The following is a 71,521-nucleotide window of genomic DNA, read 5'->3' as shown; positions in this document are numbered from 1 at the left end:
CACTTGATGTAATGACCCCTGGATGTTTTACATAATTGATGAGTTATTGAACACTACATCTGAAACTAATGATGTACTATATGTTGGCTAATTGAATTTAAATTTTAAAAATTAAGAATTCCACTGTAAAAATTCACATTTGGTTGCTACTGAGTTTTCACTGGAAGAATAAGATTTCTAAGGGTTAAAATTCTGACAAATGTAATTAAAACTGATGGAAGTAAGGGAAACAACTCTGTATGTAGGGAAATAGGAGATGTATAAGAAAGGTATAAGGAATGGGAATATATTTTTGTTGAAGGGAAAAGAAAGTAACTTTGTCCTAAAATGAGAACAATTGTTTGGAGAGAAACAGTTTGGACAAAATATGAATGCAAAAGAAAACTGTAGAAGGTTGTGAAGGGAAATCTTTGGAAAGGAATATTTTGTGTGGTCAGAGTGGACTGGACTAAAATTGAAATGAATGGGTAAAATATGCTGTTATAAGATTGAAATTCTGCTTTCTGTCTGCTAAGGAAACAAGATTTTCTTGGATTATTAGTTGAGAGACATGCGTAGACTCACATGTGCCAGACAACTTTAAGGAACTAAGGTTGACTTTATGGAGCCAACAAAGCCCCTTAGAAGTTTGTCCTGATTCCTTGTTTCCAGAGTTCCTGGCAGGCTTACCAGGTAAGTAAATAATGTCAGTTCCTGGCAGGTGTGGGAGCCTCCCGATATGTTGGGGAACTCCAGAAGAGGAATTTGCCCAAATCTACAGGTATTGTAGGCATGTCCGATGGTAAGTATTTGGCTTGGCTTCTGCCCTAGAGAGGCTATTGAAAGTTCAATCAAGATACCTTTTGAAAAGTTCCATCAGAACAGATTTTATATCCGTATGATCAATCACTATTCTTTTTGAGCTTATGAAAATAATTCAGTCAAGTTTGTATAATGCAAATGGATTTAAATGTTATCTGCAAATGAATTAGTCTTGATTTGGCTGTCTCTGGAAATAAGGGTGAATATAGAGAAAGGTTATGTTTCAATAGTACAACTTTGCGGGTGTTAAATTCTAGTTCTGATTGTCTTTGAACATTTGTTGTTTAGCAAAGCTAGACAGCTTGAGGTAAAGTTCTGGAAAATTGCCACAATGGCTTATATACAGATACTCTTCATGCCTGTTATCGTATGGGGATAATAACGGGAGCCTTGGATGTATGATTATTTGACCAGCTTGAAAATGGAATGGATTCCCCAACAACTGTATAATTCAACCACCACCTTGACCCCAGAGTCCCCCAAGGGAGAGGGATGGATGGCTCTGAGGCCAATTTCAGCCCCACTGGCTTCTTCTCAGGGCCCAGCACACTGCTGAGCACACAAAAAGCCTTCAGTGAAAACATCTTGGGGCTGTTTGTGAAACACATATTGGAAAAACACCCAGACTTCCACCAGTACCACACATCCTTTTGTCATTCAGGGATTTCCCAACACTGCTATCAGGAGGTTCATCTGAACCTCAACTATGCTTGGAAGTTCAGCCGAAGGTTCTTGTTCTGACTTTTGCTTATATCCACAAACATTTCCTTGGCACTGCTCTGGATCATGTCCAAATGTGCCCCCATTCATGGCAAAAAGTCACTTCCCTGAATAGACAGATTCAGGACTGTGGAAGGTCAGCTTCAGGAGGTAGAGAGCACGCACTCAGGAAGAGCACTTGTCCACAAAGGTGGTTGGGAGGGGCTCATACCTGGACTGAGGCTTCTAAAACTTAATTTTATTTTAAAAATCAAAAGCATAAATTTATATGCTTTGTAAAGTTGAACAGTACTACAGTGGCTATAAGAAAACTAGTGGTGCCTTGTTCCACCTGACCTCCTTCCCATTTTCCCCTCCAGAGTCCAGTTTCAACCAGTTCAGGAGTTTCTTATGTTTACTGCTGTGTCATTAAATGGCATGCTCCTACTATAACTTGTTGATTACTTAGAAGCTGAAAGTTTAGGTTGCTAATATCCTCTTGCCTCCCACCCACTTCCCACCCTCCATGGGATGGGTATTTAGTTCTCTTTGGGGAATGACAAACCTCATTATTCACAGTTGAGCCCTCTTCAAGTCTATGCTTCCATTTCTAGACAAGTTTTCATTTTTCTTGGAATCAAGAGTTCCTTTTTATGATTTGATGAGTTTTCTATGGCCCGTTAGTCTATTTCCACCAGAAGCATCACTCCCTTCTGCATGTTCAAGCCCTCCTGAAGCTCTCTCCTTGCCTAGCCTAGTCTGTCTTCTTCCTGTAGCTTGTACAGGACTGTCATCCTGGGCATTCCCCTTGCCTCTCTGCTGCCCTGAGTTACCTGTTTGAAGAGTCTGAGGTGTTTTCTTTCTTTGTTTTCTCCCTCATTTTGGCAGAGGCCATCTTGTAGTTCTCAGAAGAATGATCCAGGATAATTTTTTTTTAAATAATGTGCATGTCTGAGTATATTTCTGCTCTACTTGTGAATGATTTGAGCATAGACTTCTAGGTGGGCTAGAATTTTCTCTATGACCTTGAAGACCTAGAGACTTGTCTCTAGTATCACTGTTGAGAAGATTAGTGCCCTTCTGATTTCTGATTCCTTGTATGTGAACTGTATCTAGATCCCCTCACTCTCTCTGCAAGCATTTGGGTTCTTCTTTATGTCCCAGGTGTTCTGAAAGTTCATGGCAGTTTGCCTTCACAGATCTGCTTTCCTACATCATTCTGAGCAGAGCCGTCCAAGAGACCTTTCCACAGTGATGCAAATGTTCTCTGTCTGTGTTGTCTAGTATGGTTGCCTCCAGCCGCATGAGGCTATTGCACACTTGAAATGTGGCCAGTGTGGCTGAGGAACTGCATTTCTGATTTTACCTATTTTAATAAATTTACATTTAGCATAACTAGTCACATGTGTCCAGGGGCTGTGTATTAGACGGTGCACTCTAAGACCTTCCACTCTGGAGCCTGTTGGGAAATTTTTGTTATTTCTTCAGTGTTTCCAGTTATTTGGAAACCCCTGTGGTCAGATGATTGAACTCTTGTAATTATTCTCTAGTTTTCTTATTTTTCCCTTTTCTTTTTTTTTTTTTTTTTGGAGTGAATGACTTACATTAAGTTAATCTAGGGAACATATCTTTATTTAAAAGTTTAATATTTTATCTGTTATTGCACCTTATCTACCTTTCTATTCCTTTCTAGATATTTGTCTAGCATTTCTTTTTTTTTTATTTCTTTTTTTAATTTTTTATTTCATTTATTTATTTTCGGCGTAACAGAATTCGTTGTTTATGTACCACACCCAATGCTCCATGCAATACACGCCCTCCATAATACCCACCACTTGGCTCCCCCAACCTCCCACCACCCGCCCCTTCAAAACCCTCAGGTGGTTTTTCAGAGTCCAGAGTCTCTCATGGTTCATCTCCCCCTTCCAATTTCCCTCAACTCCCTTCTCCTCTCCATCTCCCTATGTCCTCCATGTTATTTGTTATGCTCCACAAATAAGTGAAACCATATGATAATTGACTCTCTCTGCTTGACTTATTTCACTCAGCATAATCTCTTCCAGTCCCGTCCATGTTGCTACAAAAATTGGGTACTCATCCTTTCTGATGGAGGCGTAATACTCCATAGTGTATATGGACCACATCTTCCTTATCCATTCGTCCACTGAAGGGCATCTTGGTTCTTTCCACAGTTTGGTGACCGTGGCCATTGCTGCTATAAACATTGGGGTACAAATGACCCTTCTTTTCACTACATCTGTATCTTTGGGGTAAATACCCAGTAGTGCACATACTGCATAGTGCATACTGATGAAGTCTTGATCAAGTCCCAAAAGTTCATTTTCACTTTTGTTTCCTTTGCCTTTGGAGATATATCTTGAAAGAAGTTGCTGTGACCAATATCGAAGTATTTCTTTCATTCTATGACCCTCTTGTGGGCTTGGTCTTCCTGTTTTTCTCTCCTTAATTTTTCAAAATGTGGTTCATTCCTACTTTGTAGACCTTTCGACTTTCATACTTATTTTACAATTGCCAACAAATTGCTCTCACCTTTTCATTATTTTTTTCCACACCATCAATCTAGTTACCAATTCCATTGTCTTTGTAGTTACTATTTCTCATGCTTCTCAAATGCCTAATATTTCACATAAGCACAAGAATCCCCTTCGATCATTTTACCATCACACTTTGTCACTAATTGAAGGTCTAATAGTTGGATCTCCAGCTTGTGCCAGAGATTATCTATGTTCACCACTAATGATGGGGTCTTCTTCACCACCTGAAAGTAGAGAATGATCCCGTCTTGAAACCCCATATTAATGGCTGTGTTCATTTTTTGTTTGTCTTTGTTTGGGGGTTTTGTTTGTTTTTCGATTACCCCCTAATGCCAAACATTACATATTGAGTTTCCTGGAAAGCAAACTTCCAAGACAGGGTTTATCATGCAAATGTTTACTTAAAGAAGTACATTAGAAGTGAAGAGGAAAAACCAAGAGTGGACAGAGGAGTAAGTTGAGCTGTGATGCACAACTAACAACAGTTTGGACTAACACCACAGGGAGATCTTGAACTAGAATGTCCCTTCAGAATTGTCTTGAGTTGAGCTTATATGGCCAGGCTTTTATAGTCTTACTTCAATCTTTTCATGAGCTTGGTCCACCTCAGGAAGGGACACAACCTTGAATAAGGAGGACACATGATGCAAAGAGCACTGGGTATTATATAAGACTGGTGAATCATTGACTTCTACCTCTGAAACTAATAATACATTATATGTTAATGTATTGAATTTAAATTCAAAAAAGAAAGAATGTTAAAGCTTAAAGTGTACCCCTGGAGAACTTACCACTAAGACCTCTGACCTCTGTTTTCATTGGAATAGAAACTCCTGACCACATTTAGTAACAGATTATCAGAGCATGGTTCTCCCACCCAAAAGAGCATCTCACTCTGGGTTTGTTCTGATAGATTTTAATTGCCTTTTCTGACCTGCTAATTAGCTGTCCTCACTCGTTAGGATGTGGCAGCTCCTCATTTTATTAGAATTAGCAGAGTCAGGTTGGCTTTACGTGGCCCATTTGCTCCTAAGACTCTTCAGAAACATCCTGTCCTCCAGAAACTCCAGAGTGGAGATGTTCAAACCTAAGAACTTGACTTACAAGTCTGGATTAAAGAAATTCTACTGGAATAAAAAATAAAATTAAATAAATAAATAAATCTTGCTGATTTTCCCTGAAGTGCCCTGATTATACGGGACTAGATCATATTTGCAGATTTTAACAAGACTTTCCTCTGATTTCTTCAGACTACTCACTCTGTGTGCAGCAAGCCAGAGCTATTGCCATGGATCCAGGCAAGTTCCACAATGGGGAAAGGTTGCCTACTGCTTTGACTGAGAAGGAGATTGCCAATGACATAGGTACAGACCTGGAGGGATTTCCCTTCTTGTCCTTTCATTTATATCCCCACTTGTCCCCCAAAACTGGAAGGATCTAGAATAGGAGTGGAATCTCAGAGTTGTTCTTTTCATTTATTCAGTAATTTCACTATTAAAGTTAATAATCCTCCTGAGGAAAAGAAACTTTTCTCTTTAACCCAATTTATTCCTACTCATCTTTTTGACTGTTAGCATTACCTCCCCCAGGAGATATATATATTTTTTAATTTATTTATTTGACAGACAGATCACAAGCAGGCAGAGAGGCAGACAGAGAGAGGAGGAAGCAGGCTCCCTGCTGAGCAGAGAGCCCGATGTGGGGCTCGATCCCAGGACCCTGAGACCATGACCAGAGCCGAAGGCAGAGGCTTTAACCCACTGAGCCACCCAGGCGCTCCCCCCCAGGAGATATTTTTATGGACCATCCCAAAATGTTCTGTTTGTTTCTTCCATGGAACTTGATACATGGTATTGTGAGTATGCTGGTTTAATCATACGTGTTTCTTTCAACCAAACCCTGACCACAGTGAAGGTTGCATAAACTTGATTTCCCAAGTGCCTAGCACCATTCATGACACAAAGTACATGTTCAGAGATAAATTTCATGATTAAAAGTATCCTTTATCACTGTTATGAACCAGCCACTGTGCATTGTGCATGTTTGACCATGTCTGTGCTCTGTGGGTTCAGATGCAGGGACAGAAGATGAAAATGATGAATGACCAGTAAGTACAAAGACGTGGGGAGTAGGAGGTAATCTAACCTTACTTTGGAATGTCAGGAAATTTTCCACAAAGGATACAGTTTTGTTTTGTTTGAGTTCTGAAAGATTAATAGGATTATATCAGCTGAATAAAGGGAGAAAAAAAATTCCTTGTCAGAAATAATTAAAATGGGGAAAAAAATGAAAGAAAAAAAGAAAGAAAGAATTAAAATGGCACATTCCTGCCCCTCCCCCAATATTCAAGGATCTGCAAAAAAAAAAAAAAAATCTAGAAAAAGTGACTAGAAAACAGCAAGTCTAGGATGGGATGGTGAAAAGTGACAATAGACTGGCTGGTAATGAAGACTTTTCACACCATTGCTAACATTTGGAATTTCCAACAGACGATGGAAAACTAGAAACACTCTCCAGCAACTAAATTTGTAGACAAAACAAGATGCCTGTTATTTAACGTTGCTCTGAAGTTTTGAGCAGTACAGGAATTCACGAAGCAAAAAGGATCATCTTAGTGGAAAAGGAAGACCCAAGAGATTAAAATATACCATTTTATACCAAAAATGCTCCAAAAAAATCAACTGAAACAGTTAAATTACACAGTAAAACATAAGGGAAGGGAATAAAAAAATAAGACAAAAACAGAAAAGGAGACTCTTTAATCATAGGACTCTTAATCATAGGAAACAAACTGAGGGTTGTTAGAGGGAAGGTGAGTGGAAGGATGGGGTAACTGGGTGATGGGCATTAAGGAAGGCATCTAATATAATAAGCCCTGGGTGTTATATGCAACTGATGAATCACTAAATTTTACCCCTGAAATGAATAATCCACTATATGTTAACTAAATTGAATTTAAATAAAAATTTTTATAAAGATTTTATTTATTCATTTGACAGAGATCACAAGTAGGTAGAGAGGCAGGCGGGGGTATGGGGGAAGCAGGCTCCCTGCTGAGCAGAGAGCCAGATGCGAGGCTGGATCCCAGGACCCTGGGATCATGACTCGAGCTGAAGGCAGAGGTCTTAGCCCACTGAGCCACCCAGGCGCCCCTAAAATTTTTTAAAATAAAGTAAAATCTCCTAGATATGAGATATGTATATAAAAATACAATTTTTCTTTTTGTAATAATAACCAAGTAGATAAAATAATAAAATATTCCATTCAGATAGTAACAATTGTTATATAATTCTGGGTAACTTTTAGGACAAGTGCATGGTGATTACATAATCAAAATACAAACTTACAAATAGATATAACATATACCAAGATTAAATGAAAGAACATATTGTTCTTGACTTCTTTACTCTGCTAAGCACTCACATTTGGACCCATGGTGAAAGGCTGGAGATTAATTCATTAAATCTTCTGAGACCAAATTTCAACAACACCATCAACCACATTTTTCTGTTTTTTTCTTCCATAGTCAAATTTTAATTTTTTATTCCAGGGCTCAGTTGGTTAAGCATCTGACTCTTGGTCTCAGATCAGGTCATAATCTCACATTCATGAGGCTGGCCCCCATGTGGGGCTCCCGCAGGGTGTGGAATCAGCTTGGGGTTCTCTTTCTGCCCCTCCCTTCCTGCTCTCTCTCTCTCAAAAAGAAAAAAAAAATAGATCTTATGGAACAGGATTACTTAAGAGGTTAGTGGAAACAAAAAATGAAACACAGTGGATTTTCCTGAGGTTTGTCATGCTCAAAATGGACGTAAACCTTCATTAGTGGACTTCCACCTCTGGGAAGATGGAATAAACATACTTTTCCCTCTAAGTACAACTAAACAGCAGGGAATATGTGTACAACCAACCTAAGAGGACTTGGGAAGGTGGGGAGAAGAAGGCAGACTTGCAGAACCACATAATGTGGCGGGTTCCCTGGGTTTTCTTTTGCTTCGTATGTCCTAGACTTGAACCCGAAGGAACCAACAACAGGAGAGGCCAATGGACATTTACAACATTAAAACACCCCAACAAAAGACTGCTCAGTCTAGCCAAAGGAGCAGGAAAAGGATACCCTGGCAAGGCAGAAATTTATAAGAGAGTAACTACTCTACTCCAGCCAAACATCATGGAAAAAAATTCTATGGCCCATTCCCACCCGGAAGGGCCAAGTGGGAAGTCAACACTCGCACCTTCTTCAGGTTACAAGGCACCCCACTCTCCACCCCTCACCTCTAGCCAGGGTGGTATCAGAGAAGGTCAAGTGGGAAGGCAGGATATTCATCACCTCTGAGCAGTAACCAGGCCCCTCCTACAAAGTGCAATGCCTAGACTTTCACCCCCACATGGCCATGATGAGCTGGCCCTCCTTCTCCCTACTGGTGTAGTCTTAAAGGAGGCCAGGTGGAGAATCAGGGCTTTCATCATGGCCCATAGGATGCCACCCCTTCCCCCACAGCATGGTGGTGGCCACATGGGAAGAAGTAGGGAGACATCATACTCCTTCCAACAAAGAGGAATCAGTGAGGCCTTGTGGGGAATCAGAACACCTACGCCTACCCAGAAGTGAGGAGATCTCTCCTTTCATGTGTCAACAGAGGCTAAGCGGAAAACTTGGACTTCTGCCCACCCTGGCAGTAGCAAGACAGTCTCCCCCAGCCTTTCCCAGCCACAGCAATGTCAGAGGAAGCCAGATATAACAGAAGGTTGAAACAAAATCCAGAGCCTCATATCACAATACTCAGAATGTTCTAGTTTCCATCAAAAAGTATTCATCACAACAAGTGCCAGGAAGATCTCAAACTGAATGAAAAAAGAAAGTTAACTTGTGAAATCACAGAGACGTCAGAATTATCGTAAAAATGCCCCAATTGGGAAAAAAAAGTGCTCCAATGAGCAATTATGAACACATTTGAGACATACAAAAAAACAGAAAGCCTTAGCAAAGAAATAGAAAGCTTCAGCAGTGAATGAATATCAGTACCAATATTCCAATGTGATATTGTACTATGATTTTGCTCAATGTTACCATTGGAGGAAACTAGGTAAAGGGCCAAGTGACCCAAGATCACACGGAATTATTTCTCACAGCTGCTTGTGACTCTACAGTTATCTCAAAAATTTAAAATTAATTTAAAAACTATGCAGCTGAGATTTAAGAAGGCAGACAGAAATAGCATTTTTAGTGTCAGTTAACACCTAAAATTTGTGCTTAATAAAGATGAATGTGTCACTATTTTGTATCTTCTCATTGTCATCCATCCAGCAAATAATTGTATTTGTGCTCAACAAGGTATGGATCCAACAGATATATATTGAGTGCCTGTTAGGTGTGATATACCTATATAATATACCTATGTAATATAAAATATACCTATATAAGAGGAAGTAGTGTTAACTACAAAACCAGTTATTTAGAGACTGTTAAAGGTACATACACACGTACTCATTTTTTTTTTTTCATAAAAAACTTATAAGGTTGGGGTGCCTGGGTGGCTCAGTGGATTAAAGCCTCTGCCTTCGGCTTGGGTCATTATCCCAGGGTCCTGGGATCGAGCCCCACATCAGGCTCTCTGCTCAGCAGGGAGTCGGCTTCCTCCTCTCTCTGCCTGCCTCTCTGCCTACTTGTGATCTCTGTCAAATGAATAAATAAAATCTTTAAAAAAAAAAAAAAACCTATGAGGTTTGGTGTTATCAGCATTACCATTTTACCCTGAGTTGAGTTTACTGTGAATATAGGTTTTTAAAAGTTAAGCCCATGACTTTCAAACATACCATGTATCAGAGATTTTATTCAGCTGTTAAGAAATATGGAGATCAATAAGAGAAAATTGCTTCCAAGGGGTTTTGTAAAACCAAGGTTTATAGAGTTCAACAGTAAAGGCATTTTTGATAACACATCCACAAAGAACGTGAGAATAAGATTTCTAGGTCAGATAGAAAAATGGATAATTTCCTACAGGGCAATAAAACCATAATCTTTGGGTTTGTGTTTCTCCCAGACAGAAGTCAAGCTAACAGGTGATTGTACGATGGGGTCTAGTCAAATAATCAATCACAAAGTCAAATGGATACTTTCTGCTAGATAAATAAATAAATAAGCCATAGGTTGACTTGTTAAAGCTGCAGTATGCCATTTAAAGGGTATTAAGCCATCCTCTTAGGTTATTTCCAAGTTTTGAATATTTTTTTTAAGTGAGAGAGATCACAGAGGGAGAGAGAGAGAGACTCCCGGCAGAGCAGAGAGTCGGATGTGGGGCTCGATCCCAGGACCCCGGGACCATGACCTGAGCCGAAGGCAGACGCTTGACTGAGTGAGCCACCCAGGCGCCCCTTGAATAATTTTTAATTAACAAAATTGATTAGTAAGATCAGACTCCTAGTAAACAGACAAGCCCCAGTTGGAGTACTATTTTAACTCCAAATCTTGTTCTCTTCCACATAAGCCACACTGCCAGTGAACGTCTCCAGTTTAGTGATATAAGCAGGCAAGTAAAGAAAAAGTACAACAGAGTGTAAAAAGGAATTCTAGAAATATAAACAGGAAGGGTGCCTGGCTGGCTCAGCTGGAGGAGCATGAGACCCTCGATCCCGTGAGTTCAAGCCCCGTGGTGTGTATAGATATTATCGAAATAAAAAAATGGCAGAAGACATGAACAGATACTTCTCCAATGAAGACATACAAATGGCTATCAGACACATGAAAAAATGTTCATCATCACTAGCCATCAGGGAGATTCAAATTAAAACCACAATGAGAGGGCCGCCTGGGTGGCTCAGTGGGTTAAAGCCTCTGCCTTCGGCTCAGGTCATGATCCCAGAGTCCTGGGATCAAACCCCGCATCGGGCTCTCTGCTCCGTGGATAGCCTGCTTCCTCCTCTCTCTCTGCCTGCCTCTCTGTCACCTTGTGATCTCTGTCAAATAAATAAATAAAATGTTTAAAAAAAAAAACATTGAGATACCACCTTACACCAATTAAAATGGCCAAAATTAGCAAGACAGGAAACAACGTGTGTTGGAGAGGATGTGGAGAAAGGGGAGCCCTCTTACACTGTTGGTGGGAATGCAAGTTGGTGCAGCCACTTTGGAGAACAGTGTGGAGATTCCTCAAGAAATTAAAAACAGAGCTTCCCTATGACCCTGCAATTGCACTACTGGGTATTTACCCCAAAGATACAGATGTAGTGAAAAGAAGGACCATCTGTACCCCAATGTTTATAGCAGCAATGGCCACGGTCGCCAAACTGTGGAAAGAACCAAGATGCCCTTCAGTGGACGAATGGATAAGGAAGATGTGGTCCATATACACTATGGAGTATTATGCCTCCATCAGAAAGGATGAATACCCAACTTATGTAGCAACATGGACGGGACTGGAAGAGACTATGCTGAGTGAAATAAGTCAAGCAGAGAGAGCCAATTATCATATGGTTTCACTTATTTGTGGAGCATAACAAATAACATGGAGGACAAGGGCAGATGGAGAGGACAAGGGAGTTGAGGGAAATTGGAAGGGGAGGTGAACCATGAGAGACTCTGGACTCTGAAAAACAACCTGAGGGTTTTGAAGGGGCGGGGGGGGGGGGGAGGTTGGGGGAGCCAGGTGGTGGGTATTAAGGAGGGCACGTATTGCATGGAGCACTGGGTGTGGTGCAAAAACAATGAATACTGTTATGCTGAAAAGGAATAAAAATAAATAAACTTTTTTTTTTTAAAGAAAAAGATATAAACAGGATGTGTTGGGGAAATAAGGAGTCAATAACCCTTAACTGGGAAAGGCATGCTTCCCAGGTGAAATAATTCAAGCTCAGTTAGAGACAGGTGTTCATAGTTAGGTACGCAAGGGAAGAAATGGTGTCCCAGGAAGAAGAGAAGCATGTGTTATATGCACAGGTATGAGAATATTGGAGCAATTTGAGATTTAAAGACCGCTTTCTCTTAAGAATTTGATATAGCTTTGAAAGAAACAGACTCTTAACTATAGAGAACAAACTGATGACTCCCAGAGGGGTGGAGATGAGGAAATGGGGGAAATGGGTGATGCGGGTCAAGGCGTGCACTCGTGATGAGCACTGGGTGATAAATGGAAGTGTTGAGTCACTATGTCGTACATTTGAATCTAACACTGGAGTTAACACTGCATGTTAACTATACTGGAATCAAAATTAAAAACTCAAGAGAGATATTGAGGGGCTACCCACCCCAAAATGCGTTAGGTCCAGATATTCCCAGGTTCACATGGGAATTCCATCAAACCCCCAGGAAACATAATTTTCACTCAATTTGAATGGTATCATAAAATTGAAAAGAAAGAAAGCTTTAGGAATTTTATTGTTTTTATGTATTATAATTCAATACAAAATTGATGCTGGGCCACCAGACCGGCTCAGTTGATAGAGCATGTGACTCTTGATCTTGGGGTCATGAGTTCAAGCCCCGTGTTGTGTGTAGAGATTAGTAAAAAAAAATAAACTTTTAAAACCCCTCTATTTTAAAAATAAGAAATAAAATTGATGCCAATATTTGAACTACATTGAACTCTCTTCTTCCTGACTCTAAGTTAAACGTCCTTTCAAGTTCTTGCATTTGAAAACATTAAAAAAAAAAACCCCAGTTGGCTGTGGTGTGCTATTTCTTTAATGTACTTTAATGAGATTTTTCTAATAGTTTATTTAATAATTAACTTATAGCATTTTAGAGTTTTCCTTTTAAATGATCAATCTATGAAATTAAATCTTGAGAAGCCTCTTGAGGACAAAAAAATACAGAGACTTCTCTACGCCCTCTAAGAGGGCTTTTTAAGAAGAAGTAAGCTTTCTCTTTCTAAAACAGAAAAGGATTTTCTACAAAGCTTCCTAAACTTTTTAAGAGAAAGTACTGCTGTGAATATTAAAGTTAACAAAAGGTGTGCAATGGAAAAATGACAAGCTCTGGAGTCAGTCCTGAATAGGGCAAGGACTAGGGTTGAGGTGCTGGGGATGCAGAATTTAGGAGGCACTCACTCTCTGGGTCCTGCAAGATCACAGGTGACACCTGAAGGTGAGACCTTCCTTAAATTTCCCCCACCTGGCGTCTCACTTGCTTCACCCAATCCTGCCCCCTTGCCTTGAGTCAGCCCGGATCTTAGCCCTGCCTTCCAGAACTCCAAGATCTTAGGTGAGTTACTTGACCTCTTCAAGCCTCAATTATGTCCTTCTGCAAAATGGATTGGTACTACCTGCCTCACAAGATTGTGTGAGAAGTGAGATATAAGCTGTATCAAGAAGAGTCAGCCTGGGGGCGCCTGGGTGGCTCAGTGGGTTAAAGCCCTTGCCTGAGGCTCAGGTCATGACCTCAGGGTCCTGGGATCCAGCCTCACATTGGGTTCCTTTCTCAGCAGGGAGCCTGCTTCTCTCTATCCCTCTTCCCTCCCCCTACTCATGCTCTCTCTCATATAAATAAATACAATCTTTAATAAGAAAAAGAAATGTAAATTTCAAGTTTCTGAATCAGAAACTCTGGTGGTAAGTTCTAGCAAACTGCTTTAATGAGCCCTCCAGATGATTCCAATGCTCACTTAATGCCTGAGAGTCCCTGCTCTAGCTGAGGAGGAATGATTGTGGAATTTTAAGCAAAAAAGTAATATGAAAAAAACATTAATGGGTGTGATTGAATGGATGAGAGATGAGAAATATTCAAGACAGAAAACAGGGTGGCTCATTAGGGAGTTATTTTGTTAAAATAGAAGTTACTTGAATCTTAAGTTAGTGTAAGTGATGATCAATAGGAGGTAGGTTTACAATTACTTAGATAAGAGAAATAATGTAAATTTGAAACTTAAGTGAAAGGGTTTTTTTAAGATTTTATTTATTTATTTGACAGAGATCACAAGTAGGCAGAGAGGCAGGCAGAGAGAGAGAGGGAAAGCAGGCTCTCTGCCGAGCAGAGAGCTCAATGTGATGTGGGGCTTGATCCCAGAAACCTGGGATCATGGCCGGAGCCGAAGGCAGAGGATTTAACACACTGAGCCACCCAGGCGCCCCCCTCCTTTTTTTTAAGAGAAACTTAAGTGAAAGTTTTTGTCTTGTCATCTCTATCTGCAGAACTTGGGATATTATCTGTGTCACTGCAGGTTATTGATAAATGCTTGTTTTTAAGTGACTGAATCCAGGATATGTCCTCCTCTACCTATATTTAAGTGATACAGTTGGATATAATTTTTGTTTATAGGGAAAAAAAACTTGTTTCCTTGCATATGGAGGATGAACAAAAGAGGTGATCCTGGCTGCTTGGCCCTTGATATGCTAAGAAAAAAAAATAGACATCATTAGACCTCATTTAGACATCATCATTAGACATCATAGACAAATAGACATCATTTTATTCTCTGTAACATTCCTTTATTTGGTATCTATAGTGATTTGGCCAAAGATGAGTATTTGGTGAGCTCATGAGATCAACTGAATTCAGGATAATGGCCCTTTGTTTTTATTGCCAGATATGAAGCAATGTATCAAGTATCCAAAATACACCAATAGTGGTGGAGATCATTGCCTCTCAAAGGTTGTGACTTTCTTGGGCTATGCGGATCTTTGGGGACGGTGCTTGCCTGTGTAGCCCTTAATCTGTCTGTCCTTACAGCTGTGGTTCCTGAGATTTTTGTGAAATATAGGGAAACTTCCATGTCAAAGCTAATAACCAAGCTCTCAGCTACATCCTGTTCATCTCCCCCACCCTGTGCTTTCTTTGTTCCTGACTCTTTGTTGGTCATCCCAGTACTTCCAGCTGCATCCTCCAACAAATGACATTAGGAATCCTATTCACTGTGGCTGTTTCCACTGTTTTGGCCAAACACCATCACTTGGAAGCTCTGGCTTCCAAGATCACAACACCAGGGAGAAAGCTGAGACAGTGGTTATCAGGTGCAACTAATTCTGTCATCCCCATCTGCTCACTGATACAAGTGACTTTCTGTGTAGTCTGGTTGGGAACCTCTCCAGCATTAGTGGACATATCTTCCTTAACACTGTGTGCAGTGAGAGCTCGGTCATTGTGGTCTCCCTTTCCTTAGGATATTTGGGTTCCTTGGCCCTTGCAAGCTTCACCTTGGATTTCTTGGCCGGGAGCCTGCCTGACACTTTCACCGTAGCCAAGTTCCTGACTGTTGGTGTTCTCTAGTGCCTGGATCAATTCCTCCCTGTGTATAATAGCACCTAAGGGAAGGTAATGGCAGTTGTCGAGATCATTTCTATCTTGGCTTCCAGTGCTGGGTTACTAGAATCCATCTTTGCCTCAAAGTCCTGGAATATTCTCCCAAAGCCAGATAAGAATACCTTGCCAGGATTAAGCGGTAAAACCAACTCTAGAGGAGGGGCCCCTGGGTAGCTCAGTCAATTAAGCAGCTGACCCTTGATTTTGGCTCACATCATGATCTTGGGGTTGTAAGATCGAGCCCCACATGGGGGCTCTGCACTCAGCATGAGGTTCACTTGAGATTCTCCCTCTCCTTCTGCCCCTCCCCCCAGTTGCACTCACACTCTCTCTAAAATAAGTAAATAAATAAAATCTTAAAAAAAAAAACCCTCTAGGGGGAACATAAATATTCTAAGGCTCTACATCACAGATTTCATAAAATATTTAGAAAGGCTGAAAATTAAACAGTACTTGAACATTCTCTCCCCATACCTTGCCATGGATACGTAAATGTTCTAACATCATTTTCCCCCTGATTTGAAAGGTCATGGTTATTATAAACTAAATTCCTGTATATAAATCTGTGTTCTGGACTCACCATTTATTCATTGATTCTTTCCCTGAATGAATACCACACTATGTTAATTTTCTGAATTTCATAGCATGTTCTGACAGCTGATACCACCTGCTTGTCATTGTTGCTCTTTTTCAGTTATTTTGTACTTATTCTTACAGATTTTCTCTTGATTTGACTTTTTGAATTGTCTTGGGAAACTCCCTGATACATACTAAGAGATTTGGATTGCAATCATTTTGAATTTAAAGATTAAGTTGTGGAAGAACTGACCCCTTTGCAATAAAGTTTCCCACGTGGGTATACACTTTATCTCCATTTTCATTTTCATCTTATTTATTAATGCTTTGTTGTATTTTCTGACTGGGTTATTTGGGTTGTTAAGTAATGTATTGCTTCTATACATTTCTCGAGCTTACTTTTTCCAGTTAATTATAAGTTGATTCTCTTGGACACGTAAGGTATAAACATTAATATAATATATGCAAACAATGAATCATGGAACACTACATAAAAACTAATGATGTACCATATGTGACTAACATAATTTTAAAAATCCAAAAAAAATTAATATAAGTAAAATGTTTCTGCTTAAGTTTTATCCTTCTAATTGTATTGACAAGATTATATAATGCTTAATAGTAGTAGTATAGTAGTAGTAATTGTGGGCTGTGTATTGTTCTTGGCTTTAGTGGGAATGTTTCTGGTATTTTTTCCATTAAAATTTATGTCATGGTAGGTTTGGGGATAATACCTTTTTAAAATCCAAATGAGTATTTCATTAATGATGAAAGTGTTCTCTATTCAATCCAACTTAATTTCTTACATAATTTTTTAAAATTACAATGAAATACACATAACAAAATCTACTCTCTTAATTATTTTTTAAGTGTAAATTCAATAGTGTTAAGTATCTTCACACCAATCTCCATAATGAATAGACCTCCAGGTCCATCCGTGTTGCTGCAAATGGCAGGATTTCCTTCTTTTTATGGCTGAATAATATTCCATTGTGTGTGTGTATGGGTAAGCACATTTACTTTATCCATTAATCAATCCATAGGTGAACATTTAGGTCATTTCCATGTCTTGGCAATTATAAATAATGCTGGAATGAACATGGGGGACATCTATCTCTTTGTGATAGTGATTTCACTTCCTTTGGATATATAACCAGAACTGGAATTGCTTGGTCATATTGTAGTTCTATTTTTAATTTTTTGAGAAGCCTCCATGCTGTTTTCATTAGTAGCCATACCATTTTATACTCCCACCAACAGCACATAGCTGTTCCCTATGCTCCTTTTCTCCACATTCTTGCAAGCACTTATCTCTTGTCTTTTTGGCAGTTGCCATTCAAACAGGTGTGATGGAGTATCCCATTGTGGTTTTGATTTGCATTTCCTTGATGCTTAAGGATGGTGAGCACCTTTTCATTTACCTGTTGGCCATTTGCATGTCTTCTTTGGAAGCTGTTTGGTTCCTCTGCCTATTTTTAAATCAGATTATTATTTTTTTTTTTTTTGCTATTGAGTTGGAAGAGTTCCTTATACATTTTGTATACTAACCCCTTGTCAGATATATGATTTCCAAATATGTTCTCCCATTCTGTAGGTTACCTTTTCATTTTGTTAATAATTTTCTTTGTCAGAAGTTTTATAGTTTGATATAGTCTCACTGTTGTTTGTCTTTGTTTTTATTGTCTTGGCTTTGGTATCAAATCCAAAAACTCATTGACAAGAGTGACGTCAAAGAGACCACCCCCTACATTTTCTTCTAGTAACTTTATGGTTTCAGGTCTTACTTTCAAGTCTTTAATCCAGTTTGAGTTGATTTTTTTCCTAATCATATCCCTAATGATTAATGATGGTGAGCATCTTTTCATGTGCTTGTTGGTCACTTGTATAACTTGTTTGGAGAAATTTCTATTCAAGTCCTTTGCTTATTTTTAAATATGCTTATTTTATTGTTGTTGTGTTGTTGTCATTATATGCCCCGGATATTAACCCCTTATCAGATATATGGCTTATAAATACCTTCTCTCATTCCATAGGTTGTCTTTTCAGCATACAAATCTTTCACTTTCTTGTTTCATTCCTAGGCATTCTTAGGCACGCAACTGGTGGCTCATTTTATAGAATGTCCCCCCCAAAAAAGCTATTTCTCAAAAAGAAAATACTTTCTTGTGAAAAAGAGTGTAACTTGGCTTTCAGAATTAAGCTCTTATTCTTCTGAAGATGGTCCTAGGGATTTATGACTTTTTTTTTTTTAACTAATAGGGAAGCAAGATATAGAAATTTGTCCTCACTTTGGAATCCCTCAGAACATTAGACCCCAGAAAAGTTCACTGAGATGTCAGGCCTCTCTGTATTTATGTGGAATTAACATCTGACTGTCTGAGGCCAAGGATGTCAGCCAAAGCCATCTACCATATCTCATTTTTATAATTTCTTCCCCTTTCTGAGTTAAATATCATTAATGTCATGTGGGATAGTTAACAGTCTAGGTTCCTTTTGTTTATTGATCTGTGCAAGAAATAGCTGCTGAATACCTATTTCTTATCAGGCTCTTTTCTTGGGTCTGGCAAGACAAAAGTAAGCAAAGTCAAGTCCTTGGCCTTGGGAGCTCACATTCTAGTAAGACCATCAATATGGGGCACCTGGGTGGCTCAGTCATTAAGCATCTGCCTTTGGCTCAAGTCATGATCCCAGGGTCCTAGAATCAAGGGTCCTGGGATGGAGCCTCTCGTTGGGCTCCTTGCTCAGCAGGGAGCCTGCTTTTCCCTTTCCCTCTGCTTTTCCCCCTGCTTCTGCTCTCTCTCTCTCTCTCTCTCTGTCTCAGATAAATAAATAAAATCTTTAAAAAATAAATTAATACACAACATCATGCAAATTAGTATTATAAAATAGAAGCAGGGGACAGAAGATGCAGAGTGCTGTTTTATTTTTTTTCCTTTTTCCCAATTTTTTTAATTTAAATTCTAGTTAACATACAGTACAATATTGGTTTCAGGAGTAGAATTCAGTGATACATCACTTACATACAGCACCCAGTGCTCATCAAAAGTGTGCCCCTTAATCCCCATCACCCATCTAGCCCATCCCCCACCTACCTCCATCAACCCTGAGTTTGTTCTCTATCATTAAGAGTCGGTTATGATTTTTTTCCTTCTCTTTATTTCCCCCCTCCCATATGTCCATCTGTTTTGTTTCTTAAATTCCACATATGAGAGAAATCATATGGTATTTGTCTTTCTCTATCTGACTTATTTCCCTTAGGGAAGCATGTTTTGGAAAGGTTACACTTTTAAAGAAATCAAAAGGAAATGAGAGAGTGTTTAGCAATTTTAAACATTGATCTTGGACTTCTCAGCCTCCAGAACTGTGAGAAAATAAAATGTTTTGTTGTTGAAGCCACCTAGTCTATGGTATTTTTGTGATAGTAGCCCAAATGGAAAAAGAGAATATTCTACAGTGCTTAGAAGCCTGAGAGCAAGTTAGAATACTGGAATTATGTGTTCACCACTTTACTTTTGCAGTAGTCATCAGGGATCTGAACTCTTGAAGAGCTTAGAGGTTTATGCAGATCAACTTAGGGAGCTTATCCCATTCCACTCTTCTATTCAGGGCAATGTCATTTACTGTCTCTGAGTGAGAATATCTCTCCCCAGCACTCTTCTCAGAGCCTTAGCTACATCCTTATTCCAGAGAGTATAAATCAAAGGATTCAGCGTGGGAGTAATAATGCTATAGAACACAGAACCAACTTTGTCTTGCAATGGAGTGTGCTGGGACCTGGGCCTCATGTATGAGAAGATGCAGGCATCAAACCAGAAGGAAACCACAATGAAGTGAGAACTACAAGTAGCAAAGGCATTTCTCTTACTCCCAGCTGAATGCATCTGAATGACACCGTGAAGGATAAAGGCGTAGGATGTAGAAACCAGGAAAATGGGGAAGAGGAGAAGTATGATGCTGCTGATGTACACTGTGGTCTCATAAACAGTGATGTCTCCACACACCAACTTCACAACAGCTGGAAACTCACAGTAGAAGTGGTGGGTTTTTCGAGACCCACAGAAAGGGAAGTGCATCAAGATCGTTGCGTGAATTAGAGAGTTTATAGACGCTCCCAACCACGACATGACAGCCATCATCAGTCCCACCCTTCTGTTCATGAGGACAGTATAACGAAGTGGATGACAAATGGCCACATAACGGTCATAGGACATGAGAGCCAAGAGAATACACTCGGCACCACCCAGAGACAAATAGAGGAAGTGCTGGGTAGCGCAGCACACAAAGGAGATGGTCTTCTTGCCAGAGAGGTAGTTGATAGCCATCTTCGGGATGGTTGTGGAGACATGCATCAGATCCATGAGAGAGAGCTGGCTGAGCAGGAAGTACATGGGCGTATGAAGCTGGGCATCAGCACAGATGAGGAGAATGGTGGGTGTGTTGCCACTCACTGCAATGAGGAAGACCACTATGGTTAAGGAGAAAAGGAAAAGGTGGGTAAGAGAGTCATCAAAGAGGCCTTCAAGGATGAAGTCTGCCAGAGAGGTCTGATTCCTCTGCCACATCTCCCCTCTCTCAGTCTCTGGGGAAAGAGGAAGCAGAGATGAAGTGTGATATCAGAAATATTGGGGTTCGGCAGACCTGACAATAAGCACCTTTTGATCTACCAAAGGATTTGTGAAGAGAATTTTTTTTCTATTTCTGATTCCTCAACAGCTCTAATTATTAAAATAACTTTTAAAAAATAACTTCAAATAGGGTCGCCTGGGTGGCTCAGTGGATTAAAGCCTCTGCCTTCAGCTCAGGTCATGATCTCAGGGTCCTGGCATCAAGCCCCATATTGGGTTCTCTGCTCAGCGGGGAGCCTGCTTACCCCTCTCTCTCTGCCTGCCTCTCTGCCTACTTGTGATCTCTCTCTGTCAAATAAATAAATAAAATCTTTTTAAAAAATAACTTGAAATAGTTCTACACGAACATGATAACTCTGAAATTCCAAAATATCTAGATTCTATTAAGTATCAAACTTCAAAACAAGAGTCTCTCCTCATTAAGGAAGAAATATATATATACACTAAATTCTATAGCTATTAGATATATACTATTTTATAAGTATATATTTATATAGTTTTTATAAATATAAATGTATATACCTATGCAACTTAATGGATTGTTCAGAAATTTGGCCTTACGCAATTGTGAAAGCTGGTTAAGCCGTCTAAATAAGGCTCTCATCTTTGCATCTGACAGTGGAACTTGGAGTCCATAGGACAAGTGGTAAGGAAGGGAAAATGGATATAAAGTGTGTTAGATCAAGGGCAGGCTGGAACCCACAAGCATGAGCTATCATAACTCCACAAAGGCAGACTGAAACCCATGTTCTTGTTGCCTCTGGAATTGGTGGTGTGCTTATTTTGCAGAAGCTGGGGCTCTTCCTAGTGAAGTTAACCATGCATGCCTGGCCCAAAAGTCAGAGGAGCTGAAGGAGGATCCAGGGGGAGGTAGAGCAACTGCATGACCAGTTACTGCTTCACACCAATGAGGTAAGTCAGCAGATCAGCAACTACAAAATGGCTGCTTCCGTTCTGCCCTCTAAATCTCCCTCGGAATCTCTCCTATGGCCTGCTTTCTCCAGAAATGCACAAAAATGGGAATTCTGAGGAATGTAGTTCCCCCCAGCCACTCTGACACATTACAAAACCACCAGAGCCCATTCCCTGTTGGTTTGACCTTCATCCATATCTCCTTAAGCCAATGAACACAACAAAGTCATCCTTCTGCCTAACATAACTATCCTGCATACAACCAAAAATGTGCAAGATATCCATATACTATTCATATGCAATATAATATTCATATAAGTATTTGTATAAAATATAATATTCATATAAAACAATATCTATTACACAAAAGTCATTTATCTAAGTACCAACCCATTCTGTGGACATCAGTTAGCACTCTTTCAGTCATTCCTGTTCCTGCCAAAGGACTCACAAGCAATGGACTCACAAGAACAGCAGGGATGGAGGCTAAACCTGAGCTCAGCAACATGGACCTCCACTCACCAAGACCAGTCTAGCTACAGCAACTTCTGGGTGCCCAGTCAGCCACTAGCAGACCAACACGGAGTCCCTGATATGGCAGCATTCCCCAGGGGAATCAGCCAACTCCTTGGTGGCAGACTGACTATGTTATACTGCTTCCGTTGTGGGAGGGACAGTACTTTGTCTTACTGGAATAGACTCTTCAGATATGGTTTTGCCTTCCTTGCCTACAGTGCTACTGTCACAGCTACCATCTGTGGACTGAGAGAACCTTTGTTCAGCATAATGATATTCCAAGAAGCATTGTTTCTGACTAGGGAACTCATTTCACCACAAATGAAGTGTGGGATTGGGCCCATGCTCTGTTATCCTGAAACAACTGACTTGATTAAATAGTAGAGCAGTAGAACAGCCTTTCGAAGACTCAGTTACAGCAACAGCTAGTTGGCAACACTTTCCATTGCTGGTATCTTCCAGGATGTGCTATGTGCTTTAAATCTGCATCCAGCTTATGGTGCTGTTTCTCCCATGACAAGGGTTTGTAGGACCAGGAATCAAGCAGTGGAAATGGGAGTGAGTCTTCTCCTCATCACAAGGGTTCGCAGGACCAGGAATCAAGCAGTGGGAATGGGAGTGAGTCTTCTCGCTATAACGCCTATGACTATGATCCACCAGCAAAATTTTTGCTTCCTGGCCCTGCACTTTCAGCCCTTGCTGGTTTAGAGGTCTTATTTCCAAAGGGAGAGATTCTTCCACCAGGTAACACAACAATGATTCCCCTTCCTGAGTGTTGAGATCGTCATCCTGTCACTTTGGGCTCCTCATATCACTGAATCAACAAGCAAAGAAGGTTATTCTACTGGTTGGGTGTGATTGCTCCTGACTAGTAAGGAGAAACTGAGTTGTTCCTACACCATGGGAATAAGGAGGAGCATGTCAGGAATGTAGGTTATTTTCTAGAGTGCCTCTCTGGGCTCAAATGTCCTGTGATAAAAGTCAATGGAAAACTATAACAACCCAATTCTGCTAATGGCCCAGATCCTTCAGGAATGAAGGTTTGGGTCACTCCACATACAAAGAAGCATGACCAACTGTGGACAAAGGGAATATAGAGTGGGAAGTAAAAGAAGATAGTTATAAATACCTACCATGACCAGGAGACCAGCCACAGAAACAAAACATATCATAGTTATAGGCATTTCATCCTTATTTTGATATGAACATTTTGCATACATATATTACCCATATGTTTTGGTTTTCTTCCCCTTGGTCATCCCTTTTCCTAACCTCATATATATTTATAGTTCACTTCATATCTCAGTATTTATTTCTTTATACTTTTTTATTTTTTTTATTTTTTATTAACATATAATGTATTATTAGCCCCAAGGGTACAGGTCTGTGAATTGTCAGGCTTACACACTTCACAGCACTCACCATAGCACATACCCTTCCCAATGTCCATAACCCAGCCACCCTCTCTCTACACCCCTCTCCCTGGCAACCCTCAGTTTCAGTATTTAAATTATAGGCTACAAGAGAGAGTATAAATGAGATAGTAGAGTGAATTTCATATAAAGATAAAAAGAAGATTTTGTATCGTCTTATAGGTAAATACTTGGTGTGTTTTATATCCTCTTCTTAGGAAAACGTTAATATGTTTTGGGTTGTACATGGGATAGGTGTATCATGTTAGGTGGAAGAGTAACTAGGTATTGTCTTTATCTGGAGATCAAGTATGGTTTAAAGAGTTGTGTATACAAGTGCCAAGTAGACAAAGCCACCATATGTATGCACCTGAACACAAATAAAAGATATGTCCTAGGTAGACCTGAGAGCCTTCAAATCAGGCTGATAAAACTAGGATTATAACATTAAATCCATCAGATTTTCCAGTTAGCCCTTTATCTAATTCTTACGTGAATACTGATCATAATGATAGCTTGGTCTCCATGATGAAGCCCAACTCAAATGAATAGTTGTCCAAATTGACCCCCAAAATATCCATACCATCTCTCTTTGTGTTTTTCCTCCTGAACATTTCCCTAAATTTTCATGTATTCCAGATTATCTACTTAAATTTTAAAGAAGATTAACTCAGAACTCAATGTATTCTTCAGAGTATAATTTGACCAGTAAGAAAGAGGTCCAATTTATTATTCTTTCTCTCCATATTAATGCAGCCTAGGATTATCTTTTTGGCCACCACCTCATATTGTTATTTCAGATTTAGCCTCTTGGGGACTAAGAGCCCAACTTTCTCCATGCTTCCTCCAATCACTCCAACCCAGTCAAAAGTTCACATATTTCACTTTTACTTCAGTATCCATACTCTCCCCTATCTCCTTCCTCCTCCGTTTCCATCTTTTTCTGTAAGGCTCCATAGTGTAAGCTTTTCCATCACCTGATTCATGCTATCTTAGACAAATTTCCTGATCATTTTCCATTCTGTTTTGTTGCCCTGGCATGACTTTTTCTTCTGCCTTCTCTGGCAACCTTCTTCATGGATTGACTGAATATCACCCAGCGACTAAAGAGATGAGGAAATAAGCTGACAATGCCAGAGGATGCCCTAGCATCTAATAAAAGTTTCCTAGATACCTCAAGTCCCAGCATTACCTTACCTGGAATTCCCTCTGCAGAGACTTGTGGGCACAACATGTACAGAAGTGGAATGGAGAGGGCTGAATAGGTCCACAGTGACTCACACACTGGCTACTGATCACTCAAACAGGTCTTTCCTGAGGTGCTCATCAGATTTCCTTGTCTACTTCTGAAAATCTCCATTTACTGGTGGAATGACATGGAAGACATTTTTCTACACGGTCACCACTGTTGTCACTAATTACCCTAGTGACAGAGTATCACCAGGAACAAGAGTAACTGTAATTCTGTAATGCTCTTGCAATCCGTGCTCAGATTTTGAACTCCAGTAGTACACATCAGGACAGATTGAGTAACTAAACTTCTTTAACCTCTACCACTTGGGGCTTTGAATCATGCATATGCTTCCTCTGCCTCTAAACATATATCTGAACCACTGGTCATCCCAAAATGACAATGCAAGCTTGGGCAATAAGAATTTGCATCAATGTGACCTGATTAAGAAGCTACATTGAATACTGGTTTAATCATCAGGGAGTCCAGAGTCAAAAGGAAATCTGTTTTGGGTTTTCTCCTATTTTTAATCACTCAAGGCACTCTCTTCTTAGCTTTATACCTTGTTTCCTGATTAATAAAATAAGAATGTTCCTAGCACAAGCATTTTTAGAATAAGCCCCTTCTTAACTGCATGAATGATTTCTCAGCAAGAATCATAGGTGTTAGAATAGGGATAAACTGGACCCAACATGAACCAGTCTTGAGGACAGAGGAGCACCATCTGTGAGAAATAGAACATCCCCCTAACCCAGAGGACCTATGATGTAGGCTGAGGCAAACTGAGGACACTAAACATATGGCATCAGGGATCCCAACCCAGAGGACACATCATGAATCTCTTGTGGAAACCATTACTCAGGATGCCAATTAGACTTGCCCTATGCATCAAGATAAGCATTCCCAAAGGGCTTTGCTTGAAGTTTACTTGTAGGGGCCAGGGGAATAAGCTATTTTGAGGACTGTGAATCTGGAGATAACATGGGAATATCTTCTTCAAGGACCAATTAACCATGGAGTCAAATAATCCTTAGAGTCCTGGCTTGTTTTTTATCTTAGAATGCAGATCCCTCTCGCCCCTTTCCATCCAACACTTTTGAGAGCCCAGTCAGAAAAATCTAGTCCCTATTTTCTCACAACACATCTTAGAGGGTTTTTCCCCACGTGCCATATCCTAGAAAAGAAGTCAAGGAATGGAGGCAGGCAGTTACTACGAGTCTTTCCCACCCTGAGTGTGGGCCAAACCCCAATTTCACAGACTACATTAATATAAGAAGAGATTTCAGATATAGAAGTTAAAAAAGAAAATGACACATCTGTATATCTTCTTTTTATTTACTACCATCTCATTCTCACACCGGGCTCTTCCTCTTCGTTAAGGGATATATTGAGCTATTCTTTGTTTCTCTATCTCAACTCAGACATTTTTGTCTGCGCTTAGCTTGTTGTTTATTCTTTGAGTAGATTCAGTATATATTTATTTTCTTCAAAACCTACCATTGGATCACCTGGCTGGCTCAGTCAGTAGAACATGCAACTCTTGATCTCAGGGTTCTAAGTTTGGACCCCACATTGGGTGGAGAGATTACTTAAAAATAAAGTTTAAAAAAAAAAAACCTATTGTCTAACACTTTTACCTGGTGCTCTCGCTCACCAGAATGTAATCTCTCATTAATTAAGGCAGCCAGGCTATTTATCTAATTCATCAATTTATTTGAAAAACATTTGATGAACATCTGCTGTGTCCCAAACACTGTATTGGGTAGATTAACATGCAAGCATAGTCCGTTCCCCCATGGGACTTACAGATAAAGCAAATAAATAAACAAATACTTCATGTTGGACTACGAGTTTGTGCTAATTGATATCATTGTGACAATACTCAAGTGACATAAAACAAAACTTATACTATAGTAAAGAAAGGGCATGGTATCATAGCAATGAATGGGCTAGAACTGACCTCAGAATCAGTTAGATTCAGTAACATGAATAACGTGTCTACTTTTCCCATCGTTCATCTTGGCTTGAGTCTCTGTGTTGATACTCGCTCAGGCATTTTTATTTAGAGGGTATACATATAGCCGGAAGCTCTGATGCCATACTTCTGGCTTCCCATCCAATGTTCTACCACCTCCAATTCAGAAAAATCCAGGGAAAAATCTGTTCAACGTTTCAGCCCAGTGGCCACCCGTTGGCGTTATCACTGTGTACCAGAGCCCGAAGTAAAATAATGCACTTGCCTGGGACAGGTGCCCATCTCTTGCAGGAGCTAGAGAAGTAGGTTGGTAATGGAACCCAGAATCCCATGGATCTGGAGCAAAGTGATATCACAAAGAAACTATAGTTGTGAAGGTGTGACTTCAACAGAAGTAGGGAAAGAGTCCATAAAAGATAAAACAGTGCATGCCCCCTACTAAAGTGTGATAGGGAAGAATTCACTATGCTAGAGTAAACCAGGGAGGCCATTATATTAGACTGGGTCATATGGGAAAGCCTCTTTAAAGAAGTGGCATCGGGTCACCTAGATGGCTCAGTTGGTTAAGTGTCTAACTTGTGATTTTGACTACAGGTCATGAGATCCAGCCCCATGTGGGGCTCACACTCAGCAGGGAGTCTGCTTGAGATTCCTTCTCTCCCTCTGCCCTTCCCTTCACACATGTGCACTCACTCTCTCTCTTTCTCAAATACATAAATCTTTGAAAGAAAGAAAGAAAGAAAGACAGAAAGAAGTGGCCCCTAAGCTAAGATCTCTAAATCACGGTAAGGGTTAACCAGGTAATCAAAAGCAAAAAGAGGTCCAGATAAAAGCCAAGACTTGTAAAATCCATGAGATGAGACAATTCATGGCGTACTTGAGGAGCCAAAAGGGAGCCAAAGTGACAGGAGCTACAGTGAGGAGACAGAGGTAGGAAACGATATCAGGGAAGTATGCATGAGTCCAAAAAGAGAAAAAGCAAGACCTTGAAGATTTTATTCAGAGTTTTTAAAAAGCTTCTAAACAAAGGAGTAGCAAGATAAAACTTAACATGTTTTAAAGTTCACACTAGATGATGCTTAAGGGATAAGGACAGAAGCAGGGAGGCCATATATGAGGCTGTTGTTCTATCTCAAGGAGAAACAATAGTGCTTCAGACTAAGATTGTAGTGGGAAATAATTTCATGGTATTTTAGGAGGGTGCCATTAACATAACCTGATGATGTATTTAATGTGGGAGTTGAGCATAAGGGACTCTCACAATAGAAGACTAAAAAAAACTGCCTTTTAAAATAAAGTTTTAAGGGTATCATGTAAAATTATTAATGACAGAAACTACTAGGACAAAAATATACAACTTTCTTATATTTCAGAACTAAAACAAAAAAATGTAGATATATATATAAAGATTAAAAAAAATAAGAGCAGAAAACATGAATACAATGCGACAGAATTCAGGACAAAGATAGCTGGGCTATGAATAAATGCAAACCAACTTCCCCAGTTTTTCACACAAGAGGATTTTCAAATTAGGTCATAAAACAAAACTGAAATCTACGCAATATTTTTTTAATGTAACTCTAAATGAAAAGTTTAAAAACTAAGGATTCTGATCTTACCATCTGAAAAATTAGAATTCAACTCCAAAAGCATGAAAGACAAAGAAAATACTGTAATGTTAAAGGGCATTCTCTGAAGTATATACAACAACAAAATTTTAATCTGTAAAAGGCTATAAAAATGGGTGCAATCTGTAATGAAAATACAGCAGTTAGGGGTGCCTCGGTGGCTCAGTGGGTTAAAGCCTCTGCCTTCAGCTCGGGTCATGATCCCAGGGTCCTGGGATCGAGCCCCACATTAGGCTCTCTGCTCAGCGGGGAGCCTGCTTCCTCCTCTCTCTCTACCTGCCTCTCTGCCTACTTGTGATCTGTCTGTCAAATAAATAAATAAAATCTTTAAAAATAAAAAGAAAATACAGCAGTTACAGAATGTAAGCAACAACACTTAATAAAGAAAATTATAGGAAATACAAGGAGATATAGAGATTTGCTGGAGGAGGAAAACTTTAATCCACCTCTTGGTCTAAGAAAGATTAGGGGGACAAAGACATAAATCAAGACTAAAGAAAAGAGAAATACTTAACCAACACAAGAAAATCTCACTCATCAGTCTCCTGAGAGAACCTGTATGATACAATGATTTAGCAGAGGATTATAGGGCCAGAGACCCTGAGTTCAAATCCCAGTTCTACTACTTACTGGCTATTTCTCAGGCAGGTTTCTTCAGCAGCTATCCTTATTTCCTCTTGAAAAATGATGGTGAAAATAATCTATACTTCACAGAGTTTTATGAGAATTCAGTAAGTTAAACGTCTAAAACACATTGAATAGTGTCATGGTGCCTGTTGCATGATGAGTGCTATGTAACCGTAAGCTCTTATTATCCATGAGAATAATGAGTGTCAGCACTATAAGGACAGTGATTTGTCTGTTTCCTTCACTGATGTATTCTCAGCACCTAAAATGGGATTTGAGTTTTATGACCACAAATAATTTCATAGAACCACATTACCAAGAGTGGTTAGGAAAAAAGCCAGAAATTTAATGTATCTGTTTGAATTTCTCTGCTCATACAGCTGCATTACTTTGTGATAATGTATATTACACATTCAAGTTATACAATTTAATTAGAATATAACAAGTATTAAGGTCCTCAAGAAATCCAATTATGTAAAACCTGTTGTCTAGTGAAAACAGAATCAGAACAAGAGGAAAAGAGTTGGTTCAAGCATAAGAAAAATCCTTTTCTAGTTGATTAAAATATACATGTAGGGACTTCTGCTTCTGAAGATGGATTGACATGCGTGAGATTTTCCCTTCTGCCTGAAATAACTAAAAAAAAACTGCACAAAATGTATGAAACCACAATTTAAGACAATGGACATCAGGTTTTTTAAAAAAAGGACAGTGAGGGCACCTGGGTGGCTCAGTCAGTTAAGCATCTGCCTTTGTCTCCAGTCATGATCCCAGGATTCTGGGATCAAGTCCCACATTGGGTTCGTTGCTCAATGGAGAGTCTGCTTCTCCCTCTGTCCCTCCGTCCCCCACTCGTGCTCACTCTCTCAAAAACAAATAAAATCTTTTTTAAAAAATTAAAAAGGACAGTGATCCCTGCCTTGAGAGTTTCAGGCTTCAGTACGGGAAGAAACCAGTAGAACCAAGCCAACCTCCTGAGTTAAGAAGATAAGAGTCGATAATCTGAAAATTCCAAACTTATTGGAATTTTAGAGCAGAGTATGCTAAAGAGAGAAAAATTGCACAGAGAGTGAAACCCAGGGATGTGCAGGAGATTTCCCTTGGATATTTAGCAGAATATTGACGAGCATTTGTGTTTGATGCAACTTCTTAAAGTTTAGAACAGTACTTGGACCTGGGCCAGGCCAGAAGTAGTGCCTGTTCCCACCGCCAAACCAGAAAACCAGTTTCAAAGTATTGGTGTAATATGCTGAAGGCTCTTGAGGAATAATTAGGCATAGACTACACCCTGCTATGGTTCTGCCTAGAAAATCCTAAAAAGCAAGACCCAAAAGGATTCAATTCCCAATACCCTAACTGCATTCCAGAATAAAGTTCAAAAGTATTTGTAGGAATACAAAAATATCCAGGACACAACAAGGTAAAATTCACAATGTCTAGCACCCAATGAAAAATTAGAAAGCATGCAAAGAAACAGGAAAATATTACCCATAATAAATAGAAAAATCTGTGACTTGAAACCAACCCAGAACTGATATTCAATATACCAATTTGAAGTATCTTATTGACTATGTTGTTTAGATCAGACAGAACTAGCAAAGACCTTGCACTTACTACAACTGTATTCTGTTCAAAATGCTAAAGGAAAGATGAGGCATGTTAGTAGAGACAAGAAAGATAAAACACACACACACACACACACACACACATTTTTAGTAATGAAAGCTACAATGTCTATAATGAAAAATAATTCAGAATAATTAGCAGCAAATTGGACATTGCAACAGAAAATACTGGTGTATGAAGACATAGCAATAAAAGCTATCCAAAATGAAATGAGACAGAAAAAAGTCTAAACTAAAAAAATCAATGAACAGAGCATCTCTGAGCTTAACAACCTTAAACAGCCTAGTATACATATAACTGGAGTCCTGAAAGAGCAGAGAGAGAAGGGATAGAAAAAGTATTTGAGGAAATAATAAAAACACTATGATCTAAATAGACCTGACTGACCCTTGTAGAACACCCCACTCAACAAATAATAATACACCTCTTCCAAGTGCACACAGAACATTCACCAAGACAGATGATATTCTGGGCCATAATAAAAGCATCAGTAAATTTTTAAAGAATTTAAGTCATACAAAGTATTTTTTCAGATCACAATTAGAAATCAAACATTTCCAGAAAAACCTCAAATATTAACTAAATAGCACAACTCTCATGCATATCAAAGGAGAAATCAGAAGAGAAATAAGTAGATATTTTGTTGTGTTCAAACCACTTTATTGAGGTTTGACTGACATACAAAGAGGTGTATGTATTTAATGAATAAAGCTTGATGAGTTTGGAGATAAATGCATGTACATGAAACCATCACTATATTTGATGCCATAAACATACCCATCACCTCCAAAATTTCCTCCTGCCTTCCTTATTATTTTTTTGTGATAAGAACACAGCATAAGATCTCACTCTTAGCAAATTATTAAGTATACCATACAGTATTTTTAACTATGGGACCTATGCTATACAGCATAACTCTAGGACTTCTTCTTTTTCTTCTCTTTTATTTTATTTTTTTTTATTTTATTTTTTATTTATTTATTTGACAGACAGAGATCACAAGTAGGCAAAGGCAGGCAGAGAGAGAGAGGAGGAGGAAATGGGCTCCCTGCTGACCAGAGAGCCCGATGCAGGGCTCGATCCCAGGACCCTGGGATCATGACCTGAGCTGAAGGCAGAGGCTTTAACCCACTGAGCCACCCAGGTGCCTCTTATTCTTCTTTTATAACTGAAACTTTATGCCCTTTAACTAATACTTCCCCATTTCTCCCCCTACCCTGTTCATTGCAACCACCACTCTAATCTGTGCTTCTGTGAGTTTGACTAGCTTAGATTCTTTAAATGTGTGTGATATCATGTAATATTTGTCCTTTTGTGTCTGACTTCTTTTACTTAGCTATCCTCCAAATTCATCCATGTTGTCAAAAATGGCAGGACCGTGGGGCGCCTGGGTAGCTCAGTCAGTTAGGTGTCCAACTCTTGATTTTGACTGAGGTCATGACCTCAGGGTCATGGGATCAAGTCCCATGTCAGGTTCCGCACTGGGCATGGAGCCTGCTTAGGATTCTCTCTCTCCCTCTCTTAAAAAAACTTTTTTTAAAGGCAAATAATATTCCATTGTATATACATATCACAGTTTCTTTATCCACTCATCATGCTATCCATGATCTGATGGACGTTAGCTTTGCTTCCATGATTTAGTTGTTGTGATTAATGCTGCAATAGGAATGCAGATATCTAAGATACTGATTTCAAGTCTTTGGGGTATATAGTTAGAAGTGGGAATTTTAGCTCATATGGTAGTTCTATTTTTAATTTTTTTAGGAACCTCCATACTGTTTCCTGTAATCTTTTGCTTTCTTGATAATAGCCATCCAAATAAATGTGAGGCAATATCTCATTGCAGTTTCGATTTGATTTTCCTGATGATTAGTCATTGGAGCGCTTTTCCCATGTACCTGTTGGCCATTTGTATGTCTTCTTTCGGAAAATGTCTAGACCCAGACTGTTTGCCATTTTTTAATAGGGTTATTTGATTTTTGGTATTGAGTGGTAGAAATTCCTTATATATTTTTGTTACTAACCATTTATCAGATCATGGTTTGCAACTATTTTTTCCCATTCCATAGGTTGCCTTTTCATTTTTTGATTATTTGCTTTGCTGTGCAACATTTTAGTTCTACGTAATCCCATTTGTTTTTTTTGGGGGGGGGGTATTTTGGGGTTTTTTTGTTTTTGATTTTGTTTTTGTTTTGCTTTTGCTGCCTGTGCTTTGGTGTCATAACTAAGAAATCATTGCCAAGGCCAATATCAAGATTCTTCCTCTATGTTTTCTTCTAGGTGTTTTACAGCTCCAGATCTTACATTTAATTCTTTAAACCATTTTAAGTTTTTTTAGTGTAAGAGTCTAATTTCCCAAAAACCACTTATTGAAGAGCCTATAATTTCCTTATTCTGTATTCTTGCCACCCTTGTTGAAGAACAATTGACCAAAACATCAAATTTAAAGCCTTTTATTTTTTAATAGAAGTATAGCTCTAAGGAGACCCAAAAGGTAAAACAAAACAAAAATTTTAAATATTTTATTAGCTCAAAAGAAAGCACAAGAAGAGTAATAGAGAAAAACCAAAAGGGGGAAATTTAAAACAAGCAAGTTGATAGATTTAAACTCAACTATATTAATAACCTCATTAAGTGGGTAGCATGTATTGCGTGGAGCACTGGGTGTGGTGCATAAACAATGAATCTTGGAACACTGAAAAAAATACAATTACAAAAAAAATCAAAAAAATAAACAAACACCAATTTTATACAGTGCAAGTGTAGTTTGAAAGACGGCCAAAATCATCTGGAGAAAGTGTAGGATAGTCATTGCCAAATTGTCTTCTGAAAGTCTCAGTTGCTGCTCCCTGAGCTAGTTTCCATGGTGAGTAAGCTTGAGAAATCCTGTGTAAGTCATAACATATCAACGTGGTAAAGACTCAGAGAAATCCCTAGGTAACGTTGAAAACTATTACGAGTTCATTCTCAATCCTGTTTGTACATCAGAAGCATCGTAAGAGTTTATTCCACTTTTAGTAAATATGATACCTGTCTCCCATCCCATACCTGAGAGGGGCCAATATCAAGACACCTAAGAGGAGAAAAAAAAAAATTATTAAATAGGTAGAGAAAGAGAGTATTTTTCTCAGTAAAAGATGCAAGTTCTTTAATAATAATGAAGGAAGCCAGGATGTGTCAGCCCAAAATAGGTCTCTCTGGCATAAAAATAATTTTGAGCTAAAGGCAATTAAGAGCAACAAACTCAGGAAAAGCTCCTCCTTTCCTGCCATAAGGCAGGATATCAATTCCTTTACTGGAGACCATGCCAACAAGGAATCTGCAAACATTTAGTCCATTTGTTTTCTCACCTGCATTTACCTTGCCAAACTCTGCCACCCTTTGCAGGCTAAGACTGTTTTTCCGTTGTCCTCTCACTTCTCCACAAGTGTACTGTTCTTTGTTAAAAAAATATTATGTAAGCCAGAATTCTAAGCCTCCACTTTGAGTAACTCTTCATTTTGGGTTTTTTCCCTGCATGGTGTGTGCTGTATGTGTTAATAAGCTGTTTTTCCCTTATTAATCTGACTTTTTGTTAGAGCCCCAGCTGAAAACCTAAGACTGGCAGAAGTAAAGTTTGCCTCCCCACCATAATATGAAGGTGGGCTCATGAAGCCTTGAGAAAGGAGGAAATGGTTTGGAATCACTGCCAGAGATGTGAAAGGAAGTCAAGGGATGAAAAAATTAAGAAGTTGGTTCACCAAGCAGCTTAAAAGCCCACCTGAAGTCAGAGGGCAAGACTTTCTAATAGAACTAGTCAATCTGACTCAACATCCCCAGAGGAGAAAGGTAATGATGGGTTTCCCAAGGACTGGAAATGAGTATGCCAGATACTGTAAGAAGTCCTAAAGGGCGAGGCTACTGGTTTCCCAAGGCTCTGTAACAAACCACAAACCAGGTGGCTTGACATGACACAAGTTTATTGTTTCACGGTTCTAGAGGCTAGAAGTCTAAAAATCAAGGTGTTGGCGGGGCCATGCTCCTTTGGAAGCTTCTAGGGAAGGGTTCTTCCTTGCTTTCTCCAACTTCTAGCAGCCTCAGGTGGCTTGTGGCAACCTCTCCCCGGTCTCTCCCACAGCCATCTTCCCTCTGTGTCTTCACACGGCATTTCTGTGCACACCCGCAGATCGCCTTCTGTAATTATCAGGGTGCCAGTCATATTGGATTTGGGCCCTCCCTAATTACCTTATCTTGATTTCCAACTAAGATCGTAGCCACAGGTAGGACTTCATCGTTTCTTTTGGGAGGACACAATTCAACTCCTGACAGCAAGTACCTTGGAAAGTGAAGGAGGATTCAGCAGAGATCACTGAATGAGGGGGTTGCTGAGGCTGAAAAGGAAGACAAGTCAGGATGGGCAAGGACATAAGAGAGGAGGAGGCGTCAGGGAAGGTGCTGGAAGTTTTGTGAGAAGCCCAGTTCAATCACTACCAGAAAATTTACTGAAAATCTGGGAGGAAACCCATTACAGTGTTAGAAGTGGTGAGATTATCAATAATTTTCAGCTTCTTCACACTTTTTGTATGTTCCAAATTTTGTTATAAGTGCCTTTTACAACCAGAGAGAAACAATCTTTATTCTTATTTTTTTAAAGACTTTATTTCAGAGACAGAGATACAGCCAGAGGGAATACAAGCAGGAGGAGTGGGAGAGGGAGAAGCAGTCTTCCCGCCAAGCAGGGAGCCGGATGCAGGACTCAATCCCAGGACCCTGAGATCATGACCTGAGCCAAAGGCAGATCCTTAACAACTGAACCACCCAGACACCCACTATTATTTTTAAAATAATTACCCAGCACCGGTTACAATCTGTTGAGGGCTTATAATCTAAAGAAGGTAAAATGGGGGAAAGTGCATAGATAGATAAAAATGTGTAACAAAGGCAATGCAGACCTATAATCAGTATTCAATAAATGCTTACAAATAAACATGGAAAAGAGCACAGGGTTTTAGCTCAGATCTGGATTTAATCCCAACACTCCCATCCGCCAGCTAAACTTTACTGAGTTACTCCAAAGTTCTGTTTTCCTACTTGTAGGAAGAGGATTTTAATTTCCCTGTCCCACCAAGCTTCTGCAGGAGTCGCAGGAAAGCATTACCGAAGAGGCCAGCGGCACAGTCTGAGTCTGAGCCCTTATCAAGTGTCTCCCATTTTAGGTGTGACATTAATTCGTTGCATAAACAATGTAAGAATCTGACAGACAGGTGACAAAATGAACATAGTGAGGGCACAGACAGGTGAAGAGGAGTAACCGTGCAGGCAGAGTAAGGGAAGATGTCCTCAACTTTCTGATCCAGAAAAGTAAGTGGTATCAGTACTTCCGGGATAGAAGAAGAATTATATGACTGAACAGAAATGGAGTCTACAAAGTTGTCCAGTTTCAGGGAGAGTGAGACAATCCTATACCAAAAGACAACCCTAATTCCCTTACACGATAAGGGAGCAATCATCTCCCATAAGAAGTTTCAGATTAAGGAAATTCCAACAGCCCAACGATGCCAACAAAGACCATGCTTCTTCCTCCTCTGCACTGTCACTGTGCTCTCCTCAGTTCCTAGACAGCTGCTAACATCAGAAGAGGGGCTGTGTCTCCTCAAACACCTTTTTTAAAGCTACAGAATCTTTCCCCAGAATCACCTGGAATGTCTCATTCCAGCTCACTGGCCAGCACTGCCTCACAGGGGGCTGCCTCTCTTGAAGCCCAGGGATGGTGCTCCGCCAACAGTTCCGTCAGGAAGAACCAGAAGAGAAGGTGGGAATGGAGCAAGTGGCTGTTGGAAAGGCAGCCCATGGGGTCCGCCATCCCGGTGTGTGCAGAGCTCACGCAAGGAGCGAAACAGAACATGAAACTGAAATCCGAGCGGACAGGACGGATGTGCCCCTGGGCCAGTGTACAGGAAATGAGAGAAGAGGGCCAAGGGATGCCTGTCCCTAGGCTGGGGTACAGGGGGAGATTCCTGGGGCAGGGGAAGAAGAGGCTCATTTCCCACCTGTCACTGCCGGGATGACTAAAGACGCTAATGGACTCAACCAAAAAAATGGCCGGAGGCGGGAGACCGGACAGGAGAAGGTGTGCAGATGTGCGCCATCTACGGCACTATAGAAAGAGATGTCCCTGGCCCCAAAGTCTAGGAAAACACCCACCCGGTGAAGAGCGGGCTCCTGCTTGGTAGGGCTTCCAGGAGAGCCTGTCAGGGGCTGGCAGCCAGCAGAACCCCAGGAGATAGCCCAGATGCCCCCATGGGGGCACATTTCTGAAGCATCGGCGAGCCCCATGACGTCCTCCCGGCACACCCCCACAGCAATCTCCAGGCTATCTCGGCTCTCAACTTCCCAGTAATGTTTCCCTGAAGTGAAAACGTTTTTCCCCAAAACACAGGGTAAGTGCTGAAATCTGCCCACGAACGGTGCGTTCCTCTGAGAATTCCTCCATCCGCTAACGTAGCTCCAGGCTGAGGAAAACAAGGGCCAAGAATTGGCTGATGCTCCATTTTTCACGAATCGCCCATCCTGGGAGAAGACGAGCTTGGGATGAGCCGTGTCTTCAGCAACACTTACAGCCACTGCAGAGAAAATGAGAGTGGCCATTTAGAACGTGACAGCTTCCCACCAGCCCTCCTCCAGAAGCGCCCCTCTTTCCCAGCTTCAGTGGTGTGCATCTCCAGACAAGAAATGTTAGCGATGAGACCCCCCAACGTCTCTCAACTCATCCTTGGCCGGGCCCGGCAGGCCCCAGTGTGGCCTTAGCACGGTGAAATCTTCATTTCCCTTCTGCTCCAAATGACTAAGACCTAAAAACAGGGAGCTCGTTAGTTTGTGGCCCCAAGTCTTCACAATCAGCATCAAACTGGGAGAAACATGACCAGATTCGGACTTGCTGAATCAGGACCAGACCAAGATGGCGGACTGGCTGGTGCTTTGCACTGGGACACAGAGGTGACACTGTTAACAAGTTTTCTCTTCACTCATTCCAGTTGTTCACTGGGCATCTCCAAGGGGCCCCTAACAGTTCAAAGTCCCCTTCCATCCTCTTGGGACTCCTACCCCTTCCCATGCAGACATCTTCTTGTCCTCTGTGTTCTCTGAGCAGCAAGGGCGCTACCTCTACCCAAACACTCACACCCTTGAAATCTTAAGGTTATCTGACTCCTATTTCTCTCTGACCCTGAACAGGTTATTCGTCACAAGTCCTATCAACTCCAACCTCTGAAATAGCACCCAGATTCTCTGCCTCTTCTCCATCTCACTGCCACCGTCTTCACTCAGACCTCTAGCACCCCCCGCTTTAACGGTCTCTCTGACCTCCCTCCCGGCCTCCCAATCCTCTTCCTCCCAGACTCTCCATGTCTCTCTAGTTTACCAAGCCGTATTTTTTTTATTATGTTCAGTTAGTCAACATATAGTACATCATTAGTTTCTGATGGAGTGTCCAACAATTCACTATTTGCATATAACACCCAGAATTTTTTTTTAATTTTTTATAAACATATAATGTATTATTAGCCCCAGGGGTACAGGTCTGTGAATCGCCAGGTTTACACACTTCACAGCACTCACCATAGCACATATCCTCCCCAATGTCCATAACCCCACCACCCTCTCCCGACCCCCTTTCCCCCAGCAACCCTGTTTGCTTTGTGAGATTAAGAGTCTCTTGTGGTTTGTCTCCCTCCCGATCCCATCTTGTTTCATTTATTCTTTTCCTACCCCCCAAACCCCCCAAGTTGCATCTCCACTTCCTCATATCAGGGAGATCATATGATACTTGTATTTCTCCGACTGACTTATTTCGCTAAGCATAATGCCCTCAAGTTCCATCCACATCGTCGCAAATGGCAAGATTTCATTTCTTTTGATGGCTGCATAGTATTCCATTGTATATATATACCACCTCTTCTTTATCCATTCATCTGTTGATGGACATCTAGGTTCTTTCCATAGTTTGGCTATTGTGGACATTGCTGCTATAAACATTCGGGTGCACATGCCCCTTCGGATCACTACGTTTGTATCTTTAGGGTAAATACCCAGTAATAACACCCAGAATTTTTTAAATTAGGAATGGATATTAGGTTTTAACAAATGCTTTTTCTGCATCTACTGAAGTGATCATATAGGTTTCCTTTTTTCAGTTTGCTAGATATAAATTACACTGGTTTTTCAAATGTTAAACCAACCTGCTTTTCTAGAGTAAAACCCATTCAGTTATTATGCTTTATCTATAAATATGTTGTTAAGTTCAATTTGCTAAAATTACCTTCAGAATTCTTCTGTGTCCATGAAGGACACTGATCTATAGCCCTCTTATCTTGCAATGTCTGTCTGATTTGGGTATCATGATAATGCAGACCGTGTAGACTGAATTGGGCATTGTTCCCTCTTTAGCGTTTTGTTAAGAGTTCATGTAGAATGGATATTTATTTCTTATACGTTTGGTAAATTCAGAGGAATGGGACATCATCTTTTTTTTTCCATTTAACATGTCCTTTTCCTCTTCTTGCATCAAAAATGTTCTCTTTACCTGGTTTTGGTGTAGTTCCCCTCATATTTCTTGTGCTGAGGGCTTATCAACCTTATTTAATCTGTGGACTTATGGTCTTCACCAAATTTGGAAAATTTGGAGACTTTTTTTTTTGAGATTTTATTTATTTGAGAGAGAGAGAGGAAAAAAAAAGGAGTGGGACCGGGAGGAGCAGAGAGAAAAGCAGACTCCCCGCTGAGGAGGGAGCCCGACATAGGGCTTGATCCCAGGACCCTGAGATCATGATCTGAGCTGAAGGCAACCATGTAACTGAATGAGCCACCCTGGGGCCCTGGGGCCATTATTCATTCAGATATTTTCCCTGTCTCATCCCCATCCTACTCATGTCCTCAAGGATCCCACTTACCACCCATAAGCCTGCATGAGATTGTCCCCCAGCTCACCAAGGCTCTTTTCACATTTTAAGTTTTTTTTCCTGCGTTTGTTTTGTAGCTTCCACTGGTGCACCTTCAAATCCAATCATCTTTTTTTCTATTAATCCCAACCAGTGGGTTCCTCTCCATCACTGTAGTTTTACCTCCAGAGGTTTGATCTGGGACTTTTTTTAGATCTTCCACATCTCCAAATACCTCTTATAGGATAGCTGATTAAAGTCCTTCTGTGCTTATTCTAACATCTGGGTCAATCCTGGGTCAGTTTCAATCAATTATTCTCATCATGTGTCATACTTTCCGACCTTTTTACATGCCTGGTAACCTTTGACTGGATGTCAGACATTGTGACTGGATGTCAGACATCTGGTACTCATTTTTTAAAATCTTCTTGCGCTTTGTCCTGGGATGCAGTTACCTGGAAATAATTTGATCCTTTCAGAGCTGGTGTTCATGATTTATAAGGTGGGTCCACTAATGAGGCAATATTTTCCCAGGAATTAGGAGTTTTCTAGTCAGGCTGCTAGGAACGGGCATTGTTTGGGCTCTGTGGGAGCACTAGGAACTGTTCCTTCTAATCATTTTGGAAACGTCCTTCCTCAGCCTAAGGTGGTTTTTCACAAGCATCTGCTGGTCAGTATTCTGCTAAATACTCAGGGGCCACCTCTGTAGATCACTGGCCCCTGGATGGCTCTCTCCTTGCCAGTACTCTGGCCAGTGCTCTCCAAGCTCTCCCAGCTTTGTCCTCCTTGGACAAAACCCACTCTTCCACCTGGCTCCGCCTCCACGACCCTCCCTGCCCCCTGCGATGGCCCGGAAGCTCGTCAGGCTGGAGGATGGAGCCATCCCAGAGCTCACCTCATCTGTTTCGCCTTTCCTTGTCCTGTACTGCCTGCCTGACATCCAGGGTTGGGAAAACGGTTACTTCAGGTGCTGTGTCTGTCTTGTTTTAGTTTTTTCAGCTAGCTAAGTTTCAGGCCGAAGCGGAAATCCAGTCCCCATTACTTCATCTCAGTAGACGGCTACCACCACAGGATTCCTCATCAGTGATGTGCACGAGAGAACTGCCTGTGTCATGTTTACAACACCGACAAGCCTCAGCATGTCCCGGGAGATCCAGTCACCTTATCTTCAGACTTTCTTACACTCACCGTCTCCACCTCAGCTCCTGCCTTTCCCCACAACGTACCTTATAGTTTAGTCACTTTGGATACCCTTCCTCCGTTCTCTCCACAGCTTAGCTCTTGCTGCTCCCTCTGCTTACACGAGTATACCTCCATTTTCCACTTGGCAAACTCCTATTCATCCCTCAAATCCCAGAACAATGTCACCTTTGTGTGAAAACTTCCCTACTTCATCCCCAACAGAGCTCTTTCTCTGACCTCCCATGGTATCTTACTCGTACCATGAAAAACAGGAGATCCCACTATGTTACAGCAAACGATAGGAGTCTCTCTCTCCAGTTTACTTACATTCTTAGAAATGGGTCTTTTTCTTTCTGTATCGCTAGCAGCTAATAACGCATGGTTTACATTAAGTGAATGTTTCCTGAATGAAGCATATACCCAGGTATTCTAGTTATCATCATTTTTCCTGACCCTCCTGCTGGCCCTATGTTCTATTTCCTCTTTCTTTTCTAAACTCTTCTCAGTGCTTATTCTCTTATATTAAAGATTTCTGGAAGATGCAACCTTGCTTACCTTGGAATCGCTTCAGCATTTCCTTCATCATTGGAATCTGGCACACATTCTTCATCATTAAAACTTCAGGGGAATAGTCCACATCCTGGTTCTCACTCCTAAGGAAAGCAGAGAAGGCTGCTCTTCTTAGGAGACAACTCGGGCAGCCAAGGCCCGCAACTCCCACTGAGGGTTCCAAGCCCAAAGCTTAGACCACCACGTGCCCATTCCCCCTTGCGAAAGCGAGCGGTGGAATTCCTCCTCCACCGACTCTCAGGTGTGCCCAGACTGCTCTCTGGAGCCCAGACCTGTTTCCCCTCCACTCAGGGCCCCGTGAAAAACCAGCAGCTCATACCTGGTCAACAGATCTTTTGGATTCTGTGAAGAGAAGAAAAACATAAGCAAGTTACGTCCCGTCCTCCCAAGATCTGGTACTCAACTTTGTGAGCAGGTGTTTTACGTCAGTTGCGCTTGCTAATGTCATGGGTGATCTCATGCTGCCAAACCCAGTGGACTGAACACACAGTGTCTTTTTCTTCGCAGGACCCCTCTGCGCTGTTCGACAATGGTAACCAATCCCTTTCTTGAAACCCTACTCTTCTTCCTTTGGCACTTCGACACGAACTCTCTCCTGGCTTTTTGCCTACTTCTCCATCCATTCTCTTTCACCCATAGGCAGTAACAAGTGTTGGTGAGAATGTGGTGAGGATACAAAATGGTCAGCCTCTTTGGAAAATAGTTTGGCAGTTGCTAACAAATTAAATATACGATACAGCCCGGCAATTCCGCTCCTACTGTCCACCCAAGAGAAATGAAAGTGTATGTCCAGACGAAGAGGGGCAGGTGACTGTTCACATCAGCATCATTCATTATAGCCAAAAGGTGGAAAAACCCAAATGTGCATCAGTTCATGAGCCAATCCACAAAATGTGACATATTTTATAGTGAAATACTATTTGGGAATAAAAAGAGGAATATAAATACAATACTAACGAATGCTACAACATGAATGAGCCTCAGAAACGGTATAAATGAAAGATTCCATACGCAAAAGATCACAGACTGTATGACTCTGTCTACAGAAATACTTAGAAAAGGAAATCTAGAGTCAGAAAGCAGACTATCTGAGGCTGGAAGCAGCAACAGAGATCAGCTATAAACAAGCACCATGTGGTCTTATTGGGGAGATGGAAATGCTCTAGAACTGGACTTCGGTAAGGTTTCCACAACTTGGTAAAATCACTTACTTAGCTACAAAAAAGTACACTTCAAATGGGTGAATTATAAGATATGTACATGATACCTTAAGAAAGCCTTAGAAAAAAGAAGTATCAAAATGGTTAATCGCCACATGAAAAAGTACTCAACCTCATTGGTCAGTAGGGGAACGCAGCTACCGTTGGAGCGGAGCGCAGGGGTGCTGACTGAGGGCCTGAGCTAACACGCTGTTGCATCTGGGACGGCTGACATGGAAGACCCGACAATGCGAAGTAGGGCCGAGCGGACAGGGCCGCGGGCTCACTCTCTCTCACTGCTGGGAACAATGGCAACTGGTGCACTCACTCTGGGAAATGGTTTGGAAGATGAACCAACATCTGCCCTGTGACCAGGAACTGCTTTCACAGACACACAACGGACAGAAAGGTGGACCACGTTCCTAACTGCTTTTCTGTGACAGTAAAAGCCACCCCCAAGCTGTGACAACCAAAAATGTCTCCAACACTGCCCGTGGGGGAGCAAGATCCAGGCTGAGAAGTGCTCCGCACTGATGGACAAACAGCCATCTACAATGACATGGGTTAGTCACACAACATGATGTCAGGAAAAAGCAGCACGTACTGAAGACTCTTATTCAAAAACAGGCAAGACAAAACTGCATGAGAAGTCCAGAGGAAGAACAGCCTCGCAGAAAAGGGAAGGGGTGTTGACGGGGCCATGTGGGGGGTGTCTAGCACCCCGGCCCGAGGCTACTCGTCCTATCACTTCATTTGGCTGGTGTTTCCATAGATGGGTCCCTTGGTGATAATCTGTCAAGTTTATGATTTATTGTATTGCTCTGTATTAAAAATGATGCCGTCTGAATCTGTGGACACAGTAATACTTACAGGGGAAAGTAGAGCTTAAAAACATTTACCAGCAAAAGAAAGGGTCAGTGTAGATGGGCTAAGCATGCCAGCTCCGGAGGATGAGAAAGAACCAGAGCTACAGAGCAACCCCAAGAACTAATTAAGAAAAAAACAACTATAGGGGCACCTGGGTGGCTCAGTGGGTTAAGCCTCTGTGTTCAGCTCAGGTCATGAGGTCCTGGGATCGAGCCCTACATCAGGCTCTCTGCTCAGTAGGGAGCCTGCTTCCCCCTCTCTCTCTGTCTGCCTCTCTGCCTACTTGTGATCTCTGTCTGTCAAATAAATAAATAAAATCTTTTTAAAACAAAAGAAAATAACAATTATAAAAATTGGAAGAGCAGATATTAATGATGTCATTGAAGCGTTAATGGTAGTGGTAATGGTGTTAGAAGAACCTGGATTTCCATCACTGGAAGAAGGAATGGAAAAATGTGGTGGATGGACACATGGGTCCAATGTACATACGGCAATAGGAATGGATCTTAAAGACATAGTGAGTGCCTAAGGAAAAAAGCAAGGGGCAGAATGCAGTAAGATTAAATCAATGAATAAATTAAAAACACATAAACCAAAGCAATACTGTGTATTGTGCAAGAACACATTCAAGTAAGAGGTAAAATTTAGGAACAACAGTATTTTTTTGATGTCCCTATAGTTTTGTTTTGTTTTTTAATGTATCTATAGTTCCAAGAATGGAAGTGACTTAAAGGCTAAAAATGAAGGAATAAAGGAAAAATGGATGGGTGAACACATCAGTAAAATAAGTTCTCTTAGGCCCTGAGATACTATGATCCAGTTCTATGTTCTTGAAACATTTCCCTACCCTTGCCCTTATTTTGGCTGGTAGACTTTTTTGTAAGCCTTCTGCTGGTTCATGTGTACCTTTGAGCTTTCAGATTCTGAGCAGATATTAAATCTATATTGAAAAAAACTATTTAAATGTGTTATTTCAAAGATTCTGCTAAAGTACACATTTGGATATGTAACCAGAACTTCATGGCTCAAGCATGTTGAGAAAGTTCTAGACAATTCTCAGAAATCATTACACTTAGATGGCATGTAACACCCTGCTAGCAATTTCCTGCTGAAAGTAACTGGTGAGTGGGTTGCTATGTCTCTCTTCCTTAAAGGTAGAAGAGAATGCTGTCTCTTTGATAGGAAAAAAAGAAAGAAAGTGGGGCGTCTGGGTGGCTCAATTGGTTAAGATTGAAGCAGTGATCAAAAACCTCCCAAAAAACAAGAACCCAGGACCTGACAGATTCCCTGGGGAATTCTACCAAACTTTCAAAGAAGAAATAACACCTATTCTCCTGAAGCTATTTCAAAAAATTAAAGCAGAAGGAAAACTTCCAGACTCTTTTTATGAAGCCAGCCTTACCCTGATCCCCAAACCAGGCAAAGACCCCACCAAAAAGGAGAATTTCAGACCAATATCACTGATGAATATGGATGCAAAGATTCTCAACAAGATCCTAGCAAATAGGATCCAACAGCACATTAAAAAGATTATCCACCATGACCAGGTGGGATTCATCCCTGGGTTGCAAGATGGTTCAACATTCGCAAATCAATCAGTGTGATAGAATAAATCAATAAGAGAGAGAGAAGAACCACATGGTCCTCTCAATTGATGCAGAAAAAGCCTCTGCCTTCAGCTCAGAGTCCTGGGATCAAGCCCTTGGGCGCTTTCTCTCTCTCTCTCTGACAAATAAATAAAATCTTTAAAAAAAAAAAAAAAGGTAATCACAGATTGAAGGACCTCTTCAATAGTTCTTTCCTCTTCAGTCACATATGGAAGAAAGAGAGGTTCTGAGGGCTCTAAGACCAAAGGCGAATCATCCCAGCAGAAAAAAAGAGACCGTCACAAATGTTAGATCCTACTTGAAAACTGAAAGAGCTAGAAGGACATTTACCTGATGAGGATACAAAGGTAAAGGACTACTGCTAATAAACTGGCTTAGAAGTCCCAAATCTAAGGACTAATGAATTACTTTTTTTTTTTTTAACTTTTTTTTCTTTAGGAGGCTCCATGCCCAATGTGGGGCTTGAACTTAACCCTAGGATCAAGACCACATGCTCTGCTGACTGACCCAGCCAGACACTCCTAAGTGCTAAGGAATTAGAATTGTCACCTTTTAAAAGTTGCTGGATATTATAAATTATTTAAATGAATGTTATCAATCAAAATCTGGGGCTAAGAGCAAAGTTCTTATCAAGTTATGATTGTAATGATTAAAAATTAGTTAGAGGGCGCCTGGGTGGCTCAGTCAGTTAAGCATCTGCCTTCAGCTCAGGTCATGATCCCCGGATCCTGAGATCCAGCCCCTTGCCGGGCTCCCTGCTCAGTGGGGAGCCTGCTTCTTCTCTCCCTCTGCCTGCCACTCTGCCTGCTTGTGCTCTCTAATAAATAAATAAAATCTTCAAAAAATAATAATAAATTAGTAAAAAAAAAAGATAAATTTATCTTAGAAACTGCCTAGACAGTTATCTACTTTGTGATTTTTAGGTGTGCTTTGTTTTACTACTCTAACAAAGAATTACAAACGGACAAATACGATGAATGGAAAAGTCTTAGATGCGCTTCAGATCCTAGACAAACCGTGGGCCCCGGTGAACCCAGGTGTCTCATAACACCTGAGCTCAGCACACCGGACTTTCACAGTCATAACCCTTGAAAGGTGAATCTTTGGTTCTTTGATGACAGTAGTAACATAATCACCAACGGAGAAAAAACATTTCTTCTAAGTGTCTATAGTTCCAAGGCCCATAACTCTGAAGACCAGCGGAGCCCCAGGAGCGCTGCTCGGGACCCCTCCAGCCAGCCTCACCTGGAGCAGCTCGAGGGTTGAGCTCTCGCTCTTCTCCCTGACCTCCAGGATGAGCTGCTTCAGGGACGTGATTTTCTGATGAAGCTTTAACGTGTTCTCATTCTGCTTCTTCTTCGTCTCTTCTTCTTCTTCGCTCAGTCTCTGAAGAAACAGCTGCTCTTCCTCCTCCAGAAAGAGGTGCAGCTTTGCAAACTCGGCGCTCAGTCTCACCCGCTGATTCTTCATCTTCTCCTAGAGGCACAGGAGATGTGCTCAGACTCCCCCACAGCCCATGGGGCTCCCATCCTGATCTCCGCCCCCAGAGAGCTCCTGCCCAGCCACACCCCTGAGACTTCTCATCTAGTTCTACGACGACGTGGCATCTCTGCACTAGCCTGTAGAGTATGAGTTCATGTTTCCTAACACAGGAGCCTCTCCCACGGATGGCAACGCCTTGGGCGTATGCCCTTTAAACTACAATACACTTTCACATTTAGTATTTAGTTCAGCCTCCAGGACACCGACAGTGCAGTGTTGTTAAACCTTTCGATGTGCAGCAGAGCGCATCGCGCCTCCCAACTAAATGAGTCTCTCTCAAAGCAAAGCCCGTTTACTTTCCATGATGCTGTGGGCCCAAACTAGCAACGACCTAGGAATATAGTTAGGAAAAAGTGGGAAGCAGAGGGGCACTACCTTAGAGACATGGGGATGAAGCATGTGAAAGTCCCATCCCCCGAAACCACAGGTCAGTAGAGAGCCTGTCACCTGTTCTGTCACCTCATCGGCAAGGAGCCTGACAACTCTTCCCAATACCACCAAGGGGCCTCCGGGGCGAGAACTGCCCCCACGGCTTCTGCTGTTACCTTCCACTCAGTGGCATTCTTCACCTCGATGTCCTGAAAATACATGGCTTTCTTCATCTTGTCCTTCAGACTGCACTGGGCCTTAAGCAGCTTTTCCTGCCGGCAGAAATGCATATCAGAGAAATCCTCCTCTCCGCCAGCACCCTGCCTGTTCAAAAGCTAAAAGCCACCTAATCCAAACAGGGAACAAGATTGAGAAAATGTTCAGGACAGCTACAGACCTAGGCATAAAAAGTATTCCGGGCTGAAACCTTCACAACACTGTAAGAGTCACTATACAGAGTCTGCCTATTGGGTTGGCAAAAAATGAAAATTATTAAATAAAGGATTAATAAATACCTAATATTGACAAGGGAAGCCTCTGATACTGCAGTCGTGACAGATTTTTTTAAAAAGGTGCCATCGTCCGTTCAGTTGGCCAACATCTAGTACACCATTAGTAATTTAAAAAAAATCAATTAGGGGCACCTGGGTGGCTCAGTGGATTAAAGCCTCTGCCTTCGGCTCAGGCCATGGTCCCGGGGTCCTGGGATCGAGCCCCACATCGGGGTCTCTGCTCCTCAGGGAGCCTGCTTCCTCCTCTCTCTCTCTGCCTGCCTCTCTGCCTACTTGTGATCTCTGTCTGTCAAATAAATAAATAAAATCTTTTAAAAAAATCAATTAATTAATCAATGCTCATGCAACAAAAAGACCAAAAAACAAATAAAAGAAAGGCGCCATCTTTGTGAAGGGCAACGGAAAGGATTGAGAATCATTTAAAATGCATAAGCCTACTTCTAATAACCTGTGCAATGAAGCACTGGCAAAAAGAATAGGTATTAATAGGTATAGTACTGTTCTCTGCAGCATGATTCATTATCCATCAACGGGGAATTATTAAATAAATTATGGTGTTTTGCTACTCTAATGCCAATCTCAGGTAGCTCTCGATATACTGACATAGTTAAGTTAAAAAAACTAAGCTGTTAGACAATAGTATTGTATAATTTTGCTTTGAAAAGAAAAAATACGAATGTATTTATGGGTGTTTTATTTACTTTAGGGAAAGAGAGTGGTAACGCCTGAGCAAGGCGAGGAGCAGAGGGAGAGAACAGCAGGCAGACACCCCGCTGAGCGCAGAGCCCTCCACCAGGCCCAATCCCATCACCCCGAGACCAGGACTTGAAATGAAATCAAGAGCCGATGCTTAACCAACTGAGCCACCCAGGTACCCCTGGGTGTATGTTAGTATTTAAATAGAAGGAAAGGCTGGAAGAATATATACCTAAGTATTACCAACACTGGTTATTTCTGTGGAATAGAAATGTCTTGGAAATTGGGGCGAGGGAACTAAAAATTTCATAAATTTCTGTTTTGCTTGATTTTCTACATGAGGCATGTACCATTTTGTAATTTAAAAACCTGAATGATGGGGTGCCTGGGTGGCTCAGCTGGTTAAGCTGCTACCTTTGGCTCAGGTCATGATCCCAGGTTCCAGGGATCAAGTCCCATATCAGGCTCCTTGCTCACTGGGGAGCCTGCTTCTCCCTCTGCCTGCTGCTCCCCCTGCTTGTGCTGTCTCTGTCAAATAAATAAATAAATAAATAAAATCTTTATAAATACATACATTTATACCTGAATGACCTGTTAAAAAAATAAAAGGAGTCAATCGGCATTAACAGTATGGTCTGTGGAGGGGCAGCACCTGGTAGCAGAAGGTCAAACGTGACCTCAGACAGCAGCAGGCAGATTAGAGGTACACATGTAAGAGGAAAACCAGCAGGTGGGGGGCCTGGGTGGCTCAGTGGGTTTGGCAACTGCCTTCAGTTCAGGTCATGATCCTGGAGTCCCGAAATCCCTATTTCAAGCCCTGCATTGGGCTCCCTGCTCAGCAGGCAGTCAGCTTCTCCCTCTGCTGCCCATCCTCCAACCCCATCATGCTCTCACTCTCTCTCAAATAAATAAATAAAATCTTTTAAAAGCAAGGGCAGGGTGCACCTGGGTGGCTCAGTGGGTTAAGCCTCTGCCTTCAGCTCCGATCGTGGTCTCAGGGTCCTGGGATCAAGCCCCACATCGGGAATCTCTGCTCGGCAGGGAGCCTGCTTCCCCTCTCTCCCTCTGCGTGCCTCTCTGCTTACTTGTGATCTCTCTCTCTCTGTCAAATAAATGAATAAAATCTTAAAAAAAAAAAAAAAGGAAAACCAACAGGAACTGGTAACCAATGTCTACAGGAGGAAGGAGTCCAGATTTAGCCTGTGGTTTCTGGCTTGACAACTAGAAGGACTGTAAGCTATTTACCAAATTAGTAAATATAGGGAAATGAGCGGTATGTAAACAGAAGGTGGGAAATCATATTTGACTTGAAAATTTGAGTTTGAGCTGTGTGAGGGATATCCCAATGGGTACAGTTAGTTAGCAGCTAAGGGTCAAGAAAGAGATCTACAGGGCACCAGGGTGGCTTAGCCGGTTAAGCGTCTGCCTTGGGCTCAGGTCATGATCCCAAGGTCCTGGGATTATTAAGCCCACGTCAGGCTCCCTGCTCAGAGGAGGAGTCTGCTTCTCCCCCCACCCTCATATGCTCTCTCTCTCAAATAAATAAAATCTTTTTAAAAAGGGGGGGGGCATCTGGGTGGCTCAGTGGGTTAAAGCCTCTGCCTTTGGCTCAGGTCATGATCCCAGGGTCCTGGGATCGAGCCCCGCATTGGGCTCTCTGCTTTGCAGGGAGCCTGCTTCCTCCTCTCTCTCTTGCCTGCCTCTCTGCCTACTTGTGATCTCTGTCAAATAAATAAATAAAATCTTAAAAAAAAGAGAGAGAGAGAGAGAGATCTGAGCTGCAGAAACAGATTGGGGGGGTAGAGCACTGGCAGCAGGTGACATCAGAGCTTGAGTAAAATCCCCCAGTAAGAGTCTATCAAGAAGGGGGTCCCTGCTGGAACTGGGAACGACTGCATTTAAGGGAGGTGTAGAGGATGAAAATCCTGCCAAGAAGCTGAGTGGTGGCCAGTGAAAAACCAAGGAAGGATGGCTTCTTCGACACCAAAGCAATAGAAAATGTAAATAAAACCTGGCAAGCTGCAAATGCCGCAGAGTGGCCTAGGACAGCTTCTGGAAGAGTGAATGCATGTCAAAGTAAAAAGCTAAAAGAAAAAGAAATGAACAGAACTCAGAAATAAGCATGACAAGGTTTTTTTAATTCTTCCCTAGGAGAAGCATGAAAACTAGTAGGTATCACTTGTCTTCTGATCATTTACAAATAACAATGGCTAAAACAAAGTGAGGTCACTGGAAAGAGTGACGGCTCCAAAGCTGGCGAGGCTGTGGTGCACCCAGGGCTCTCACAGGACTCGGGTGGCCGTGTCACGGGCAACAGCAGCTCTAGGCATAGGTCTGGCATCAGACTAAAGACACATCAATCCCAGGCCCAGCGGTTCTACTCCTAGGTGTGTGTCCACAAAAAGACCTGTATGAGATACATCAGTTCTATTCCTAAGAGCCAAAAACTGGCCACAGCCTAGGTATGCAGGGAGAGAAAGATGCGTAAACTGCGCTACGGTCACAGAACAGAATACGATGCAGCAGTAAAAAGAAATGGGCTACTGATGCACACAAAATGGGTGAATCCTGATACGCTGAGCAAAAGGAGCCTGTAGAGAGGAGTACAGACTATATGATTCCATTTATGTGAAGTTCCAGAATAGGCAAAAGTCATGTTCAGTAGAAAAAAAATTAGAACAGTGGTCAGGTAGAGGGAGGGAGCAGAGACTAACTGAGAAGGTGGGTGGCAGAGCTTCTGGGGTGATGATACTGTTATTTTTTTTTAAGATTTTATTTTTAAGTAATCTCCACACCCAGTCTGGGGCTTGAACTTGCAAATCTGAGATCAAGAGACACGGGCTCCACCGACTAAACCCATCAGGAGCCCTGGGAATGTTGCTTATCTTGAGAAGGATTTGGGGTGCCCAGAGGCATGCATCTGTCAAAGCTCAGCAAATGTGCACTAAAGATGTGTGTATTTAATTGTATTAAATGTAACTTCAAAAAATACCACAAACACATGTTAAGTGTGATTGATATATGCAAGTGAAAGTGTAGGAGGAAGTCTGCAATTAACTTTAAATGCCTCTGGGGCACCTGGGTGGCTCAGGTAATGATCCCACATCTGGCTCTCTGCTCAGCGGGGAGCCTGCTTCCTCTACTCCCTCTCTCTGCCTGCCTCTCTACCTCCTCGTGATCTATCAAATAAAAAACTAAATCTTAAAAAAAAAAAAAACTTTAAATGCCTCAAAAGGAAGTAAGAATTGATGGACTCAGAGAAAAGATGGATAGGTAGGCAATACACAGAGTAAAATGCTAATGGCAGAATCTAGATGAGGGTCTACTGGTATTATAAAATTCTTCCAGTTTTCATGTTTGCTTTGGAAACTGTGTATTAAAATGTGGGGGGTGGGATGAAATTAGGTTTTACATCACAAATTCACCTGTGCAGATTTCTAATACAGTGTCGTCTAACATGTAATCTATTTACTAACCTTAATTGTTAACTTAAATAGGTATATAATCCTGCTACTTTGGAAGCTATTTCCAGTAATTTTATTCCTTTATCAAGGAATTAACTGTTACTTTGTGATCACGGTCAAATCTGATGTATTAATCAGAGAGCTGTTTTGAATGGCACCAAGATTTCTTTTCAAGTTTTCACTTTTACTTAATAATGAAAAAACAATCATCTTTTAAATATAATTTTTCAATTTTTTAAAAGCCCTTAACAATTCCAGTATGCATGAAATATCCCATATCGTTGGTTCTAGTCCAAGACTCTAAGTCTTTTGGAATCCTGCCACAGTTGGAATCTGACTAGGGCCCCTGAATAAAATCGGGAATTCTGGGAACATTAGAAAACTCGTGTTCCCTGCAATAACAGAAACTGCCACAAGGTGGCAGGAGGGCAACACCAAGCAGTTCTTCAACACTAATTCCCAGCGCCCTTCCTCCCCCTACATTCCAGAAGTACTGAGCAACTTCCAGTCCTCGGACAATTATCACATGCCGTTTCAAGCCACCACACCGTGGAATATGCTGTTCCCTTGGCCTGAATATCCCCCTCCCTACCTATTGTACTCACCCTTCAAGAGTGAGTTCACATTCAGCTCAGTGAAACCATTTCTGACTCCCCACTGGCTCCTCACTGAGGAGGCTATGTACTTCTTACAAACTTGGATAATCCACTCACACACTGAAATTTTTGGTCTGCGTGCTTGTGTTCCCTACAAGACAAGGGCTCTGTCTTTCTTATCCGTTTATGTCCAGATCCTAGAACAATGCCTGGCAGACAGTACTAAGGTACCGAGTGGACGTACACTTCGTACTGCCACTTTGCATATCTCCTGTTTGTAATAAATTGATAAAACTGTGTGGCATTTTATAGTTTATGAAACACTTTAACTTGTATCATTAAACCCGTGTATTCAACCAGTACTTACTAGAAACCAATTCTGTTGGGACCACTGGAGTTACACCATAGAAGGGGGTAGGACTACTCTGGAAAGGATGATCAAGGAAGGTCTTCAAGCTAAAAGCTAAAAAGATGTAAAGGATGGAAGGTGGGGGTAGAGAAAGAACAGGCTTGAAACAAAAGCAAGAAGACAGTGGAGCTGGAGCAGAGTACGATAAATTGATTTATGCAACGGAAACTCCTTAACCCATAAAATAGGTAGGACAGATAATCTCCAAATTCAAACATTAAGTAATTTTCCCCAACTGATGGAGGAAGCTGGGAACAAATCCCAGCTTCATCACTCCATGCCTGGCGTTTCCCAAATCATCAGCTGTCTGTTACACCTGTAGGTATACACCTGCACGGTGCAATACAGCCCCCCTTAGCCAGGTGAGCACCCAAAATGCGGATGGTCCCAACTGACAAGTGCCGTGCGTGTAAACACAGATTTCAAAGGCCTATTATGAAAAACCAAAGTAAAATATCTCACTGATAACTTTTCATAGCCATTAGCATCACCTGTTTCTTTGTACCACTAGGAAAGTTTTATTACATACGTGGCTCGCATCCTGTTTCTATCGGACAGCACGGGCATACACCCTGTCGGTGTGACTGTCTTAAACTCGGAGCTGCCAGGAGCCCGTACCTTGAAAATTCTATGCGGACCCTCCCCCTCCCAGTTTTAAGCCCAGCTCTGAGATCTATGCGATGCTTAGCTTCTTTGCACCTGGAGGCGGGGTGGAGGCTGTACTTTCAAGGGGAACAGCAGCCACCTCGTGGGTACTTGGATGAGAATGAGGTCAAGGGTAAGCCTTCCCGGGAAGAGCTGCAGCCCCGGAAGGCCCGCTCACCCGGTAGCTGCAGGAGGCCTCGTCGATGGGCGCCATGGTGTGCCCCTGGTGCTCCTGGGACTCCCTGCACACCAAGCACACGGGCCGCTGGTCGTCCTCGCAGAAGAGCCGAAGCGCTTCCCAGTGGCGGCCGCACTGGCCGGGGGGCACGGGGCCCTGGCGCCGGCGCCGCGTCCTTTCGGTCAGCCGAGCCAGGGCCCAGTTGGGCCGCAGCGCGGAGAACGGCGACGGCTGGCGGCACTCGGGGCAGGGGAACGAGCCGCCGCCCGGCCCCCAGCTGCGGTGCAGGCAGCCGCGACAGAAGTTGTGGCCGCACTCGATGGACACCGGGTCCTCGAAATAGTCCAGGCAAATGGAGCAGGTCAGGTCCTCCTGCAGGTCCTCGGCTTCCATGACGCTTCTCTGCGTCGGGGTCGTGGTCCTGGTCGGGGTCGGGGTCGCGGCGAGGCGCCGGCGCAGCCGGCTCTCCGCGGGCGGCTGGGAGGGAAAAGCGCGGCGGCCGCTCCCCTGGGGGCTCGGGACCCGGGCCGGGCGCGCGCCGGTCGGGCGGCGGTTCTCCCTCATGCGCGCGCTGCAGGCTCTGAGCGCGAGCACGGCCGCCGCAGGGTTTCCGCGACGCGAGGGCGCGCCGAGGCGGTCCGGGCCTGGCCGCGGGGCACGACGGGACGCGCGCGGCGCCTCGGGCCAACGATAGAGCTGCGGGGCTCGCTGCCAAACGCCTAGAGAGGACGCGAGGAACCCTCGCGAGCCGCAGCTGGAGGAGCCTAGCCGGGAGGCGCCCGTGAGGCTGCGCCGCCCTTCACGCCGGAGAGGTGAGGTCCGCGTTCGCTTGCGGCGCGGGGAGACTTAAGTTCTGACTTCCTCGGCGAGCTGCAGCCGGGTCGGGCGTTCTGGGCGTGCTGCAGCCCCAGGGCCCGGAGGGCCAGGAGGACCAGAGGGAGTTGTGCAGCTGGGCCTGGAGTGGGGGACAAGGAAGGCGCTGGGCCTGTTAAGCTTGCTCTCCCACAAGTCCGTTCTTTTCATTCGTTCTTCGGTCTGCAAGACCTCGGGACTTCGTTCTCGGTCTCCAACCGCAAGGGCTAGTTGAGTTCTTGGAAAGGCAGGATTCTCGACTGCCCCCGTGAAGCCCACATATTCTGGTGTTGGAGGAGCTGGATACGTTGAAGAGCCAGTGTTCGGAGAGGCGAGCAGGAGAGGGAGTGTTTAGCCCCCACGAGCTAGTGGGGAGGGGGGGCTGTTCCCCCCAGTCACCTTGATTTCTCTCTTTCCAAGCCCCAGGAGACAAACACTACATAAAAGCAGCTCATTCCTAGAGCGTGGGACACACCCAGTGCAGATAAGGCTACTAACAGTTAAGTCAGGGTAAAGAATCTAGGGTTAGATGATCTTACCCGCACAGGAGACTTCCCACCAGTGTCTTAGGTGGTTCAGCTCTCGACAGGTCTGTGGGTATGGGATGCTTTAAGCCACCTCGGGGTGATCTGCTGAGTGGCTCTTATCGAAGATGCTAGAAAGGAGCAGATCCTGTAGCTGCAGCCCTAGCTGCTGGAGCAATTCCCGACCCTCCTACTTGAGGAGGTTGAGCCCAGACCAAAGCCTGGGGAGTGGAGCTGTAAGTGCCCTAAGGAGGACATTAAGAATAATCTGATGGGACCAGAGCATGGGTGGAAAGGAAATCAGTTTTTCTTTAAGTGGGAGTGGTTAAGATTGGGAAGCATGGATAGATCTGTTTTGGTACCCAACTTGAACAACCACCACTTTGCTATCTCAAGAAACATCCATTGAGACTTTCAGCAAACAATATGCTTGCCTATTTCAGGGAATTATCCGTTTCCCATCCTTGGATTTTTTATTTTATTCTTGTCACTTTATTCCTTTTCTTATGAATGAAATTTTTAAATTCCTCCTGTGTCCCAATATCAGATACTGCCCTTCCCATAATATGCTCAGTAAGTAGTTCTCAAATGTCCAATTAAGTGACTTGAAAAGGGGTTCCTATGATCTCTGCGTTGAGGGTTTTGACAAAAGACAGAATATCTACTTTTTTAGATGTTCATACAATGAATAAATGCTTTTTCTTTGAAAATTGAAAGCCGTGTTGAGAAGAAATCTGAGTCTTATTATGGACCAAGCAGGAAGACGTGCTCTCTTCAGTTGCTGATTTTTGCCGTGAATGTGATATTAGTATGTATGTGTCTGTATGTCTGCCTGTTACTGAGTGGCAAACATAAGGTCCTATGACACCTTAAGGTCCTTATGGCTTCCATCCCGCTATACTCCAGAGATGAACTTCTGTCTTCACTGAAAATATTGAGGACTGCTAAGTGACAATTTTATTCATATGGGGTCAAGACACCCCAAATAGCTGAACAACCTTGAGAAAGAAGGACAACGTAAGAGGATTCACCCTTCCCAGTTTCAGACCTTATTCCAAAGCTACAACAATCACAACATGCGGTGCTGGGATAGGGATAAACATACAAATTAATGGAAGAGAATCGAGAGTCCAGAAATAACTGCTAAACATTGACAAGCAATGGATTTGCAACAAGGATGCCGAAAATCATGGAAGAAAAACGGGCTTTTCAGCAAATGCTGTTGGGACAACTAGATATCCACATGCAAAAAGAATGAAGTTGAACCCTTATACCATATTGTAAGAATTAACTGAAAATCAATCAGATCTAAATGTAAAGCTGAAACTGTAAAACTCTTAGAAGGAAACATAGGTGTCCATCCACACCACCTAGGATTAGGCATCAGTTTCTTTAAGACAACACCAAAATCACCAGCAGCAAAAGAAAAATTGATAACTTGAATTTGCTCAAAATTAAAAACTTGTGCCTCGAAGGACACAATCAGCGAAGTGAAAGACAGCCCACTGAATGCGTGAAGGGAAATCCTATATCCTATATAATCCTAAATACCCAGAATATGTAAAGAACTCAATGACAGAGGTACAAACAACCCAATTAAAAAATGGCCAAAGGATCTGAGTAGACATTTCTCCAAAAAAAATATACCAATAGTCAATAAGCACATGAAAAGATCCTCAATATCATTAGGGAAATGCAAATCGTAGCACAATGGGACACCTCTTCACCTCCCTAGGATGGCTCTAATTTAAAAAGAGAAGGGAAGAATGAGAGAGAGAAAGAAAGACAAGACAAGAAAAGAGAAAAGAAAAGGAAAGTAGGAAGGACATAACCAAGTGTTGGCGAGGATGTGGATAAATTGGAACCGATTTATACATGGCTCCTGGGAATGAAAATTGTAACAGCTGCTGTGGAAAATAGCTAAAAAGAGTCACTATATTCACCAACAATTCTCCTCTTAGGTATTTACTCAAGAGAATGGAAAAACATACATCCACACAAAAACTAGTATATGAATGTTAGTAGCACAGTTATTCCTAATAGCCAGCACGTAGAAACAGTTCAAATGTCCATGAACTAAAAAGTGGACCAAAATGTGTAGCAAGCCATACAATGAAATCGTTAAACCATAAAAAGGAGTGAAGTAGTGATACGTACTACAACACAAACTTCCAAAATCTTATGCTAAATGAAAGAAACCAGTCACAAAGACCAAGTATTGAATAATTGATTCCCTTTGTATGAAAGGTCCAGAATAGGAAAATCTAGAGAGATTATAGAGAGAAATATAGGGAGAGAAAGTATATCAGTGGTTGCTTAAGTTTGGGGGGCATGGAGGTCTGGGGGTAAAAACTAAGGGTTGTAGTGTTTCTTTTTGACTTGATGAAAATGTCCTAAAATTGTATTAATAAATGCACAACTCTGTGATTATACTAAAAGCCATTGAATTGTATGCTTCAAGTAGATGAATTATGTGTCGTGTGAACTATATTCCAATAAAGCTGTTTAAAAAGGATTATCAAGAGTGAATTCCAAATGATGACATTTGCTTTTTTTTCTCCCCCCATCCTTGGTCACTTGGCTGGACTCTGGTTATAGTAGATGAGGAATTCCTTATAAAAACCCTTGCATAGCAGAAAGAAAAATTATTAATTTCCTAGTTGTCAGTCCCTTGAGGGACCAAATGTCTTTCTTTAGGAATGAGCCTTCCTGATTTACCCTGGGATAATTTGGTACTCAGGAGAAAACAAAACAGGTAGCTGCTCTTTGTTGAGAATTTGAGGGCAGGAAGAACTGAGGGGAGAGCTGTTTCTGCAGAAAGGTGGGGGGCTACAATCCCCTCAGGCAGATGGGACAGAGAGACTCAAGAAAAGAGAAGCTTGGGATGCATTGGGTGGCTCAGTGGGTTAAGCGTCTCCCTTCGGCTCAGGTCGTGAACTCAAGGTCCTGGGATTGAGCCCCGCATCAGGCTCTCTGCTCAGTAGGGAGCCTGCTTCTCCCCATCTCTCTCTGCCTGCCTTTCTGCCTGCTTGTGATCTGTGTGTGTGTGTGTGTGTGTGTGTGTGTGTGTGTGTCAAATAAATAATCTTTTTAAAAAGAGAAAGAGAAAAAGAGAAGCTTGATATTTAGCTTTAAATTGTCTGTCGAATAGTACTGTGATGCAATCATACTCCCTTCCTATTACCCCTGAACCAAGCAGCAAAACTCTCCTGTCTTTTCTGGGTGGAAATGAGGGGTCTGCGTTTAAGAAGTAGGCATTTGGCCCTTCGTGTGAGTTGCCGCTGGGCTGGAGACAAGGCAACAGCTGCTGTGCACCAAGTGGAGAACAATAATTGAGCGGAGGTCAAGCTGGCAGTCCTTTTAATCCTCCGAGTTCACAGTGATCCTCCCTACAGAATGTGGCCGGGTGTTCGAATAAATCAGATCTGAATGTTAAAGGATGCTAGATTAGAGATGCAAAGAAGGCTAGTCTGAATATGATATTGATATTTGGCTTTAAACAAACACTGTGGGGCTGGGGACGTCCAGAGGTGACAGGACTTGGAAGCTGGGGGGAGCCGAGAGCATGGAACCAAGGGGAGAGGTAAGTAGAGTCACCTCGACAGGAAGGTAGTGTTGAGCAACGGGGATGCCAATAGCAACAGGTGTTTATTACAGGGGAGAAGCACAGTTTTATGGAGGCCTCTGCCGGCTGACTCTGGAACCAAGCCTGTGATAACTGCCTCTGACACCAGAAGATTGTGCAGGGAAGACAGGAGCAAGAGTTCTCCCAGGAAGCGCTTCAGGCGGCGCGGCCTGCCGTGGCCCTTGGAGATGCTTCAAGAGCCTCTGCTTTGTCAACGGAAGTAAATCCCCACTCACTGGATGTGCAGAAGAAGATCCAGTCGTAGGGTTCCCTTCCGGGATGAGGCAGGTGGCTTCATAACTCTGCAAAGTAGAGAAGCAGTGGGAGCTGAGACTTTTTCTAAGTAGAAAGAGGCCTAAGTGGAAAGGCAGAGCTCAGACTGGCTGAGCGCCCTGGTCCTGGTTCATTGGAAGGAATGGTCAAACCGATGGGGGTGGGGGTGGGGGGATGGGCTGGAAACAGGGGTCAGAAGACATCTGCCTAGAACCTGGTTTTCTGTTTTGTAACACGCGGGAGGGGTGCCTCCCAGAGGTAGAGGGACCTGCCGTGGGAGATCATGAGGACAGAGACCTCAGAGGCAGGAAGAAGGAGGGACATCAGTGCCTTCTCACCTGCTTCTCGGAACGGCTCTTTGGCTTCCACTGGCCGGAAGCTATCAGTCGGTTCCTCGTGTTTTTTGGTGCTCTCTGCAGTTGGGCAGTAGTTAGAAGGAGGAGACTGGTGCTTCCAGGTCCTCCAGCATCTCCCCAGGCCCAGGAGCACAAGCTCCAGAAGAGTGAACAAGAGACAGAGCCCGCTAACCCCAAACATGGTCCTTAGGAAGATGGTCTTCTCAAAGGGGCGGGACAGGTAACAGGTTGTACTACCCAGGCAAGGCTCCCGACGGCAGGCAAAGGAGCTGGGCACCTTGAACCCATACAGATGGTACTGCACTCCCAAGGCTGCCCCCTCCAGGACCAGCCGCACCCCCAGCTGTGCCACATAGGCCCAGAGCAGCCTGGGGCTTCCCGCCCTGGAGGCATCTCTGCTCTTCTCCCCTTGGTGGATCAGCGTCTCCTCCTTCGCCTTTCCTGATTCTTCCCAATGCCAGATCAGATGATACAGAGTAAAACCCACGTAAAGGGCACTGGGCACAGCCACCAAGATGACCTGGAAGGCCCAGAAGCGCAGCGGGGAGAAGGGGTGGGAGGCATCGTAGCAGGCGACCTTACAGCCTGCCTGCTGAGTGTGACACAGGAATTCGCTCTGCTCATCGTCGCCGTAGATCCCGGTCCCGCTGGCAGCCAGCAGCACAAGGCGGGATCCCAGGAGCACGGGGAGCAGGAGGCGCCCCACAGCGGTGGCATGCCGGCTCTCTTCAGCCAGCAGCTGCCTCAGGAACCTGCCGCACATCCTGTTAGGGAGAGAGGATGATAACGAGGGTGGGCGTGTTGCTCCGGGTCCTTCAGGAGGAGGGCAAGGCCACCTCTTCACTGTGAATCCAAGGATGGGTAAAGCAAGCCTTCCTGCTCCTCTCCAAGGACCTGGGTGATTTATTACCAAGACTGATAGCTCCTTGTTCTAGGTAACGGAGTCATCCGGGGCAGGGGGCTTGCTGTGGATCAACTGAACAGAATGTCAAGGCCCTCCTGAATCTGGTGTTCTTCAGACCCAACCAGCTTTGGAAAAGGAGAATGTTTTAAGGAAAACCCAGCAGGATCTACTCAGTGAATGTAATGAGGCATGAGGCCAGAGCCAGAGCTGACTGGATAAAAACTTGAAATTCTGCCTGCTTTGTACATTGTTCCTTGGGCTCATCACTCCCACGTGGCGGAAGGGGACCCTGGTCAGGAAGAGACTTCAGGAATCCCTCACTCCTTGGGACAGAAGAGCATCCCGGCTGCAAGCCCATGCTTGTCACCACATGGAGCCCTCCTCCGTGTCCAGCCGCTGTTTTCCCACCATCCCTGTTCCACCCAAACTCTTACACACTGATCCCATCAGTCACAGAAGACTCTGCGAACCTTTTACTCCACACGGAAAATAGAGATTGACGGGGAACCAAGGAGCCCCCCTCTTGGGCCTCTGCCTTCCGTAGCATCATCGTAGAGAGAGAAGCAGCCCTGCACTTGCCCAAGGCCATGCTCCCTCCCAGACCGGCATCTGTAGGCCCTTCCGGCTGCAACAAGGACTTACCTGCCCTTGTTTCCTCTCTGCACTTGCTTAGGCATCTGTCTCCCTTTTGACTGAATTTCTAACGTTTGGACACAGGAGCAAATGAGACATGCCTAATTTTTGCATCGTATCAGCTTCCCGATTAAAACACCCGGAAAGACGTGCAAGGCCATTGAAATGGGCCTCGTGTTATAAATGGCAGTTGACCCTTGAACAGCATGGGGGTTGGGACACTGACCCCTCTACAGTTAAAAATCCTCCTATAACCTTTGGCTCCTCCCCCAAACTTAACTACTTAAGCCTTCTGTTGAGCAAAAGCCTTACCAACAACATAAATAGTCAATTCACGCACATTTTGTATGTTATGGGTACTATATGCTGCATTCTTACAGGAGAAGTTGGCTACAGAGAAGAAAATGTTACTGAGAAAATCTTAAGGAAGAGAAAATACATTCACAGTAGCATATGTATATTGGAAAAAAACCCATGTGGAGACGTGAGGTAGGGACAGGGGCAGCTGCAGCAACCGGCCTCGCTCCAGGACAATGATGTGCCACAGCATGGGGGCCTCCACCCAACAGTGGCAGTTGCCAGGTGGCCCCTCAGGCAGGGACGGCCACCCCATCTGCCTGGAGGTGTGCCACTAGCCTCTGGCCATCAACAGCTACAGCCACCCATGAATGTGCCCACCTCCAGGAGCTGCCTTGAGGAGGGGTCCATGCCTGGCAGGTAGGAACCCAGGGCCCATGCCTTCCCTGGCAAGTCTGAGCCCCATATTGGGCTGGAGATTACTTTTAAAAAAATCCACATACAAGTGGCCCAGCAGGGTTCACATCCATGTTGTCCAAGGGTCACCTGTATAGATAAGGGCAAGCTGTTGTGCTGACGCTTAGGCAGAATGGTCACTTCTGTGCAGTAGAAAGGGTTGGATTGAGATGCTTCCAAGGGGACCATTAAAAAGGGCTTAATTGACCAGAGAGCTATGCCACCATCCACCAACCATGAGAAACCGTATTTGGAGCCACTACCAGTCGGAGTTCGAGCCTCTTCTACCTGCTTCCCAGTCCTAGGTTTCTACCTCCATCATAGACTATGAAAAATCAGAAGTATATCAAACCACTGAAGATTCTTCTCCAGAAAATTGGGTTAAAATTTTTTAGAAGAAATCTATTTCAGTCCTTAGAAAGAGGCAAAGTCGGCCTCATGATTAAAGATGGCAGATTGAAGATAGAGATTTATTCCCTCTCATGCCTGAGACCCCTTGAAAACAAGAATGGATGGATCTTTAAGTGTTTAAACTCACTACAAACAAGAGAGGTATCACCAGTAGCACAACGACAATCCACTTTGAAAGTAAATCAGACTGTGGTTTTGGCCAGCACACCAGGTTATTCTTCTGGAATTCAGAGAAAGAAAAGGAATCGTTAAAAATAAGAAAAGGCAAATAGATACGGGAAATCTGTGTCCTAATTTGAAAATCAAGACCACAATAAAGCAAAGTCACTAGCTTATTTATTGGATGAGAAAACACTTGGTGACGTGCCTGGGAAAGAGAGCAGTTGCTTCATAAATGTTTAGGTTGGGTTTGGAGAGATCCTGAGTTCCACAGAGGACCAGAAGGAAGGCCGGCTTCCAATGCTGGCCCTGGGTCTCACCCTCGACACCAGTGATCTCTTGGGCCTAAGCATTTTGTTCGGATGCGTAGTGAGACATTTGGCAGCGTTCCTGGCCTCGGTCCACTAGATGCCAGCAGCACGCTTCTCCCCTCCAACCCCCAGATGTCTCCAGACACTTCTGAATGTCCCCTGGGGGCCGATTCACCCCTGGCTGAGAACCACAGCCTTAGGAGGACACTGGCCCATCACTGCTCCAGTTCTGTAAGGCAAGACCTCCATACTGGCACATCTCAGAGGGCTTGCATTTGGGGGGACGTGATGATCAGCCCGTTTGCGGGCTGCTTGCACATCCTCTTTCCACAAGCCCTGTCTGTGAGGAAGCCTGCAGCCCCTCCCTGCCTCATTCTTCTGCAAGGTCCTTGGACTTAGGGGAGGCAGCCCCGGCTGCTGGGGGCTCCTGCCCTGGTTCTCCTGGAGCTTTGCCAGACTAAAGACTAATATGGTAAATTCTCAAATCTGGGTCTCAGCCTCACTTCATTTCAAAGGGCAGACCCAGCACGCTCTAAATGCATTTCCAGTATTCCCAGGAAACCTGGGATCTAACACAGAGCAGGCTTGGCATAGTCCGATGCTGGGAGATAGAGTAATTCTTTTTTTTTTTTTTTATTTGAGAGAGAGAGAGAGAGAGAGAGCACAAGCGGGGGGGGGGGGGCAGAAGGACAGAGGGAGAGGGAGAAGCAGATGAGCAGGGAGCCCCATGTGGAGCTTGATCCCAGGACCCCAGGATCATGACCTGAGCCAAATGCAGATGCTCAACTGACTGAGCCACCCAGGCGACCCGGATTTTGAGTCATTCTTGGAGGCCCTATCTCTGGCTCTTCCCTCCCTCCTGTGCCCACCCCAGATCCATAGCCAGACACTTAACATCTTCTGGGATCAGTTGAACTGGGGTCTCCAGAGCTCACCAGAGAGCTTGGAGATTTGGGAGGGAGAAAGGAAAAAGCAGGACTAAAGGACTTGGTTTGAAGCTGCCATTTCTAATTCTGAGCCCCCTTCTGATCCTCTTCCCTGTGACTGTCACCACCAAAACACCACAAATTCTGGGACCTCCTGGAAGGTTCACACAAAATCGTGCTCCATCTCCTAAAGTCTTCAGACCAAAGGGTTTTTCCTTAAAAATCCAGGGCCTAAACACAGGCCTGCCTCCTCCCTCATCCCCTGCTTTCTCGGGAGCCCATGGTCCCCCTTATCTGTTCCAGCCATCCCAGCCCTCTGGCTTCATTCTCTGAGACCCGCACTGGCCTCCCACAAACACATCTGCAGCTTAGCCCACGGGGCCAGAGCCTCCAAGCTAGCGCCGGACCAGGCAAGCTGAGGGCTCAGCCTTCTTTTCAAGGTTCCGCTCAAGCGACACCACTCTGTTTCTAGGAGTGGAGAAATAGTTTGAAAATAAATCTTTAAGGGCGCCTGGGTGGCTTAGTGGGTTAAAACCCCTGCCTTCAGCTCAGGTCATGATCCCAGGGTCCTGGGATCGAGCCCCGAATCAGGCTCTCTGCTCAGCAGGAAACCTGCTTCCCTTCCTCTCTCTCTGTCTGCCTCTCTGCCTACTTGTGATCGCTGTCTGTCAAATAAATAAAATAAAATAAATCTTTAAAAATAAATAAATCTTTAGAGAAGGAGTTGGAAGGATCTGAATCCTGTCGAGATTTTAGCTGATGAAGCAAGATTTGGCAGAGGGTGGAAAGCCCAGAGTATGAGAGGATTTTCAAATACGTAAATAGATTTTCTTTTTAAAATTCCATCATGATTAGGGCGCCTGGGTGGCTCAGTGGGTTAAAGCCTCTGCCTTCAGCTTGGGTCATGATTCCAGGGTCCTAGGATCAAGCCCCGCATCGGGCTCTCTGCTCAGCAGGGAGCCTGCTTCCCTTCCTCTCTCTCTGCCTGCCTCTCTGCCTACTTGTGATCTCTGTCTGTCAAATAAATAAGGAAAATCTTTTTTTTAAAAATAAATCAATAAATTCTGTCATGATTTTGCTAAGAATTTTTCTAAGCATCTCTTTTCTTTGGGAGAAGAACTTCAGGATTCCAGTGGTGTCAGAAGCCCTCGCAGCCAAATAAGGCATGAGGCAGTGATGTGCCCCACGCCCCCAGGACAGCGCTGGACCCGGCTCACTGCTCCCATGGTACCTCATCTGGCCTGGAAAACATTCCAGATTTTTTACTCAAAATGTGATCCCCGGATGCACTGGCATTACCAGGAATGCAGGTTCTCAGGCTGCATTCCAGGCTTAGCAAATCAAATCTGAATTGTAGTAATACCCCACCCCACCGCCGCCGGTCCCTGGCAGTTGCATTTGAGTTAGAGACACCCAGTGTAGCACCCAGGCAACGCCCACCCCTGCTCCCCGCAGAGCCCTGCGCCAGCCCAGCTGCTCTCTGCCCAGCACTCACCTGGCAGCACCAGCAAGAGCACCAACAGCAGGGGAATGAGGCAGGCAGAGTCCTCAGGCTGGTGCCAGCAGGGTCCCAGCTCTCCCCCAGGCCCTGCCTCCCGCCGCCACCCACATCTTCCCCCTCCCCTCTTCATTCCTGGCAGCCTTAGTGGAGGGTATGAGAATGGCAGCTGGAGGAGCAGGCAGCCCTGCTGTTGAAAAGGGGCTCTGGAAAATAACCCTCTTGTTGGGGGTGAGGCTACCTCTTCCAGGTACACTGAAATAGGGGTTTTGGAAATCATCTGGAAGGAGAGCAATGGCCTCAGCATGGAGGGGAAGGGGCAGTGCTCACAGGCAACATCAGATAGAATTTCTAGAAGTTTAAATCTCTACGAAGCCCCCCACTCTCCTGGGCAAAGTATCCAAAGCATAAGTTTACCCACAAAAGAATGTGCATGTGTGTGTGTGTGTGTGCGCGCGTGCGCACGCACACTTGGCTGGGAGAAATAGCCCAGGCTTTCCCTCAGCATGGTGGGCGTCTGCTCCATGTCCCTCAGCAGTTTAGGGAGCCCAGCCCTCTCCACCAGTCCCAGAGAGAACTGTGACACCTGCCTGCACCCATTCCTGTCCCCATTGCTGGAGCCAGGAGCCCCTCTGGAGGAAGGAATGGGCAAGACTAGGTCAGCAGCAGGCAATGGGTAAGAGAACAACCCTTGACCAGAGCCAACCCTACTCTCTTCAAGGAGAGCTGGAGGACCCCTCAGTTCCAGATGCTGCCCCTGTGGGCCTTTGGGGCATCGTCCCCTATCTTCTAGCATTTAACATTGTTACAGAGAAGTTTAAGTCCAGCTTGATAGTCTTCACATTTTAAGTGATTCCATCTCCTTGACAGTTTGCCGAATGGATTTTTTTTTTTTAACCCTTGGAGCCTTTTCACTCCTCCAAGGGATTCCATTAAGCAAGACATAATATAAGTTGGCATCTTTATGTTCACATCTGGTCCACAGGATATTTGCATGCATCCTTAGGGCCAAAAAACTCTGAGCATACAGTTCCAATGCAGCCACATCTCCTCCCCCTTCATCTGCTGGAGAGCCTGTCTCTCGCCTTTTTCACTTTTCAGGCAGGAGTCGATGACCATGTCCTAGTCCCCCTCTCTAGGCTTAAGATGAAGGAAGTGGCACCTTCACCCCTTGCCCTTGAGGAGAACTAACGGCATATCTCTTTCCAAAGATAATCCTCTCTCTAACTTTCAACATCTCCGCCATGTTATACAACTCAGATGTGGGCACAGAGCTTGAGAATGACATAATCATTATGTCATTATGTATTCATTTATTTGGGGCTTCTTTTTTCCCCTTGAAATATTTCCTCTCAGATTAGCAAATCACTTCAGAATATCATACATGTTGTATTTTCTAAAACATTATATCTCGAAGCCCCAAGTTTTCCAACTTAAGCCCTGTTACACTAACAGTTATTCAGTACTTAGTAAGTAAATGGCGAATTTTCTAAGTGCTAGATGGCTACTAATTCACTTATCCCCCATGACAACCTTATGATGTAAGTCTGTTATCCTCTTTTACAGAGGAGAGAGGTGATGTAACTTATTCAAGGTTGACCAGCTAGTGAGTTGGAGAAGTTGGGATTTGAATAGGCAGTGTGGTTACAGATGGCAAACCCTTAAACACTACAGTATGACTAGCTTCCCCATTATTCAAATCAGCACCTTTGAAAGGGCTTCTGACTGTAAACCCATTGTAATTTCGTACCCTCAAGAAAATTAAAATCTTCTCCTTATATGTTCTACACCTCACTGACTAACTTGACCATTCATCCTGGATCCCAACCAAAAACTTGGGCATCATCACCGACAACCTCTCCCTCATAGACCAACATCTTCTCAACTAATATTCATTGGGTGTATGTGTGTATGTATCAAATTCTGTTCATTCATTCATCCACCGATGGAATCTGGATTGCTTTCAAACCTTCTTAGTGATTGTGAATAGGGTTGCTGTGAACACAGGTGTGCCAAATTTTCCTTCTTCTAGAAACACAACCTTCTATAGTTTTTCTACTGGGGAACTGTCGAAGGTAAACTCTTTTCATCCTCTTTGGTCTTAAAGTGCTTTCATTTTATCCTCAATCTTGAATTATTATGTAGTTGGCTAGAGAATTCTTGATTGATGGTTATTTTCTTTCAGAACTTTAAAGGTATTATTTAACTGCCTTCTCCTACCTAGTGGGTTTATGTCTTTTCTGTAAAATGCCTATAGTAGACCACATAATGCCCCCCAAGATACCCACATCATAATCCCCAGAACCTGTGAATGTTGCCTTATATCGGAAATGGGACTCTGCAGATGTGATTAAGTTAAGGATCCTGAAATGGGGGCACTCAAGGATTGTCTGAGTGGGCCTGATGACATCACAGGATTCCTTATAAAAAGGAGGCAGAAGGGGGCACCTGGGTGGCTCAGAGGGTTAAAGCCTCTGCCTTCAGCTCAGGTCATGATCCCAGGGTCCTGGGATAGAGCCCCACATCAGGCTCTCTGCTCAGCTGAGTCTGCTTCCCCCTCTCTCTCTCTCTGCCTGCCTCTCTGCCTACTTGTGATCTTTGTCAAATGAGTAAATAAAATCTTTAAAAAGAAAGAAAGAAAGAAAGAAAGAAAGAAAGAAAGAAAGAAATCCAGCCAAAACCTTGATTTTAGACTTCTGCCCTCCAGAACTGTAAGAGAATATATTTGTATTGTCGTAAGCCACTAAGTCTGTGGCAATTTGTTACAGCAGTGATCAGAAACCAGTGATCTGCCTTTTGCCCTAATTTTTATTGGGTTGCTTTTCTTCTTCTTAAGGATTTGTAGGAGGTCTTCTATTTTGTATGTGTTATTTTTGGGTCAGTTATATATTTTGTTATATATATTGATCTAGACACAGTTATATATTTTGCAAATTCAGTTATATATTTTGCAAATATCTTTTCCCAGTTAGTGATTTGGTTTTTCACTCTTATCATGGAGGTTTTCCGTACAGCCCTTTAATTTTGTTACTCTATGGTCTAACATGTGCTCGGTTTTCTTAAATACTCCATATTTATGCTGGAAAATAATGCTTTCCTTTCATTACTGAGTATAGTGTCCTCTATAAGATCACTAGATTAGTCTTATATTTTGCTCTATGTCAGTACTATCCAATATGGTAACCACAAGCTACATGGGGCTATTGAGCATCTGAGAGGTAGCTGGGACAATTAAAGAAATCAATTTTTAAATTCATCTAAGTATAATTAATTTTTATTTAAACTTAAAAACTGAAACCCCATAAACTATTTTTCTGTTCAATACAACTTTGGGTTTTGTTTTGTTTTTTAAGATTTACTTATTTATTTGAGAGAGTGGGAGAGAGCAGGGTAAGGGGCAGAGGGAGAGAGAAATCTTAAGCAGACTGCCCACTGAGCAGAGCCTGCTGAGGGGCTCAGTCTCATGACCCCAAAGGCATGACCCAAGCCACAGTCAAGACTCAGACATCTAACTGACTGAGCCACCCAGGCATCGGGACAACTTTGTTGTTTCAGCAGGACAACAATTACCTTCAACCATGCATTGCATAAGATATTATTGTTACATTGTAAAGCCAGTATCAAGCCCAAGCATGTGCATTGTTCCTGGTAATTCACATAAACCTATTACTGATCAGGTCAGTGCCAATAGATTGATTCAGTTCAATGATTTAATTGCCTACTTACCAATGTAACATTACAATGCATTTATTAAATATTTTATGCAGACAGCATGAGTTACAGTGATACCTATGTAAATTACAGTGCTAATTAAATTGAAGCACTTTTTTATTTTAATTATAATTAAATTATTTTACTAGTTTAAAAAAATAAATAAATAGGGAGATGCCTGACTAGCTCAGTCAATGGGGTTGTGAGCATGATCTTGGGGTTGTGAGTTTGAGCCCCACCTTGAGTGGAGGGATTACCTAAAAATAAAACCAATCAATCAATAAAAATAGGGATAAATTTTTAAATTTAAAATGAAGACACATGGGACATTACATCACAAACTAATGATGTACTGTATGGTGACTAATATAATAAAAAATAAATAAAAATAAAATGAAGACACACTACTGATGTGTCTAGATCAAGAATCTAGCTAGCATTGTACTTAATTATAGAGAACAAACTGGTGGTTACCAGAGGGGAGGAGGTGGGGGGATTGGGGAAATAGGTGACAGGGATGAAGGAGCACCCTTGTCTGTGGGGTTGGGCACCAGGTGTTGTGTAGAAGTGTTGAATCACTATAACGTACACCTGAAACTGACATAACACTGTATGTTAATTAACTGGAATTTAAATAAAAGCAAAAAAGAAAAGGTTTTAAAAAACTAGCATTGTGACCAGAAAAGGGGAAAAAGAGACTAGAATAAGATATGTCTCTATTTCACACTGATTAGCAGCTGGAATTCCCTGAAGTGAAGCAAAATTTAAAAGCTGTCTGTTCTGGGGCGCCTGGGTGGCTCAGTGGGTCAAGCCTCTGCCTTCAACTCAGGTCATGATCTCAGGGTCCTGGGATCGAGCCCCGCATCGGGCTCTCTGCTAAGCAGGGAGACTGCTTCCCCGACTCTCTCTCTGCCTGCCTCTCTGCCTACTTCTGACCTCTGTCTGTCAAATAAATAAATCAAATCTTTAAAAAAAAAAAAAAGCTGTCTGTTCTAATAGAAATTAAGGTAATAGAGTTGATTATATTAAGAGACACTTTCAGCAAATAGTGAATTTGGTAAGAAACTTCCTCATGAGGAGCCTGAGTGGCACAGTCAGCTAAGCATCTGACTCTTGGTTTCAGCTCCGGTCATCACTCAGGGTTGTGAGATCTAACCCCATGCTGGGTGTGAAGCCCACCTTAAAAAAAAAAAAAAAAAAAGTAAAATATCCAGAGATGAATTTATGTTGAAATTTTGACTTTTTGGGAGTGGCTGGGTGGCTCAGTTGGTTAAACATCTGTCTTCAGCTCAGGTTGTGATCCCAGGGTCCTAGGATTAGGATTGAGCCCCGTGTCTGGGCTCTTGGTCAATGGGAAGCCTGCTTCTCCCTCTCCCTCTGTCTACTCCTCCCCCTGCTTGTGTGCGCTCTCTCTGTCAAATAAATAAATAAAATCATAAAAAAGAAAAAGAAATTAGAACATTTTGAAATACAAGTCAATAATAATTATTTTAATCATTATATATTTATATATGCTCGATACATATAGAGAGAGATATATAGATTTATAGATGTAAAACTTTAATTCCAGGAGAGTTAACATACAGTGTTAATATTAGTTTCAAGTGTATGATATAGTGATTTGACAATTCTATACATTATTCACGGCTAGTTATGATAAGGATTTTACACATATTTCTAACATTGAATCAGTTTGTATACTAATCAGATCAATAGCTTCTTACCACATAACAAAAGCTATATTATTTTGCTCTGCTAAATATACTACATCTGACGCAATGGTTAAAAATTGGGGCTCCTAGGGGCACCTGGGTGGCTCAGTGGGTTAAAGCCTCTGCCTTCAGCTCAGGTTGTGATCTCAGGGTCCTGGGATGGAGCCCCACATTGGGCTCTCTGCTCCGCGGGGAGCCTGCTTCCCTCTCTCTCTGCCTGCCTCTCTGCCTACTTGTGATCTCTGTCTGTCGGATAAATAAATAAAATTTAAAAAAAAAACTTTTAAAAAAATTGGGGCTCCTACTGGGTTAATTTTTCAGTGGTCCACCTCCATCTGCTATTATCCATTCTATTATCCATTATTGAGGGCCCAGACTAATGAATTCAGTGGGAATACGATAGAGACCACTCCCATGCATTTCATAATTATTTGTAGATGCCACTGATTTCTGCTATTTCTCCTACGATGTACTATTGTTTTCCATTTACTATCTTGGCCAAGTGTGAGTTTGTGGGGAAAAGGGTTCATTTAGCCTTTGCGACCCACATTTGACCCTTGAACGGTGCAGGGTTTAGGGACACTGACCCCTGTGCCATTGAAAATCCATGTATAACTTTTGACTCTCCAAAAACTTAACCAGTAATAGAATTGCAAGAGATCATTTTTATTGCAATACACAGTTTCAGAGCACTTGGGATTCAACAAAGGCAGACCTAAGAGGGAAGTATATAGCAATACAAGCCTTTCTCAAGAAATAGGAAAGGTCTCAAATATACAACCTAACCCTACACCTAAAGGAGCTGGAGAAAGAAAAGCAAATAAAGCCTAAACCCAGCAGGGGAAGAGAAAAAATGAAAATTAGAGCAGAAATCAATGAAATAGAAACTGAAAGAACAGTAGAATGGAACAACGAAACTAGGGACTGGTTTGTTAAAAGAATTAATAAGATTGCTAAACTTACCCTGGCCAGACTTATCAAAAAGAAAATATAAAGGACCCAAATTAATAAAATCATGAGTGAAAGAGGAGAGATCACAACGAACACCGAAGAAATACAATTATAAGAACATATTATGAGCAACTATATGCCAACAAATCAGGCAATCTGGAAGAAATGGATGCATTCCTAGAAAAGTATAAAGTACCAAAACTAAAACAGGAAGAAATGGAAAATCTGAACAGACCCATAACCAGTAAGGAAATTGAAGCAGACATCAAACACTCCCAACAAACCAGAGTCCAGGACTGGATGGCTTCCCAGGGAAATTCTACCAAACATTTACAGAAGAATTAATATCTATTCTTCTGAAGCTGTTTCAGAAAGTAGAAATGGAAGGGAAACTTCTAAGCTCTTTCTATGAGGCCAGCATTACTTTGATCCCAAAACCAGGCAAACACCTCACCAGAAAGGAGAACTACAGACCAATATCCCCAATGAATACAGATGCAAAAATCCTCACCAAAATGCTAACCAGTAGGATCCAACAGTACATTAACAGGATTATTCACCACAACCAAGTGAGATTTATTCCTGGGCTGGAAGGGTGGTTCAACATCTGCAAATCTATCAAGGTAATATAATACATTAATGAAAGAAGGGACAAGAACCATATGATCCTCTCAATAGTTGCAGAAAAAGCATTTGATAAAGTATAGCATCCTTTTTTGATTAAAACTCTTCACAGTGTAGGAATAGAAGGCACGTAC

The 71,521-nt window shown here is 42.7% G+C and overlaps 3 protein-coding genes and 1 long non-coding RNA gene across 5 annotated transcripts; 1 reads left to right on the top strand and 3 right to left on the bottom strand.

Moving 5' to 3' along the window:
• Nucleotides 1-19,478: 19,478 nt before the first annotated feature.
• LOC116876259 (olfactory receptor 2AE1) lies at nt 19,479-20,423 on the bottom strand. The gene has a single exon (XM_032872311.1). It carries the CDS (start codon nt 20,421-20,423, stop codon nt 19,479-19,481), a length of 945 nt encoding a protein of 314 aa, XP_032728202.1.
• A 15,261-nt stretch (nt 20,424-35,684) lies between these two features.
• On the bottom strand, nt 35,685-53,601 carry TRIM4 (tripartite motif containing 4). The gene is made up of 6 exons (XM_032872623.1): nt 53,165-53,601; nt 46,841-46,936; nt 45,999-46,229; nt 41,400-41,422; nt 41,066-41,163; nt 35,685-37,015 (listed from the first exon to the last, which is right to left on the bottom strand). Exons 1-6 carry the CDS (start codon nt 53,555-53,557, stop codon nt 36,432-36,434), a joined length of 1,425 nt encoding a protein of 474 aa, XP_032728514.1. The 5' UTR covers nt 53,558-53,601; the 3' UTR covers nt 35,685-36,431.
• A 2,739-nt stretch (nt 53,602-56,340) lies between these two features.
• On the top strand, nt 56,341-67,841 carry LOC116876462. The gene is made up of 3 exons (XR_004384391.1): nt 56,341-56,437; nt 57,845-57,849; nt 67,832-67,841. It is a non-coding gene; the product is annotated as an uncharacterized LOC116876462 (long non-coding RNA).
• GJC3 (gap junction protein gamma 3) lies at nt 58,347-64,465 on the bottom strand. 2 transcript variants are annotated; one of them, XM_032872629.1, is made up of 3 exons: nt 64,387-64,465; nt 58,777-59,558; nt 58,347-58,467 (listed from the first exon to the last, which is right to left on the bottom strand). In XM_032872629.1, the coding sequence occupies exons 2-3, from the start codon at nt 59,555-59,557 to the stop codon at nt 58,460-58,462; spliced, it is 789 nt and encodes a 262-aa protein (XP_032728520.1). In that variant the 5' UTR covers nt 59,558; nt 64,387-64,465; the 3' UTR covers nt 58,347-58,459. The 2 variants fall into 2 exon arrangements, with proteins under 2 accessions (XP_032728520.1, XP_032728519.1); XM_032872628.1 differs by lacking the exon at nt 58,347-58,467 and having other exon boundaries at nt 58,646-59,558.
• Nucleotides 67,842-71,521: the final 3,680 nt, after the last annotated feature.

This window comes from Lontra canadensis, unplaced genomic scaffold (genome assembly GCF_010015895.1).
Source record: "Lontra canadensis isolate GAN:19392208 unplaced genomic scaffold, GSC_riverotter_1.0 scaffold45, whole genome shotgun sequence".
Lineage (NCBI taxonomy): Eukaryota > Metazoa > Chordata > Mammalia > Carnivora > Mustelidae > Lontra > Lontra canadensis.
This window is presented reverse-complemented; position numbering and strand designations above follow the sequence as displayed.

What these genes read in the sequence shown, in the direction of transcription:
- GJC3 (XM_032872628.1), bottom strand. Translation starts at nt 59,557, where the DNA reads ATGTGCGGCAGGTTCCTGAGGCAGCTGCTGGCTGAAGAGAGCCGGCAT.
- TRIM4 (XM_032872623.1), bottom strand. Translation starts at nt 53,557, where the DNA reads ATGGAAGCCGAGGACCTGCAGGAGGACCTGACCTGCTCCATTTGCCTG. An exon ending in AGGCCTCCTGCAGCTACCGG is followed by an intron (nt 46,937 to 53,164) that starts GTGAGCGGGCCT and finishes TTCTGCCGGCAG; the next exon opens with GAAAAGCTGCTTAAGGCCCA. An exon ending in AATGCTGAAGCGATTCCAAG is followed by an intron (nt 37,016 to 41,065) that starts GTAAGCAAGGTT and finishes TTTTCTCTGCAG; the next exon opens with TGGCTGTAAGTGTTGCTGAA.
- LOC116876259 (XM_032872311.1), bottom strand. Translation starts at nt 20,423, where the DNA reads ATGTGGCAGAGGAATCAGACCTCTCTGGCAGACTTCATCCTTGAAGGC.